The 72,089-nt window shown below is 44.6% G+C and overlaps 1 long non-coding RNA gene across 1 annotated transcript; it reads right to left on the bottom strand.

Moving 5' to 3' along the window:
* Positions 1 to 26,802: 26,802 nt before the first annotated feature.
* Positions 26,803 to 27,355, bottom strand: LOC149339530 (uncharacterized). The gene is made up of 2 exons (XR_016283811.1): positions 27,262 to 27,355; positions 26,803 to 27,023 (listed from the first exon to the last, which is right to left on the bottom strand). It is a non-coding gene; the product is annotated as an uncharacterized LOC149339530 (long non-coding RNA).
* Positions 27,356 to 72,089: the final 44,734 nt, after the last annotated feature.

Here is a 72,089-nt window from a genome sequence, read left to right on the forward strand (position 1 = left end):
AGCGAAGAAAAAAGAGGCTCATCTTCGTGCTCATCCCACCGAATGGCAAAAACAAGGACGGTGACGACGTCGTCAGGCTCGGCAGAAGAGAGGCCGAGGGAGAGATGATGCCACAAAGCGAGGTGCCCAAGCTAAACAAATACCTGTTCAACGCACGTGCCTGCGAGAAGTATCATTTGATAATGTTTTCATCGCAAATCATTGGGGAACAATTATCACTGCTCGGACCCGGAGTACAGATCACATTTTCTCATCTTCTGTCTAATTTTTAATGGCTTTCTGGTATTGTCGCATTTTCCCCATCCGCAGAAGATACAATGACTTTTTTTCGACGGCCACCTCGAACACTTCGAATATAAACTACTGCCGGCGCTAAAACCTTCGCTCTACACAAAGAATAAACGATGATTACAGCTTCCTCCTAGACGCGGAAACGGGCTAAGCACATTTGTTAAACGAGTTTAGGCAGCTTAACTCTCGCATCTGTTAGCGAGAAACGTCGGACGCGCAGACCTCGCCGCGACAAGCGATGCAAGGCGAGGAGTTAGAAAGAAAATATTGGCCGAGGTTCAACCGGGCAGAAGCTAGTGGACATGAGAAAGCAAGGCCGGAGGCACATATAGCGAAGAAAAATGTGACGTTCTTTGCACGTCACTGTATGACATGAAGCCTTAGTTTTATTAGTATTGATAACAAGAGAATTCGCATTACTCCATGATGCTAACGACATGAGGGTAGGAATCGCTCTCGAAAATAAGTTGGTTGGTTGAGTCATATGGATTTGCTGCACTCTGGAGTACAGTAGTATTATCTGCGTACATCACAAAATTCACGGTATTATCAATAGTGTCCAAATCATTTACATGTATGCAGAACAACAGAGGTCTCAAGATACTTTCTTGGGACACGCCTGCATGAAGTTGTTTCAGGTCGGATGTGCAATCGTGTACAACAACCTGTTGCTGTCGGTGCTGAAGATAAGTTTTTAATAACGCAACAAAAGGGCCACGGAAAACTTAGCAAAGTTTTTCTAGGAGTGTGAAGTTATTGATATGGTGAAAGGCCTTTGAATAATCGATGAATATGCCCAACGTACACATTTTGCGTTCGAATGATTCCAATATTATTTCTTTTCGTGTAAGTAAAGCGGTCTTTGTCGAAATGCCTTTGATGAAACCAAACTTCGCGGAAGTGATCAATTTATGTTTTATAATAAATTAGTACATGCGACTATGTCTTAGCTTCTCTAGGCCTTTACAGAAAAGCGGTAGAATGAAAATGGGTCTGTAGTTTGAAAATTCGTTTTTATCCCCGCCTTTGTATAAAAGTACAACTCTGGCAATTAGCAGTTTTTTCGGGAAAGATCCAGCGGAAAAAAAGAAGATTGAAAACCTGTTCCAACGTATGTGATATCAGATCGAGCACATGCTTAACTGGTCCAATGACGACTCTGTCTATATCGGTATTGTCATTGTTTTTGAGGCTAAAATTTTTGTTGGGGCTAAAATGTAGTAGACTGAGTCCATTGACTTAAATAACAGGAGAAATTAGGATCATGTGCGTCATAGGCAACTGATAAAAAATATTCATTAAATGACTTAGCTAACTCTGCGCCTGAGAGACGCATTCCATTCTGAGTGCGCTCAGCCCTGTTGGATCGCAGTTCTTGGGATATAAAACATCGTTAAGTCGCATCCAGACAAAATGAGAGCTCCGAACTATACTCCTGTGGAACAGATAATGGATACTGTCTTTTTTCGTAGCGTAACTGGCTAATTACTTTATTTCTGTGGCTTTTAAATAATTCCAACACAGCCTCCTTGTAGTCTCAACAAAGCGCCTGTACAAACGGTGTTTGAAACGAATTTCATTCAAGCACTTTTTCGTCAGCCATGGCTTTTTTCCATTGCGCGAACGTTTCAGGCTTTCATATGTAAACCAATTATTATATAGACTTTGAAACTTTTTGTAAAAAAAATCGTAAGCTTCTTCAGCATCTGTTATGAAGTCAATGTCAAGACAATCAGTTACTGACACATCATGGCTAAATTTGAGCATCTCTGAGCATCAATGCCGTGGATAGTTTTAGGAATGTTTTTTTTCTGTTTTCTTTGTGTGCACAATTATTATTTAGCATAAGAAATGGAAGCTTTCCCAAACCGGTCCTTCAAGCTACACAATCATTACATTGAAAAGGCACCCGTGGCGCGCGCACTTCTCCTGTCAATGGGTGACTGTGCATATGTCGGTGACATCGAGTTTAGATACATGTATTGTTTCATTTTTATTGGACTGGGAGCTTTTGGGCGCGTAAAAAAAGCTTCAAACTGTGCCAACACAACTTTTTTGTTTAGAGCAGATATTTCTTTTTCGAGCAGATTCCAAGATTTTTTTTAAAAACTGATATGTTACCCCACAAAGAAAAAAAAGTTTCGTGGATGCTCTCAACACATTTTTGCGCCTCTATACTGAAGAAGCAGAATTCTACTGAATTTCAAAACTTAATTCCACTGAATCAGGACAAAAAATGCACCAACCTATGCATGGTATTAAAGACGCACTGTAGGAGAATTTAGGTTTGCCTGGGTCGGTGTGGCGTGGCGTTTTTTTCGCAAAGAGTCCATTGTAACAGAAAAGGGAGCCTATTATCAGCCGGCCGAGAAAGAAAGTTAGAGGCAGTTGTCGGCGTTAGCAGCCGACTGCGAAGGAATATTACGTGCTTAGACGCCGATTTTTGGGCTCCAGTGTCAGTGGCAACACTTCACCGCCATCCTTTTCAGCACGGTTACAACCCGTTCATCTCGTTAATGACGTCGCACGTTTGCATTGACCGCAGACAATATTGTTACGTTCGACTTTTTAATCAATAAAATCACTTTCTATTGCGAAGTAAACATAGCCATAAAAATCTAATTAATCAGTTCCACTGAGAAGAGAAATTGCACGGAGTTATCCAATTAGCACAAGGCTGTGAAACCAGGCTCTGTGTTGGTGTTTTGCACATCGTCTAACCGGCCTTTTGAAGTCCGTTGTGCAGCAGTTGTCAAAAGTAAAGACCCAAGCGGGTTTCAGTGAGGGTAATTTTGTGTGGCTTGTCAGGCATCGCCAGTGCTAAAAATCTTCAGGACGCGACAGGAAACTTGTCATCGCCCCACGTAAGCTAAGGGCTAGCACCGATACCACAACAATTGTATTAAAAGGGATTCAAACTACCCATGCGGTTTTTTTTTACTTCTGAGAAAGGATTTCCTGTTTGTTGTATTAGTCCGAAGGGTAGACTAGTAAATGCCGCCTAGAAGTTCCTACCTTTCCACGGAAGCACATCAGGTTAGGCACTTTTAATGGAGTGTTTTAGACAGAGCAGGGCATTACATGCCCAGAAAGTTGCGCAGAAAAAATCACCTTAACATCTCTGAAAACTGAAGTAATTTATTTTACAAAACTTTGGTCTCTACTGCCATTTCGATCATTTGCTGCAGTATGTAGCATGCTTTGAGCGAGAGGCACAGTCTCACTCAGCCTTAATCTCAATTAATTTTCTCAAGCCTGAAAACCAGAAGTAAAATTCCCGCACCTTGTCACTTAGGTACCTTGTAGTTGACTGCTTCGTTATTTGCGACCTATATTATTAACTAAATTCCATGTAAGGAAGAATACACTTGCTGGGCGCCTCCGCAAATCATTGTATGTTTTCTTAGTATGGCCAGTTAAGTGCATGGCTGCTCCTGGGAGATACACGGTTCTAACTTAGACATAGAACTCCTCGACCGGAAATCAGACATTGTATTTTGGGCTTCGCTAGCGTTTTAGGCACGGAGAAAATACTTGTCGGGGTTCCAGGGTTTCTAAGGTTGCTCATTGCGCATGAAAATCCTGCACACGGACACTATTCCATTCTGCGCACAAATGCACATCTACTGCGGAAGCTGTTGTCTCCTGATGGCTGCAAAACTCGTGACAGAAAAGAAGGAGTCGCATACAGCCTTGTAGACATTATCAGTAAATACAGCGACGGCTCTACCACTCGGATAACCTCAACAAATTAGCCATATCCTTTTATGTAATTACTTCGCTTCAATGCTATTCATTTTATGAACAACTTCCGACAGTAAGTTATGTCTCAGCCAATATTTTCAATACTGATTTCAAGAGAAAAGTTTGAAAGTCGGTTGCAGTGGTAGCTGCAGACAAACTAATGGAAGGTATTTCCAGTCTATGCTTGCAGCTAGCCATTTTTTTTTAAATTTGCGGGGGGGCGTCTCCAGGGTAACCTGCATGGTTTTCTTGCCCAGCAGCAGATTTAAATCCCTTCCCTTTGCACCACACAGAAAAGTTACAGGGATAACTATAGAATCAAATATCAGTCTCTTCATTTCAGCATTCTTGCTTTAATGAAGGACTGCCGTGGCCCCATAAACATACGGAGATCTGATTTCATACGCAGCCGTCACAGAAGAAAAGAGGAAAGAAATAAAGGCGATCATTCTTTTACAACGGTCTGCGTTATTATACTGGGACCAGACAGATTTGTGCGACATTTCAATTTACGCAATCTTCGTTCTTGTTTTTCTAATATCAGTAAAGACCCCAGCGAAACAGCAGTCTGTAATGAGCACTTGTCTATAAACCACTGAAGTCGTACACACGCCTAGCCCACCTCTGGGAGGCTTATCACAGCATCCTGGAACGCTGGAAAGGCAACAAACACAACAGAACGCTTAAAAAGCGGCTGGCCGCGCTGCAGACACAAATCCAACAGCACTCTGAGGAGCTCTGTCGATCCAACTGGGGACAGATATGTGACGGCATCGCCGGAAACCTGTCCAGCAAACGTGCATGGCAACTCCTCCGACACCTCATTGACCCCACACGCACCAAATCAGCAGCACAGCACCACGTGACACGACTCACACATGAACACATTGACGATCCCGACACCCTTTTAGACACACTTCAAACCATGTACACATCTCCAGGCGGCCCCACACCTCTACCCCACTACACAGGACAACCAAATCCCACACTCGACACCGACATCACGGAGACGGAAGTCAGAGCGGCCCTCCTAATTCTCCGCGTCAACTCCGCACCTGGTGCAGACCAAATCACAAACTCCATGCTCCGTAATCTGGATGACCGATCGATCACCCACATTACGAAATACTTCAACCAGTGCTGGAGGGAGGGTAACCTCCCGCAGTCCTGGCGCCACGCGAAGGTAATATTTATACGAAAACCCAACAAACCACTCACCATTCAAAACCTTCGCCCGATTTCGCTAACCTCATGCCTCGGGAAGCTCCTCGAGCATGTTGTGTTAGCGAGACTCACAAGTCACATGGCGGACAACAATCTCTACCCGCATAGCATGGTGGGATTCCGCCCTCATCTATCCGCGCAGGATGCCATGCTGCATCTCACACACGACCTTTTTAACCCGCTTCTTCCAGGTCACACCAAGGCAGTCTTAGCTTTGGATCTCTCCAAAGCTTTTCATCGCATTGAACATCAGGCGATCATGACTGCTCTATCCCCATTGAATGTGGGTCTGCTCACGTATGCCTACATTCAAGCATTCCTGACTGACCGCACGGCTGAGATACACTTCGGCCCTCTGTCTTCCCCCTCCTACACACTTCAGAGTATCGGCACCCCTCAAGGGTCCGTCCTTTCCCCCTTTCTCTTTAACATAACCCTCATACCCCTCGCCCGGAAATTGGCAACTATTCCCCACCTCAAGCACACTCTTTATGCCGACGATATCACCCTGTGGACCACCCACGGCAGTGACGGCGACATAGAGAACACCTTACAGGAAGCAGCCACCCTCACCCAAAATTACGCACGGACCATCGGACTGTCTTGCTCCCCAGAGAAGTCCGAACTGCTCCTCATCCGGCCTAAGACCCGCCGCTGTCCCCGCTCCCCCATTGCCATTGAATTGAATGGTTACCCGGTACCTGAGGTTGGCACCCTCCGTGTATTGGGCCTGCACATCCAGAACGACGGCAAAAACACCACTACCCTCAAGAAACTCAATCAGGTTGCAGGCGCGATATCGCACCTCATCCGCAGGGTTTCGGGACATCATAGAGGCATGAAGGAGCGCGACCTATGTCGCCTGATTCATGCCTTTGTCCTCAGCCGTGTACTGTACACTACCCCATACTTACAACTATCCAAACATGACATAAACGCTTTGGATGCTTTCATTCGCAAGGCATTCAAGGTAGCACTTCATCTTCCCGTCAACACACCCACAGACTGATTACTAGGCCTGGGCCTTCACAACACGATCGGGGAACTGGTGGAGGCCTTCAGACAGGCCCAATACATCAGGCTCACAAAAACTTCCACAGGTCGGTATATCCTGGACTCCCTCGGAATCAGAATACCGGCCAACGACCCAACCCTCCTCGCCATCCCACGACCCCTTCACCAGGAGCTCCTCATCAGGCCGCTCCCGAGGAATATGCACCCGTCCCACCATGAGCAGCGCCGCAGAGCCCGTGCGAAGGCACTGCATCGAGCGCACGGCCCCCAGCCGGACGCCGTATGGGTGGACGCTGCCTGCACGGGTGATGAAGCGACAGCAGCTGCGGTGGACTCCTCTTCATCCACCCTCCTCACACTACCTGTCCCTCCAGACACGTCCCCAGAGGCTGCAGAGGAAGCCGCCATTGCACTTGCTATATTCCGCACGGAAGCCCGGTATATTTTAACTGACTCTAAAACTGCGATTCTAAATTTTGCTCGAGGCCGAGTTCATGTCCCTGCTTTTGGCATACTGGACTCGCCCGATGCACCCCCGCCCCGCCAAGTGGAGCTGATATGGGTGCCTGCGCACTCCGGGAATTCCGGAAACGAGGCCGCCAACCTTTTAGCCCTAGGTTCTTTAAACCGGGCTCAGGTGGCCTCGGATCGGGGATTCACGAAGGATCGCATGCACTCATTCAGTGAGCTGACCCAGGCATACAGAGCCTCTCGCCAGCTCTACCCCCCGCCCCACCCCTCCCTAGATAACAGACACGCAACACTCTGGCGCAGATTACAAACACATACTCTCCCCTCGCCCCTTACCCTAACTCACTATCATCGCTCCTTCCCCACTCCTGCTTGCGCCCTATGCCCAGAACCCTTCGCTTCTTCCCTCCACATCCTTTCCCTCTGCCCGGCGGACCCTCCCCCGCGGGACCTAGAGAACCTCAAGACCTGGGAGGACTGGGAGACCCTGCTGCGCTCGGAGGACCCGGCCGTGCAGACCATCGCCACCGGCCGTGCTGCCAGTGTTATGGACCTCAGGAACATAAACACTTGAGTGCAGTGGGGTCGTGCGGGGACCCTGGGGCGTGCCCCGAATTCCTTTGTAAATAAAGTTTTCTCTCTCTCTCTTACAACAATTTCTATGAGACAAGTTGACGCTGCCACGAATACGATTGACTTCCTTCAGCTTGAAAACACGTACGTTAGGCAGATAAAAAGAGAATTGAAAGTCGAGGGTGGATAATCCAATGCACGACTACCTCGACCTAGTCCTTGGGATAACCAAGCAGACGAAACAGTGCTCGAGGCTGGAGCATTGAAGCAGAAGTTGTTAGCAGTGCTAAATTTTTCACAGAAATAAGACACCATGTTTCGAGCCGACGTGGGCACGCAACCCCAGTGACTACCTTAGTTGAATGACCCCCGATGTGACTACACTAAATGATAATGTTCCGTGGAGTGTTTGCTTGGGGCGTTTTACACCCCGCAGGGAAAAACAGCTTCAGCAGTGGGCATGCAGTTGTGTGCTCATTGCTAGAGCTCAAAGAAAAGGATTTGTAAGGAGCCCAAAACATCGGTGTAAATTACCAAGAATCACTGCCTTTGTTTTCAATTTTACAAAGTTACATTCAGGAGCCAAAGACGGTGCTTCTTGTTCCTCAATGAAATGTAGCATGTCGCAGTTTAAAGAGACAATTTCATTTGGACGAGTATAACAGCGCATAGAATGATGTCGAGAAATGGTTAGCGACTGTAGTTCGTCTTAAAGGGAAAATATTTGATAATGACAGTTCCATATGATAAACCTGTGAGCTAGATTCTACATAAACAGGAGAGTTTCATAGCATTCGCCTTTAGGTTGTCGCGACTTTTAATTCACTCCACTCTGCAGCGCCCCACTACGCACGCAAGCTGGTGTTGAAGCTTCGACGGAGAGCAAGGTTTCACGGAGGATGGAGCATTTTAGGGCGTTTTTTGATGCTGACTCATAAACAGCACGGCAGCAGAAAAATTAGGAGGAACTTTAGCGGCTAAAGTGGTGAAAGGCGAAAGCCTGAGTGCTGCATTCTGCTACGCGATTGTTCACTGCACATTTTGTTGGTGCATTGATTAACTTCCAATTAATGACGCTTAAGCTTCGCCTTTAGGAGTGGAACGCGACAGCGTGTTGTCGCGCTGCCACGGAGGCCAAGGAACGCAACCACCCGTTCGGCGCGATGCGTTGCCCTTTGAACGCAACGCTTTTTAAGGAAAGGAAATGGGGCTGTAATTCTCTGTCATCTCGGTGGACACCTGAGCCGCACCGTACAGGAAGGGAGGAAGTGTGAGAGAAAGAAGAGCGGCCGTAATGAAGAAAATGAAAATTGTATTTGAGGAAAGGAAATTACGCATTAACTGTCTAACATATCTCATTACACACTAGTCGAAAATTGTATTTGAGGAAAGGAAGTTGCGCAGTAACTGTCTCACATATTTCGGTGGACACCCGTCAAAATTCGCGCGCAGGGACGTCACGACAGCTTGGGCCAATCTGAAACGCGGACAAATACGCCTTGCTCGTCGGTAAATTGGTTTTTGAGGAAAGGAAATGTATCTGTCTCTCATATCTCTGTGGACACCTAAACCTCGCCGTAATGGGAAGGAAGATGGGAGTGAACGAAGACATCGTATTCACTAGACGCGCCTTTGTTCATTCAAATCATCGAGCTGGCATGGCGGAGTGGTAGCGCGCTCCACTCGTACTCCGGAGACCGGTGTTTGATTCCCAGCTCGGCCAATTTCTTACTCGGTTTTGTTTATTTATCTGCTGCGACTAGAAATGTTAATTAGATAATTGGTTAAGTTAAGCAATTAACTAAACTCAGTCAAACTTACTTGGAGCATCATTATACGATCCCTTTAATTGGTTGCATGGTTAGTAGCCGAAGTACAATTGGCCCCGTTTGAAATTCCCGCACTGTGACGTCACGACCGTTTCAACCAATTGAAAAGCGTGACATTTCTGTCGACAACTCCTGCTTACAACTCCTGCTTCCGCCTTAAAATGCGCGGAAATAAAGCGATTAACCTGAAAAAACAGAACACATCTTAGTTTTCGAAGACGAAAGAAAATGAGGTTTCCGTCCCAGTTCAAAAAACCTTATAGGATGATATTGTACGTTCTAGAGCTAAAGCCAGGGCTTCCTAGTGCTCACCTGAAGTGTACTTTTGCACTTTATACCACACTACGCTTTCCAAGAGTGGACGTTCTGCATCATATTACCACCGCAAAACCAGTCTTCGGGTGTTCATCGATGCGAAACGCCTTGGCAGGAGCGCAGCTGAACTAGAGTGAGGAGTTTGACTACTTTTGGTTTGTGAACTTCTCGCAATAATTGTGTTCTTCTTCTGTCCTTATTTTGGTGCGTTCGCTTATCGAGAGTGCGCGATAAAACAAGCGCTTTTGTCCATATTGCTTGCCCATTTGCCTATCCTGCGATTCTGGACAGGACGATTTCACGAAGAACCTGAAATCATCCTGTTTAGATTCTACCTCTACCGTCGATTCAATGGTAAACTTGTATCCGGACAGGATATGCCGATCTCGAATTATACATCTGGAGAAGTAGAGTTGTAAAATAGGAAAACAAAAGAGATATAAAGAAAAATAAATTAACAGCCGAAATAAAAAAAAAACACTGGAACGTTATATCATGAAATATCAAAGTACTGTCATTAAACTTTGTTGGGCTTTCTCATTTTTGTTTCATACTTACCTCATGCAGAAAACAATATACAATAAGCAAGAGTGCAATAACATGATAGAGGGGATATTCAGTTAACTATGCATATGAACGGTACCACTGGTTTGACATGATGAATGCAAGCAACTGCCAGCCCAAGCAACTGCCAGCCAGCTTTCATTTGGCATGCGTCAGCAAAGCCAGCCAGAAATGTTTTTTTGTGCAACGCTTGGTTTCGACCCACGCAAAAGTATACCGGCTGCACTGCTGCAAAAACTCATTGTACTAAAAGGTAACAAATGGCACATATCATATAGTTCAATAAATAGAAAATCTGACACTGCGTCTTAAACGTATATCGCCAGTACATATTAGGCAGACGAGTTGTTTTTTCATCCGATTTCGTTGTAATTAAGTTTTTGTATTATTTTTCTAGATCTTATTCTTATATTCGAGTTCAGAGAGAAGCGGATAAAAAGCGCGCCTTCGCTTCCACGTTCACATCCTCCCGACCAGCTCTGCAGAGGCCCCAGCTTCGGTAGAACGGTGCGTATGCCACTTCGTCGATTAACTACAATCTTCATTCATTATAATAAGGATCCGGCGAGTTAAACAATTCGGTGAACGCTGGAACTTTCATGCTTCCATGAAGCACCAAGGTTTCGTTATATTCGATCGAGATGGAGACTGTTCCCTCCCGTATCAAAGCACTTGTGCAAGCTACATTCTCCGTCCCCAGGCGATCTCACTAGCTTACCCTTTAGGAACCATGACAATTATTGAGAATGTTATTAACGCATAACTGAAAGCGCACACATTTTGAAAACTATATCAATTCTATTCAGCCCGTTGGATATCATTGGCGAGACTCAAACGTCATGGTGCTCTTAGCCACACTCCTCGAATGTAAAGCGAACGGTGTTAGGGGGAGCAATCAGGCGAAGATTGTTGCTCACTGCCTGGGTCCTTTACCTCTTACGCGATTGCTATTTCTTCCTCCTTGCGGTAAGATATAAAAGACGAATGCGAAAAGGTAGCCGACGAACAAGAGCTGTATGAGGGTTATAAGGTACGCATAATGAGGGTCGAGAGAGTTTAGATCTTCTAGGGGTATTTCTCTTGCCCCGTATTCTACCCACATTGATCTCTGTCCCTTTAAGTTCATCCAAAAGCTGCTTTCTTGGCTAGCCTAGAGCCTTCGTGCTCGTTCGTCCTTATCAAAAACATTATCCACTTACCAGAGGGCGCGTGCAGGTATCACCTCATATGTCGTCCAAGGCATTTACGAAGAGAAATAAAACATATATTCAGTTTTTATTGTGATTACTCCATTATACCGCTCCAGAGTTTCCCATGAGATGCGCGTTTATCTGTTTCTCTCTTACTCTCAGAAATATATCATGCCTTTCAACGTTGATGCGTGTTGTTTATTTTGTTACGAATGCGAAAAGGTAGCCGACGAACAAGAGCTGTAATGAGAGTTATAAGGTACGCATAATGAGGGTCGAGAGAGTTTAGATCTTCTAGGGGTATTTCTCTTGCCCCGTATCCTACCCACATTGATTTATGGCCCTTTAAGTTCATCCAAAAGCTGCTTTCTTGGCTAACCTAGAGCCTTTGTGGTCCTTCGTCCTTATTATATGTATTATCCACTTACGAGAGGGTGCGTGCAGGTATCACTTCATGTGTTGTACAGGGCATTTAGGAAAAGAAATAAAACATATATTCAGTTTTTATTGTGATTACCCCATTAGACCGTTCTAGATTCTTCCACGAGATGCGCGTTTATCGGTGTTTCTCTTATTCTCAGAAATATTTCATGCCTTTCAACGTTGATACGTGTTGTTTATTTCCCTATTGTTGAAATTTTCGCACCTCGCGGGTACTCGAAATCAAACTGCGGCTGTCAAGTTTTTTTGTGCCTCAACGCAGGCGCAGCTTTTTGAACAACGTTTTGCATTCTCACCATTAAAATACTGAAATGTTTCCTATTGACTGCTTGCAGTGCTCAAGAATCATGGCAAACCTGTCAAGTCTCATCGTCTTCGGGGTTGCTTTTATAGGTACGAGTTTTTATTTAGATCAGCACCGCACATACACTATTTTCAAAGTGAAATGATCATGCGAAATAGTGCAATACTCAGGAACAATTGCCTCCATACGGATGAATTCAAGAAAGCCCCCTCACGATGGCTACCAGAATATTGGAGTAAGGAATATCCGGAAGATGACAGCAGAGCGTCTCTGTTACGCAGAGAGCAGTCCATCTTTGCCCATCTGCGCATTCTGAAGTGTGCATTACTCACAGTTTCGACAACTCGGTATGAAAAAATATCCCATTCTGTTCCGGGTGAAGAAGAGCAGGACAAGCCCCTGCTGATCTGGCCCTTGCGAAGGCAGGACACTCTAAATACAAAATGCCTGTCATGACAATTCCCTAGCAGCTCTCACTTATTACGTGGGTTTTGACTGAGCTATAATACGAAGTAGTTTTCAACGAATCAAGTAGCACCATCAACAAACATGATCTAAAAATATAAGAGAAGCATTGTGAGTCGGTTAAAGAGGAAGAATATTCACACTCTGAAAAGCAGTAAACACGAAATAATTTACGAAGACTGTTGTCGTCTAGCTACAGAAGTATCAATTTGAAGTTTGCCATAATTTCCCACTGCACGCCTTGAAACTAATCCAAGCGACCTCATTGCCTTCCGCAGTTGTGTACGCGCCACGTATTGTTTATTGTTTTCTCGACACAAGTGTCGGATACAGTGACCTCCACGCTTCAATCATCCATAAACGAATTTAATTCGTTCCTTTCTCTTGCATTTTTTTTTTGCAGCGGCCGTTATTACTGGTGCCCATGGGTTTCATATCCCTAGAAAAACTCTTGGTCGAAGCATTCTTGACGGCGCCCCTGAGGAGAGAATTGAAGACAGCCACCAATGAAGGAAATCCTTGACGGCGACAGAACGCATCCATTGGTGGATTGTAGGAAGCCATGGTTGTTGAAAAAAGCTTCGAAATAAAGTGAACCAACCAGGAGTGCAATTGAAATTCATGCTTGCTTGGATACAATATCATGCACGTACCTCCACAGACTACGGTTTACGCTTGAATGTGTGGTTTTGGTACGTGGTAACTGCTTACAACCATCAATATAAAGACCTAACCAGACAGCTATGAATAAAAAAAGAGAATGTTTTCACGAACTAGACCTGTCCGAATGGTCAAAATCCAGCCCGGCCCGAGCCCTAGATCCGAAGCCACCTCCCACATAACTCAGGTCCGCAGGGGCCAAGCAGGGGCCAGGGACACTGCACCAGGCACACCCCCGCTGCAGTGTTCCTCTACTGAGCTTGGGCCCGGGTTGAATTCTAGATCGCACTGGCCCCGGTTTTACGAAGTATATAGCAAAGTGCCTCCTTATTTCCTTCTTGAGTATCCGAAGTGCCATAAACCAATCTATTCTCGAATAGCATGGCACATAGCTCAGAGATATATTTTTGGTAATTACAGGCGCACAGTTATAACTTGCTTGGAGCAGACGGCTGCCCGTCAAGCTGCCGGATTGAGGCCTTTCTTTGTAGTTTCTTATAAAGCTTCGAAAGCCCAGTCCTGCGCGGCAATACAAAAGAGATCATGAGGAGTGCCTTCTATTAGATCTGACGGCGTGTTCTCTTTGATGACTGAAATCGTCGAAGCAAGCGGTGTTTGTACTTTTTTAGGTGATCGGCCTCGTGCAAACCGGGCATTTGTGAGGCGTTTCAATGTTCCATTAAGAACGCCGTGTAAGAGCAGCCGCAGCACAATTTTGCACTTTTACAGCAAGAACTCTCCTACTCGGCGTTTCGCCTGGCTTACGTGTTCATACTTGAAGTCCGACTAAGGGCTAACCAGCACGCACCCTCAAGGCTGAAAACCTATGATGGTGTTTCTTGCGGCGCATAGCCATGAATTGCCTGCAGTATATGATCATAGCTAATGATGAGAAACCCCGTGACCGAGGACCAGTGGTCGCTTGACCTTTCATGTTGACCACTGATCCTGACCACTCACATTGCCAGTTTGACGCCACGCAATGACGTGCCATTGAAGTCACACGATTCCTCGCGTTAATTAACTCCGGCTTTGCTTTCGCTCGTGTCTTATATTTTCATCTCATTTTATTTTTATTTCCTAAAGAACCCCCTCCTTGGTTTATTACGTACGTGGTTTATTACGTAAGCATAAGTGCATATTAGATATTTTCAAAAAAGACAACTGGGATGTGATTTCGCCTAGGAAGGTGGATGGACAGGCGATGGCTGCAATTTCTTGGCGAAGGTAATTTCTGTGACATTGTGAGGGGAAAAGGCCCCCAGCAGGTTTGAGCGTCCTCCGAGGTGGGGCCCCGGAGGATCCAGAAAAATCGTCCCAGACCGAGCACGTCCGTAGATGTAACAAAAATAGTTTTGCTTAATACGGGAGAGCAGTCACTGATGGGTATGGAGCTGTGTGGCCGAGGGTCGAGGAGTGGCTCCGGTGTGAGATTGCGCTGCCCGTCGCCAGAAAGGCGCCGGGGCCAAGTACCTCCGCAGGGCTGTTGTCCCTGCGGCCGGAAGTCGGGCGAGGAGCACCAGCACCAGTGGCCCTGACGACGCACCAGAGGGGAGACGGCCGCCCAGGTCTGGACACCAGGGCACGGCCAGGAAGGCACCCTTTCTCAGCAGGGGGTCCCAGCCACGGGACGGCAGGCATGATCCGACAGCAAGGTCGGCAGGATCTCCGGGCTGGCAGCACCTGCCTGTGCCCGGCACGGCGCCCGCTCTCCGAGGCAGCGAGAGGCAGGCAGGAGACAGGAGACAGCAGGCTCCTGGTGGCGCGGAACTGGGCGAGGATGGCTTCCCCAGGCCTGGTCACCTTGGTTCAAGAAGCCGTTCCGCCGTGACCTCGCCTGCTCCGTTGCCCAAGCTCGTCTCCTCGCGGCGCTTGCGCCACGCCTCGTGTCTTTCTTCTTTTCTTCTTCACCTTCCTTCTCTCGCCTGAGCAAGCGTCAGGCCGTCGCTAGTGCTGAAGGGCGCTGGTGGCGCATCACACACATGCTGTTTTGATGAAAAATAACTTTGAAAAACTGATCGTACGAGCACACTGTCGTAAAACTTTAAACGGATGACCGATGCTATGAGACCTGCGTGATGGAGTTGCGCAGATGTACGCTTCCTGTTTGAGATGGGAATAATAAAATTTGTGAAACAGGCGCCGGCTAGAAATATGGCGACGGACGGATGAACGTTGATAGGAGTAACAGCAACTAATGAAACAGAGAGCTCCGCTTTTTTACGACTTCTAAAGATTCAATGAGGTATGCCTGCGGTGGGTCCCACTTGACGCTTGAAATTTCGATCTTGGGAAGCGTGGGAAAGGTGACGTTTAAAGATGTCCAGTTTTTTGTTAGCAGATAAGATTTGACTTGTTACATGCTCGTGCCATGACATGCCACTGCTGACAGTTTTGCCTAGGTATGCAGATGATATATCAAGTTGGACAGGGAGATGAAAAATTGTATACTCGATAAATATGGGTTGCGACGGCAATGAAAAGACAAGAGTTTGCATTTAGTCGGGTTTAAGACCAACATTCAAAGATCACACCATGCTTGAATGTGGTTAAGGTTTTCCTGAAGGAATTCTTGATCGTTTATATTAAGAACTGTCCTATATATAACGCAGCCGTCAGCTAACAGATGCAGTCGACAATACACGTTTTGCGGTAAATCATTAATAGAAATTAGGGATAACAGGAGGCCAAGAACAGTTCGTTGTGGAACGCCTGATGTGACGGGTACACGGTTACAGGAGCAGTTATTAATGATAACGGATCATGAGCTGTGTTTGAGGATTTCGGTTATCCATGAAATATTGTCTGGGTGCAAGTGAAGTCGGGAAAGATTTAAGAAAAGGCGTTGATGACGAACTTTATAGAATGCTTTGGCGATGACGAATGCTTTGGTATATGTTTCTATGATGTAAAATTTTGACTGTGGTAGAAATAAAGAAACTCAAACACAAATTCTAAGAAGATGGCATCAATTTGTATGTTTGCATCGAGATTAGAATGAAGATCGCGACGGAATACAGCAAGCTGCCTCTCGCTTGAATGACCCTTTCGAAATCCGTGTTGGGATGGAGAAAAAATTTATGGAATCAAGATGGTGCATGACTTGAGAGTACATAACATGTTCCATGAGTTCACAAGGGATGCTAGTTAGCGAAATGGGGTGATAATCGAGGGGTGAATCCTTGTCACATGATTTGAATACAGGAACGACGTTACCCACCTTCCAGTCAGCCGGAATGATACCTGCGACAAGGGTTCGTGAAAACGACAAGCATAGCAATTTAAAAGAAATGCCTTTGGTGTTCTCAAGAAATTTTAAAGTAATATCGTCGGTTACAGCTAATGATGAATTTTTAAATTTCTCTATTACTCACGAAGTGCCGTTTGGAAGAAAAATGGTGGTTGGCATCGCAAGCTCGTAGCAGAAGGTAGTGAGGGCAATGGTTCATCAGGTTCAATGGCGATGACAGATGAAAATGCTGAGTTGAACAAAAAGGCACACACATTGGATCACTGACAACGTAATCGTTGTTGTTAGTAAGGGTGAGACTGCGATATTGTTGTGGGCTTAGCAGTTGCCAAAATTTCCTTGGATAATAAATTAGCATTTTCGGCAGGTCGTTATGAAGAAATGTATGTTTTGCGCTTTTGAACGATGACAAAGGTTTAAATTCAGTCGCGTAATAATTTTCACAAGCATCGGCGCTCGGCTTAAGCTTCGCGGCATGGCAGAGCCGTTGATTTTTATTTTTAAGTTTTTTGAGTGCCTTATTAAACGAAGGATTTTGGGTATATGTTTTGATAATCCACGAGGGGATTTATTTGTAGCTTAGATGATTAACTTTATTCTTGAAGATAGACCAATCTTTGTGCACTTTGTTTTTGGTGGAAGCATTGCTTGAAGTCAGAAAATGCGGTGATTAACTCAATATTTATTGCTGCGTAGTCAACTTAGATTTGAAAAGGAAACGGAGGGAATTAGTGAAGCGGAAGCCTATTAACGAGTTAGCATTAAGAGGCAAATTAGAGGAATTCAGGATTTTGCTGCAAAGCAGATTTTCCGCTTTAACTGAAGATGTCAACCGTAATGTTGAACCAGCGAACGATCGTCTCACACATATCATTAAGGAGTGCGACCTAGAAGTCGGCGGTAGGATGATTCGACAGGATGTCGGGAAGCTATCTCAGGAGACTAAAGATCTGATTAAGGAACCGCAAAACATGAGGACGTCTAACTCCATAGTGATAATAGAGCTAGTAGAGCTGTCGAAGTTAGTAAATAAGCGCAAGGTAGCCGACATCAGGAAGTTTAACATGGAGAAAATCGAACGTGCTATAAAGAGCGGCAGTAGCCTAAACGGAGTGAAGACAAAACTAGGTATAGGTAAAAACCAGATGTATGCGATAAAAGACAAAGAGGGCAATGCCATTAGCAATATGGATAAGATAGTTAACGTAGCCGAAGACTTTTACACAAATCTATATAGTAGCGATTGTAATAAGAATGTTATTGAGAGCGGCAGTAGAGTACAGCAATGGCACATCCCGCCAGTACCGAAGAAGGAAGTAAAGAAAGCCTTAGGAGCAATGAAAAAGGAGAAACCAGCTGGTGAGGATCAGATAATAGCATATTTGTTGAAGGATAGAGGAGATATTGGGCTCGAAAAACTAGCCACCCTGCATACGCAATGCCTTGTGACCTCGAGCGTACCTAGAGCTTGAAAAAACGCTAATATGATCTTAATTCATAATATTATCTTATTTCAGTTCAGATGACTGGAAGGTGGGGAACGTCGTTCCTGTATTCAAATCAGGTAACAAGGATTCACGCCTCGACTATCACCCCATTTCGCTAACTAGCAATCCTTGTGAGCTCATGGAACATGTTATGTACTCTCAAGTCATGCACCATCTTGATTCCATAAATTTTTTCTCCATCCCAACGCGGATTTCGAAAGGGTCACTCACACGAGAGGGGGCTTGCCGTATTCCGCCGCGATCTTCATTCTAATCTCGATGCAAACATACAAATTGATGCCATCTTCTTGAATTTGTGTTTTAGTTTCTTTATTTCTACCACAGCCAAAATTTTACATCATTGAAACATACCCAAAGCATACGCCATCGCCAAAGCATTCAATGAAGTTCCTCAAAAACGCCTATTCTTAAATATTTCCCGACTTAACTTGCACACAGACAATATTTCATGGATAAACGAAATCCTCAAACATAGCTCATGATCCGTTATCATTAATAACCGCTCCTATAACTCTGTGCCCATCACATCAGGCGTTCCACAACGAACTGTTCTTGGCCTCCTGTTATCCCTAATTTCTATTAATGATTTACCGCAAAACCTGTATTGTCGACTGCATCTGTTAGCTGACGTCAGCGTTATTTATAGCACAGTTCCTAATATAAACGATCAAGAATTCCTTCAGGACAACCTTAACCGCATGCAAGCATAGTGCGATCTCTGAATTTTGGTCTTAAACCCCCCTAAATGCAAGCTCTTGTCTTTTCGTTGCCGCCGCAAGCCGTATTTATCGAGTATACACTTTTTCATCTCCCTGTCCAACTTGATACTTCATATACATACCTAGGCAAAACTGTCAGCAGTGGAATGTCATGGCACGAACATGTAACAAGTCAAATCTTATCTGCTAACAAAAAGCTCGACATCCTTAAACGTCACCTTTCCCACGCTGCCCAAGATGAAAATTTCAAGCATCAAGTGGGACCCACCGCAGGCAATACCTCATTGAAACTTTAGACGTAAAAAAGCAGAGCTGTCCGTGTCATTAGTCGCTTATACTCTTATCAACGTTCATCCGTCCGTCGCCACATTTCCAGCCGGTGCCTGTTTCACAAATTTTATTATTCCGATCTCAAACAGGAAGCGTACATCTGCGCACCTCCATCACTTATGTGTCATAGCATCGGTCATCCGTTTAAGGTTTTACGACAATGTGCTCGTACGATCAGTTTTTCAAAGTTATTCTTCATCAAAACAACATGTCACTGAAATGACCTTCGCCACGAAATTGCAGCCATCGCCTCTCCATCCACATTCCTAGGCGGACTCACATCCCAGTTGTCTTTTTTGAAAATATTTAATATGTACTTATGCTTACGTAATAAACCACGTACGTAATTAGCCAAGGGGGGGTTCTTTAGGAAATAAAAATAAAATGAGATGAAAACTTAAGACACGAGCGAAAGCAAAGCCGGAGTTATTTAACGCGAAGAATCGTGCGACTTTAATGGCACGTCATTGCGTGGCGTCAGACTGGCAATGTGAGTGGTCAGGATCAGTGGTCAACATGAAAGGTCAAGCGACCACTGGTCCTCGGTCACGGGGTTGCTCGTCATTAGCTATGATCATATACTGCAGGCAATTCATGGCTATGCGCCACAAGAAACACCATCATAGGTGTCGTTCTGTTTTCGCCAACACCATCATAGAAACACCATCATAGCCTTGAGGGTGCGTGCTGGTTAGCCCTTAGTCGGACTTCAAGTATGAAAACGTAAGCCAGGCGAAACGCCGAGTAGGAGAGTTCTTGCTGTAAAAGTGCAAAATTGTGCTGCGGCTGCTCTAACACGGCGTTCTTAATGGAACATTGAAACGCCTCACAAATGCCCGGTTTGCACGAGGCCGATCACCTAAAAAAGTACAAACACCGCTTGCTTCGACGATTTCAGTCATCAAAGAGAACACGCCGTCAGATCTATTAGAAGGCACTCCTCAAGATCTCTTTTGTATTCCCGCGCTGGACTCGGCTTTAGAAGCTTTAGAAGAAACTCGCAAGAAAGGCCTTAATCTGGCAGCTCGAAGGGCAGCCGTCTGCTTTAAGCCAGTTTATAACCGTCAGCCTGTAATTACCAAAGATATATCTCTGAGCTGTGTGCGATGCTATTCGAGAAGAGTAGATTGGTTTATGGCACTTCGGATACTCAAGCAGGAAAAAAGGAGGCACTTTGCTATACTTCGTAAAACCGGGGCCAGTGCGATCTAGAATTCAACCAACACCATGCTCATTATGATATGAGGTACTAAGAAAAAAAAAGAAATCTACACCTACCACAAGTTTATAGGCGCATGTATAAGCAAATGTGTGATTTCAGCCTCGGAACTCCGCTTCACAATAGTGAACATCACGGTTTGAGAAGCAGATGGGGTTAGCTTCCGTAATATTACCATCGTTCTGTTTTCGCCAAGCCAGTTATTTCTAGTTTTATTGAGGTTCCAAAACATTTTCAGGCCGCTTCGTCAATCGTGTAGCAGGACTGATGCTGGCCGAGCCTCGAATCGAAATGAGCAGTCCGGGCCCAGGCTCAGTAGAGGGACACTGCAGCGGGGGTGTGCCTGGTGCCTGCTTGGCCCCTGCGGAACTGAGTTATGTGGGAGGTGGCTTCGAATCTAGGGCTCGGGCCGGGCTGGATTTTGACCATTCGGACCGATCTAGTTCGTGAAAACATTCTCTTTTTTGTATTCATAGCTCTCTGGTAAGGTCTTTATATCGATGGTTGTAAGCAGGTACCACGTACCAGAGCCACACATTCAAGCGTAAACCGTAGCCTGTGGAGGTATGTGCATACTATTGTATCCAAGCAAGCATAAATTTCAATTGCAGTCCTGTTTGGTTCACTTTATTTTGAAGCTTTTTTCAACAGCCATGGCTTCCTACAATCCATCAAAGACAACAATAGACAATAGGTGGCACGTACACAACTGCGAAAGGCAATGAGGTCGCTTGGATTGCTTTCAAGGCGTGCAGTGGGCAGTAATGGCAAACTTCAAACTGATACTTCTGAAGCTTGACGACAACAGTCTTCGTAAATCATCTCGTGTTTACTCCTTTCCAGAATGTGAATATCCTTCCTCTTTAACCGACTCACAATTCTTCTCTTCTCGTTTTAAATCATATTTGTTGATGGTGCTAGTTGATTCGTTGAAAACTACTTCGTATTATAGCTCAGTCAAAACCCACGTTATAAGTGAGAGCTGCTAAGGAATTGTCATGACAGGCATTTTGTAGAGTGTCCTGCCTTCGAAAGGGCCAGATCAGCAGGGGCTTGTCCTGCTCTACTTCACCCGGAACAGAATGGGATATTTTTTCATACGGACTTGACGAAACTGTGAGTAATGCACACTTCAGAATGCGCAGATGGGCAAAGACGGACTGCTCTCTGCGTAAGAGAGGCGCTGTGTTGTCATCTTCCGGATATTCCTTACTCCAATGTTCTGGTATCCATCGTGAGGGGTCTTTCCTGAATTCATCCGTATGGGGGCAATTGTTCCCGTGTATTGCACTATTTCGCATGATCATTTCACTTTGAAAATAGTGTATGTGCGGTGCTGATCCAAACTAAATGCTCGTACCTATAAAAGCAGCCCCGAAGACGATGAGACTTGACAGGTTTGCCATGTTTCTCGAGAGCTGCAAGCAGTCAATAGGAAACATTTCAGTATTTTAATGTTGGGAATGCAAAACGTTGTTCAAAAAGCTGCGTCTACGTTGAGGCACAAAAAAACTTGACGGCCGCAGTTTCATTTCGAGTACTCGCTAGGTGCGAAAATTTCAACAAAAGCGAAATAAACAACACGTATCAACGTTGAAAGGCATGAAATATTTCTGAGAGTAAAAGAAAAACCGATAAACGCGTGGAGGAATCTTGAGTGGTATAATGAGTAATCACAATAAAAACTGAATGTAAGTTTTATTTCTTTTCGTAAATGCCCTGTACGACACATGAAGTGATACCTGCACGCGCCCTCTCGTAAGTGGATAATGTATAAAATAAGCACGAAGGAGCACGAAGGCTCTAGGCTAGCCAAGAAAGCAGCTTTTGTATGAACTTAAACGGCCAGAGATCAGTGTGGGTAGAATACAGGGCAAGAGACGTAATCCTAGAAGATCTAAAATCTCTCGACCCTCATTATGCGTACCTTATAACCCTCATTACAGCTCTTGTTCGTCGGTTACCTTTTCGCGTTCGTCTTTCATACCTTACCGCGAGGAGAAAGAAATAGCAACCACGTAAGAGGTAAAGGACCCAGACAGTGAACAACAATCTTCGCATGATTGCTCCCCCTAACCCCGTTCGCATTACATTCGAGGAGTGTGGCTAAGAGCACCATGACGCTTGAGTCTCGCCAATCATATCCAATGGGCTGAATAGAATTTTTATATCTTTGAAAATGTGTGCGCTTTTAGTTATGCGTTAATAACATTCTCAATAATTGTCATGGTTCCTAAAGGGTAAGCTAGTGAGATCGGCTGGAGACGGAGAAAGTAGCTTTCACAAGTGCTTTGATACGGGAGGGAACAGTCCCCATCTCAGTCGAATATAAGCTTCATGGAAACATGAAAGTTCCATCCTTCACCGAGTTCTTTAACACGCCGGATCCTTATTATAATGAATGAAGATTCTAGTTTATCGACGAAGTGGCATACACACAGTTTTACCGAAGCTGGGGCCACTGCAGAGCCGGTCGGGAAGATGTGACCGTGGAAGCGAAGGCGCGCTTTTTATCCAATTCTCTCTGAAGGCGAATGTAAGAATCACATTAAGAAAAAGAATACAAAAACTTCCATTACAACGAAATTGTATGATACAAACAACTCCTCTGCCTAATAGGGACGGGTCATATACGTTTAAGACGCAGTGTCAGATTTTATATTCATTGAACTATATGATATGTCCCCTTTGTTACATTTTAGTAGAATGAATTTTTGCAACACTGCAGCCTGCATACTTTTGCGTGGATCGAAACCAAGCGTTGCACAAAGAAACATTTCTGCCTGGCTTTGCCTGACGCATGTCAAATCAAAGCACCGATGCAATTATACTCGGGCTGGCAGTTGCTTGCATTCATCTTGTCAAACCAGTGGTAGCGTTCATATGCATAGTTAACAGAATATCCCCTCTATCATGTTATGGCACTCTTGCTTATTGTATATTGTTCTCTGCGTGAGATAAGTAGGAAACAAAAATGAGAATGTAAGGCCCAACAAAGTTTAATGACAGTACTTTGATATTTCATTATATAAGGTTTCAGTGTTTTTTTTTATTTCGGCTGTTAATTTATTTTTCCTTATATCTCTTTTGTTTTCCTATTTTGCAACTCTATTTCTCCAGATGTATAATTTGAGATCGGCATATCCTGTCCGGATACAAGTTTACCATTGAATCGAAAGTAGAGGTAGAATCTGAACAGGTCAATTTCAGGTTCTTCGTGAAATCGTCCTGTCCAGAATCGCAGGATAGGCAAATGGGCGAGCAATATGGACAAGAGCGCTTGATTTATAGCGCAGTCTGGATCATCGAACGCACCAAAATAAGGACAGAAGAAGAACACAATTATTGCGAGAAGGTCACAAACCAAAAGTAGTCAAACTCTTCACTCTAGTTCAGCGGCGCTCCTGCCAAGGCGTTCCGCATCGATGAACTCCCGAAGACTGGTTTGGCGGTGGTAATTTGATGCAGAACATCCACTCTTGGAACGCGTAGTGTGGTATCAAGTGCAAAAGTACACTTCAGATGAGCACTAGGAACCCCTGGCTTTAGCTCTAGAACGTACAATATCATCCTATTAGGTTTTTCAACTGGGACGGAAACCTCATTTTCTTTCGTCTTCGAGAATTAAGATGTGTTGGCTGTTTTTTCAGGTTAATCGCTTTATTTTCGCGCATTTTCTGCTGTTGTGCTGTTTATGAGTCAGCATCAAAAAACGCCTTAAAATGCTCCACCCTCCGTCCCACCTTGCTCTCGGTCGAAGCATCAACACCAGCTTGCGTGTGTAGTGGGGCGCTGCAGAGTGGAGTGAATTAAAAGTCGTGACAACCTAAAGACGAATGCTATGAAACTCTGCTGTTTATGTGGAATCCAGCTCACAGGTGTATCATATGCAACTGCCATTATCAAATATTTTCCCTTTAAGACGAACTACAGTTGCTAACCATTTCTCGACATCATTCTATGCGCTGTTATACTCGCCCAAGTGAAATTGTCTCTTTAAACTGCGACATGCCACATTACGCTGAGGAAGAACAAGCACCGTCTTTGGCTCCTGAATGTAACTTTGTAAAATTGAAAACAAAGGCAGTGATTCTTGATAGTTTACACCGATGTTTTGTGCTCCTTACGAGTCGTTTTCTTTGAGCTCTAGCAATGAGCACACAATTGCAAGCCCACTGCTGAAGCTGTTTTCCCCTGCGGGCACTCAAACGCCCCAAGCAAACACTCCACGGAACATTATCATTCAGTGTAGTCACTTCTGGGGTCATTTAACTAAGGTAGTCACTGGGGTTGTGTGCCCACCTCGGCTCGAAAGAGGGTGTCTTATTTCTGTGAAAAATTTAGCACTGCTAATAACTACTGCTTCAATGCTCCAGGCTCGAGCACCGTTTCGTCTGCTTGGTTGTCGCAAGGACTAGGTCGAGGTAGTCGTGCACTGGATTATCCACCCTCGACTTTCAATTCTCTTGTTATCTGCCTAACGTACGTGTTTTCAAGCTGAATGATGTCAATCGTATACTTGGCAGCGTCAACTGATCTCATAGAAATTGCTGTAACGACTCCAGTGGTTTATAGACAAGTGCTCATTACAGGCTGCTGTTTCGATGGGGTCTTTAGTGATAATAGAATAACAAGAACGCATATTGCATAAATTGAAATGTCACACAAATCTGTCTGGTCCCAGTATAACAACGCAGACCGCTGTAACACAATGATCGCCGTTATTTCTTCGTTCTTTTCTGCCGTGAAGGCTGAGTATGAAATCAGATCTCCGTATGTTTATGGGGCCATGGCAGCCCTTCATTAAAACAAGAATGCTGAAATGAAGAGACTGAAATTTGATTCTATTGTTATCCCTGTAACTTTTCTGTGTGCAGCAAAGGGAAGGAATTTAAACTTGCTGCTGGGCAAGAAAACCATGCAGGTTACCCTGGAGATCCCCCCCCCCCCCCCCCACCGCAAATCTGACTAACAATGGCTTGCTGCAAGCATAGACTGGAAAACTTTTCCATTAGTGGGTCTGCAGCAACCACTGCAACCGACTTTCAAGCTTTTCTTGAAATCAGTATCTGGAAATATTAGCTGAGACATAACTTACTGTCGGAAGTTGTTCATAAAATGCATAGAATTGAAGCGAAGTGATTACATAAAAGGATATGGCTAATTTGTTGAGGTTTTCCGAGTGGTAGAGCCGTCGCTGTATTCACTGAAAATGTCTACAAGGCTGAAGTCGGCTCCTTCTTTTCTGTCACGAGTTTTGCGGCCATCAGGAGACGACAGCTTCCGCAGTACATGTGCTTTTGTGCGCAGAATGGAATAGTGCCTGTGTATAGGATTTCATGCGCAAGAGCAGCCTCAGAAACCCTGGAACCACCACAAGTATTTTCTGCGTGCCAAAAACGCTAGCGAAGCCCAAAATACAATGTCTGATTGGCGGTCGAGGAGTTCTATGTACAAGTTAGAACCGTGTATCTGCCAGGAGCAGCCATGCATTTAACTGGCCATACTAAGAAAACATACAATGATTTGCGGAGGTGCCCAGCAAGTGTATTGTTCCTTACATGGAATTTAGTTAATAATATCCCTACTGAAAAATCCGGTATGAATTTTAAACCGGAACCGCATACCGGGTTATTGTACAGGATTTGCGATACCGGATTACTGGAATATCCTGTATAAAACAGGACAGTCCTGTATAATACAGGACTCTCCTGTTTTGTACAGGATACTCCAGTATCAGAAATCCTGTACAATAACCCGGTATGCGGTTCCGGTTTAAAATTCATACCGGAATACAGGACAGTCCTGTATTAAACAGGATAGCCCGTATTATACAGGAGGGCCCTGTATCACAGGACAAAGGCAGAATAAAATGCTTCAAATATATCCCACTTGGACTAAATCTGCCCAAAAACTGGGGCCATAAGTGTACATGCCAAATGCTGAAATATACAGAGCCTCAGAAACTGGTAATCTGCGATTATCAGCAACTCGCATTGCAGTCGATGTGCCATTGTGTTATTTGCTCCCACCTTTTACCAAAGTATTGGTATCTTGGTGAATATTATAATGCATCAAAAACTCCAAAAGATGTTTATTTTTTCCGCATGTCTTGAACCAGCTCACTAAGGTAATAATTTAACTCTTTGCGACGATCTACCGGCGCTGGGTTCTCTACAGGGTGCTGGCCAATGAAGTAGTCAAAAGCACTTGCAGAAAAGAAAATATGATTGGTAGTACATAATGTCCCCAGCTTATCATTTAATTGCGCACTGACACACAACATAATGCATTGAGCACTGTGACATGCAACTTACGGCCAATGGCTTGTAGCTTTTCAGGGGTCATTGGCTTTCTGCCCACTGTGGAGGCTTCTGACTTCAGGTTCCGATGGCAAGCTTGCCCTGTAACGCCCCTTTCCAGGAGTTGTGGAGTCGTCCAAAGGCTGCGTCTTTACAGAAACGCGAATCTTTGGGTGCCACCATAACTGCTGCGCACGTTGCCGAAGGAATAAAAATTCCATTCCCGAGGTGGACCTGTATGCAATAACAAATGCATACCCCAGTAGCACAAACGGGGCTCTGAATTGCGGGCCCCCGTGGGCCCAGACAAGCCACAGACAAGCCAGGCGTCTCAAGACGCCAGGCCCTGAGCATTGGCAATGCTCAGTATCGTGAATGCACCTACCGCCTTCCATATTTGAATCAATAATGTATTGCAAATCTGCGTCGTAACATTGTTGGTGTGTAAACAGGTTGCTCAGACGATTGCGATGCTTGCGTGGTCATCCTCCATTATTTACGGCACATACCGCAGCATTGATGCGATGCGTGATGTTTGTTCAAGGTCTTGAGCCGCTCCCCCTCAGGACGCTTATCAATGATTGCTCTCGCACGTATACACCATGTGCCTCTGTAAAGAAATAATACAAACTATAAAACTAATTTTAGCCGTGCTATCATGAAGGACAAGCAATTTCGGTATGTAACTGAAAGAAAATTTTGCGCTATTTCGTCCCTCTACGCTGTGCAGTCTACAAAGTTTTAGTTAAAAAGACACTGAACAGTTAGAACGTTTCTGTTGACACCGAGCATATAACCGAGACGGAGGCAGTACTTAAAGAACAGAGTGATTTAAAATGCGTACTTACGTCCTAGCAGCACGACGTCGCCGTCATAAAATCCGCCTTCCACCGGTCAAATGTTCACCACCGGCCTCCACCGGTCAAATGTTCACCACTCACGTATTTCGGAGCGAAGTCATTCATCACTGAGACAAGGATGATAGGGTTCCACCACATTTGCACTGGACGTACGCATGAAAGGCGATGTCATCTTTGATCATGGATTGATGAAGGCAACACGAAGAAAGTCGCAAAAAATTGTATAACACAAATTCAACGCCAACGAGCGAGTGCCAGCGTGTTTTCCCAGCTACCTTCATCGCTTGACACTCAACCCAGCCGCAGGAGAGAAGTAAAAACCTGTTCCAAACAAACGCAGGAAAGGCGGAAGGGGGGGGGGGGGGGGGGGGGGGGGCACTTTTGCAAAAAGTCACCGCGAAGCGGCCGGGGACAGTGAACAAGTAGAATCGGAACCTCCTCGCCACTTCATGGAAGTCGCTGGAAGCGTGGTCGGGAGGGCGGCTTAAAATGTTCGGTCGTGGGTTGACAGACACAGAGGAGCCCAAGGGGAAGGAACAAAGCCCGATAGAAAGACCAGGAATGCGCAGGTTTTTTTGTTGTGACGGACCCAGGAAAAGCAGAGAAGGCGGTGATGAGAGAAAAAAAAAAGCTTTAAAAAATTTGCGTAAAGACAGGTTACTCGCGTAAGGTTTCTACAGGTGGTTTTTGTTTTTATTTTGTTCTCTCGAGCGCTGTATCTTCTAGCTAGCACGAAGCGTCGCCCTTAAGGGAACACCGCAAGCTGCCGGCTCCGTTGATATCTTGTTCGTCGATAGAAATGTTCTGGGCGATTTGTGATTAGTATGCCTTCCTGATAAAGTGAAGGGTGGGGCCGCTCGGGATGGCACTTGGACAAGTTGCGTTATCAATGGGCAATCACTTGACGAAGAAGAAGTGCAAAGAATTCCTGCACGAAAACCAAGAATTTTCTTTCTTCATCGATGCGTCGCTACAGACTGCCGCTAGCGAACAGCTGCTGCAATGAATGCGACAGTAACAAACCTTTTGGAGCCTCTGGCGCAGTCACCGGAGGCTCGCCATGTTTATCAGCCAGTCGTGAAGTTCTGCACTGTGAAATCCAGAGTAATCTGCGCAGGACTTACGAAGGCTGCTGGCGGATATATACTAGCCGTGTGCCCGCACACAGCCGCCTTGACTTTGTCAGGGTGCTGCACGGGAAGCCAATATGGCGGTTGCCCTCAAATCACCAAATCATGCACAAACTGCATGTTTTGCCACTGCGAAGCTCACGCTTAGCCCTTTTCTTTTCCTAGCCCTTTCAACAAAACCGTGTATGTGTTGATTATCGCACTTATGCGCGCGCTGCCTCCACCTTTCCCCTAAAAAATATCTGCTGGCGTACAACAGTCAATCTGCAGACCAAGCACCAAAACCGCGGCACATATCGCTCTGAATACAGGCTGGTATGTCCGGTTTGAGCTCCGTACCTGACTAGTCTGTCCGGTTTGAGCTCCGTACCGGACTGATCTGTCCAGTTTGAGCTTCGAACCGGGAATGGACTGTCCGGTATGAGCTCCGTACCGGAGCGGTCTGTCCGGTTTGGGATCGATACCGGACCGGTATGAACCGGTATAGCCATCAAACCGGACGGGTCTCGCCGGTATGAGAGTGATACCGGACCGGTATGAAACCGATATGTTCCGGTAAAATCCGGTTTGCCGCGATACCGGATTTTTCAATAGCGATAGGTCGCAAATAACGAAGCAGTCAACTACAAGGTACCTAAGTGACAAAGTGCGGAAATTTTAATTCAGGGTTTCAGGCTTGAGAAAATACTTGGGGCTGATTCTCGCTGATTGAGATTGAGGCTGAGTGAGGTTGTGCCTCTTGCTCAAAGCATGCTACATACTGCAGCAAATGATAGAAATGGCAGTAAAGACCAAAGTTTTGTAAAAGCAATTACGTCAGTTTTCAGAGATGCTAAGGTGCTCTTTTCTGCGCAACTTTCTGGGCATATATTGTCCTGCTCTGTCTAAAACACTCCTTTAAATGTGTCTAACCCGATGTGCTTCCGTGGAAAGGTAGGAACTTCTAAGTGGCATTTACTAGCCTACCCTTCGGTCTAATACAACAAACAGGAAATCCTTTCTCAGAAATAAAAAAAACCGCATGGGTAGCTTGAATCCCTTTTAATACAATTGTTGTGGTATCGGTGCCAGCCCTTAGCTTGCGTGGGGCGATGACAAGTGTTCCTGTCCCGTCCCGAAGTTTTTTAGCACTAGCGAGGCCTAACAAGCCACACAAAATTAACCTCACTGAAACCCTCTTGGGTATTTACTTTTGACAACTGCTGCACACCGCACTTCACAAGGCCGGTTACACGATATGCAAAACACCAACACAGAGCCTGGTTTCACAGCCTTGTGCTAATTGGATAACTACGTGCAATTCCTGTTCTCGGTGGAAGTGATTAATTGGATTTTTATGGCTATGTTTACTTCGCAATAGAAAATGATTTTATTCGTTAAAAAGTCGAACGTAACAATATTGTCTGCGGTCAAAGCAAACGTGCGACGTCATTAACGAGGTGAACGGTTTGCAACCGTGCTGAAAAGGATGGCGGTGAAGTGTTGCCACTGACACTGGAGCCCAAAAATCGGCGTCTAAGCACGTAATATTCCTTCGCAATCCGCTGCTGAGGCCGACAACTGCCTCTAATTTTTTTCATGGCAGGCTGATAAAAGGCTCCCTTTTCTTTTACAATGGACGCTTTGCGAAAAAAACGCCACGCCACATCGACCCAGGCAAACCTCAATTCTCCTACAGTGCGTCTTTAATATCATGCATAGGTTGGTACATTTTTCGTCCTGCTTCAGTGAAATTAAGTTTTGAAATTCAGTCAAATTCTGCTTCTTGAGCATAGAGGCGCGAAAATATGTTGAGAGCTCCCACGAAACTTTTTTTTCTTTGTGGGGTAACATATTAGCTTTTAAATAAAAATCTTGGAATCTGCTCGAAACAGAAAAATCTGCTCTGAACAAAAAAGTTGTGTTGGCACAGTTTAAAGCTTTTTTTACCCGCCCAAAATCTCTCAGTCCAATTAAAATGAAGTAATACATGTATCTAAACTCGATGTCACCGACAATTGCGCAGTCACCCATTGACAGGAGAAGTGCCCGCGCCACGGGTGCATTTTCAATGTAATTATTGTGTAGCTTGAAGGACCGGTTTGGGAAAGCTTCTATTTCTTATGCTAAATAATAATCTGCGCACAAAGAAAACAGAAAAAAACATTCCTAAAACTATCCGCGGCATTGATGCTCAGAGTGTAGAGAAATTTAGCCATGATGTGTCTGTAACTGATTGTCGTGACATCTACGTCATAACAGATGCTGAAGAAGCTTACGATTTCTTTTGCAAAAAGTTTCAAAGTAGGTATAATAATTGGTTTTCTTATGAAAGCCTGAAACGTTCGCGCAAAGGCAAAAAGCCATGGCTGACGAAAAAGTGTTTGAACGAAATTCGTTTCAAACACCGTTTATACAGGCGGCTTGGTGAGACTAAAGGCGAGGCTGTGTTCAAATTATTCTAAAGCCAGAGAAATAAAGTAAATACCCTGTTACGCTACGAAAAAATACAGAATATGCATGATCTGTTCCACGGGAGTATAGTTCTGAGACCTCATTTTGTCTGGATGCGACTTAACAATGTTTTAAATGCCAAGCACTGCGATCCAACAGGGCTGAGCGCACTCAGAATGGAATGCGTCTCTCAGGCGCAGAGTTAGCCAAGTCATTTAATGAATATTTTTATCAGTTGCCTATGACACACATGATCCTAATTTCTCTGGTTATTTAAGTCAACGGACTCAGTCTCCTACTTTTTTTAGCCCCAACAACAATTTTTGCCTCAAAAACAATGACAGTACCGATATAGACGGACTCGTCATTCGACCAATTAAGCATGTGTTCGATCTGATATCACATACTTTGGTACAGGTTTTCAATCTTCTTTTTATACGTTGGATCTTTGCCGAAAAAAACTTCAAATTGCCAGAGTTGTAGTTTTATACAAAGGCGGGGATAAAAACGAATTTTCAAACTACAGACCCATTTTCATTCTTCCGGTTTTCTCTAAAGGCCCAGAGAAGCTAAGACATAGTCGCATGTACTAATTTATAATAAAACATAAATTGATCACTTCCGCACAGTTTGGTTTCATCTAAGGCATTGCGACAGAGACCGCTTTACTAGCAGGAAAAGAAATAATATTGGAATCATTCGAACGCAAAATATGTACGTTGGGCATATTCATCGATTATTCAAAGGTCTTTCACCGTATCAATCACTTTACACTCCTAGAAAAACTAAACTGCTAAGGATTTCGTGGCGCTTTTCTTCCGTTATTAAAATCTCATCTTCAGCACCGACAGGAACAGGTTGTTGTACATGATTGCACATCCGTCCTGAAACAACTTCATGCAGGCGTGCCCCAAGGCAGTATCTTGAGACCTCTGTTGTTCTGCATATATGTAAATGATTTGGTCACTATTGTTATTACCGTGAATTTTGTGATGTACGCAGATAATACTACAGTACTCCACAGTGCAGCAAATTCATATGACTTATTTTCCAGAGCAAATCATACCCTCATGTCGTTAGCATCATGGAGTAATGCGAATTCTATTGTTATCAATACTAATAAAACTAAGGCTGTCCTTTTCCCGCCCAAAAACCGCAATGTGCAGATACGGGATTCACTTGTTCTAAGTAATTCACATATTCCCATTGTACCTGCCGTAAAATGCCTTGATGCAATGTTTGAACAGCATACGTCATGGAACGAACATGCAAATTTTGTTATCTCTAAAATTTCACACGTTACTGGCGTCCTTTCTAAACTATGATCTTGCTTACCAAAAAGCGTCAAACTCTTAATATATAAAGCTTTATTTCTGTCAGTGATACATTACTGTCATTTGGTGTGGGGCACTACCACTAACACGAATATCATGAAACTTTACAGATTAAAGAAAAAGGCAGTTCGAATAATCACGAATGTTCCATATGACTGCCACACAGAGCCTATCTTCACAAAACTGAATCTAACACATATCCCTGAAATCTACAAGACGACGTTAAGAAAGCGTTTCCAGGCAGGTATTAAAAGAAACAACGAAGCTCTTAGTATTATCGCTTACTTATCACCTAAACTATTCACACGCAGCACTCGCCAACTTCAGCAAACAGAAATTCCACGCCTGCGCACTAATTATGGGCAACAAATGCTGAAATATCTTCTCCCGATTTCTCTGAATGAGCGAAGTACTTGTGATTTATGAGATGTGTGAAACTGTATGATCGTGTACCTCTGCTTGCTCTACAATGCCGTGTTCACGGGGCAGCGGACAAGCCAGTATTGAGGCTTTTTGTGTGCGATCCGTCAGCACCGCTGATGCTGAAAATAAACTTATTGATTGATTGATTGATTGATTGATTGATTGATTGATTGATTGATTGATTGATTGATTGATTGATTGATTGATTGATTGATTGATTGATTGATTGATTGATTGATTGATTGATTGATTGATTGATTGGTGATTTTTGTGCGAATAATGGCGGATCAAGCACTAACGCTACCCTTAACGCTTTTTATGGTGCACATTTCTGAGAGCGTAAGGTATCTTTTTAGAAACAGCCAAGTGCAAGTGCAGCTCATAGCTCCCGCCACCCGGGCCGAGCCGAAGGATTTTAGCGAGAAACGATGTGAACCACCAGCGAAGAAAAAGAGGCTCATCGGCGTGCTCGTCACACCGAGCGGTAAAAACAAGGACGGTGACGACGTCGTCAGGCTCAACAGAGGAGAGGCCGAGGGCGAGATTATGCAACAAAGCGAGGTCCCCAAGCTAAACAACTACCTGTTCTACCCAGGTGCCTACGAGAAGTATCATTTGAAAATGTTTTCATCGCAAATCATTGCGGAAAAATTGTCACTGCATGGACCCGGTGTACACATCACATTTTCTCATCATCTGTCTAATTTTTAATGGCTGTCTGGTATTGTCACATTTTCCCCACCCGCAGAAAATGCAATGACTTTTTTTCGACGGCCACCTCGAACACTTCGAATATAAAGTACTGCCGGCGCTAAAACTTTCCCTCTACACAAAGAATAAGCGATGATTACAGCTTCCTCCTTGACGCGGAAACGGGCTAAGCACATTTGTTAAACAAGTTTAGGCAGCTTAACTCTCGCATCTGTTAGGAAGCAACGTCGGACGCGCACACCTCGCCACGACAAGGGATGCAGGGCGAGGAGTTAGAAAGAAAATATTGGCCGAGGTTCAACCGGGCAGAACCTAGTGGAGATGAGAAAGCAGAGCCGGAGGCATATATAGCGAAGAATCATGTGACGTTCTTTGCACGTCCCTGTATGACATCAAACTGCCGATGTGAGTGGTTAGTGTCAAAGGTCAACCTGAAAGGTCAAGCTACCACTGGGTTTTGCTCACGTGGTTGCTCTTCATTAGCTATGATCATGTACTACAGGCACTTGATGGCTATGCTCAGCAAGACCCAGAGTCATCGATTTCTAGCCTTGTGGGTACGTGCTGGTTTGACCTTGGTCGTACTGCAAGTCGCAAAGCCATGCGAAACCACGAGTAGGAGAGTCCTTGATCGAAAAGCGCAAAATTCTGCTGTGGCTGCACTAACACGGTGTCCTTAGTGGAGCATTGTAACGCCTGACACTTGCCTGGTTTGCACGGGGCCGATCGCCTACAAAAGCACACTGCGCCGCTTGCTTCAGGCGACTTCAGCCATCAAAAAATTCAGGGGGAACTTTGACTGTCTAAAGTGCGTAGAGGCGAAAGCGTTTTCCGCGCCACTTTCAGTGCTTCTGTGGCACTGGTGGCGTCACATGTAATTGAGTATTAATTACTAAGTGATGAGAAATCACTAATTAATGGTTGATTACTGATTAATGCCTGAATACAAATTAACTGCTAATTAAGCTTAAGCTTAAGCTTCGCCTTTAGGAGTGGAAAGCGACAGCGTGTTGTAGCGCTGCCAGGGAGTCCACGCAACGCCACCACCCGTTCGGCGCGATGCCTTGCCGTTTCAACGCAACGGTTTTTGAGGAAAGGAAATGGCGCAGTAAATCTCTGTCATCTCGGTGGACACCTGAACCGCACCGTAGAGGAACGGAGGAAGTGGGAGTGAAAGAAGAAAGACGAAGATGGCCCGTAATGAAGAAAATGAAAATTGTATTTGAGGAAAGAAAATTACGCAGTAACTGTCTCACATATCTCGGTGGACACCCGTCAAAATTCAGGGGGGGGGGGGGGGGGGGGGGTGCACTTTTTCGACCTAAAGTGTGGTCACTGATGTGTGGTTAAGATGTTAAGCTTCGCCTCTGAGAGTGGAACGCGAGAGCGTCTTGCAACGCTGCCAGGGAGTCCATAGAACGCCACCGCCCATTCGGTTCTACGCCTCGCTCGTCGGTAAATTGGTTTTTGAGGAAAGGAAATGTATTTCTCTCTCATATCTCGGTGCACACCTAAACCTCGCCGGAAGGGAAGGGAGGAGGATGGCAGTGAGTGAAGACACCGTATTCACTAGACGTGCCTTTGTTCATTCCAAACCATCGAGCTGGCATGGCGGAGTGGATACCATGCTCCTCTCGCACTCCGAAGACCGGGGTTCGATTCCCGAGCTCGACCAATTTCTTACTAGGTTTTATTTATTTATATGGCCTGACTGGAGAAGTTAATTAGGCTATTGGGTAATTAAGCAATTAACTAAGCTCAGTCCCACTTACTTGGAGCATCACTATATGGTCCCTTCCATTGGTTGCATGGTTACTAGCCTAAGTACAATTGGCCCCGTTTGAAATTGGCGCACTGTGACGTCACGACCGTTTCGACCAACTGAAAAGCGTGACATTCTCTGTCGACAACTGCTGCTTACAACGATGAGACATTAAAGGCTTTCGCCTTAAAAAGAACACACCGCCAGATCTAATAGATGGCGCTGCTCATCAGCTGTTTGGTGTTGCCGCTCACGACTGGACATTTGAAATTACATAAGAGCCTCGAGAGAAAGGCCTTCATTAGATTATTGAACGGTCAGCCATCTCCGCATTTTTTTCCCCAAAAATACATCTCTGAGCATTGTGACATGCCATTCGAGGAGAGCGTAATTTTTTATGGTACTTCGGGTACTCGAACACAAAACTAATTACAGACTTTCTCCCTCCGGTGCCTCGGAGGTATGGAATTCAACCATCGATACCATAACAAAAAATCTGAATAAAATCTGAAGCTAACACAAGTTTATAGGCGCATGGACACAACTGTACTGATTTCGCTCTCTCAACTCCGCTTACTCATAGTGAACAGCACCTTTTGAAATGCAGACGGGTTTAGCTTGCTTCATATCTCCATCCTTATATGCTCGCCAAGCCAGTTATTTGAAACGTTATTTTAGTTCCAGCCCTTCTGCAGGCCACTTGCTCAATAGTGTACCAGGATGCCACATTGAGTCAGTAAGCAAATCAGCTCTTCAGCTGCTGGGGGACCCGAGACACTTGCCGGCCGAGCCTCGCGAAGAGCTGAACTGCGTGGACCCAGGCTGAGTAGAGACACACTGCAGCGGTGGCGTTCCTGTCCCAGCTAGAACCGGGGGGCCTGGGTTGTATGCGTCTGGGATTCATATCTCGGGCATGAGCCGGGCTCGATTTTGAGAATTCGCGCTGGTGTAGCTAGGGAGAACATTCTTTTCTTTTTGCCCATGGCTGATCGGTGAGGGCTTTATATTGCTGACTGTAAGAAGTTAACAGATGCCGGAAGCACACCCTCAAGCGTAGGCCATAGTCGGTGGAGGTATGTCAATAATATTCTTGATATTCCGCCAGGTGGCGCCGCCCTGGTTAGCTGGCTGTCTACTGTTCTCTGCTTTAACCTGCCCCTGGCCTGGTCCAGACCTTCGCCCGCCCCTAGATTCACACACCATCGCTTCACCAAGTGCACAAAAATTGTTGTTTGTGTCTGGACTTCGCGCTTCTAAATGGTCTGGACGGAGCATAATATAAAGGCAGACACATTCAACGGAGTTGCCGAGAAATAATTTATCCAAGCCCTGCTTGACTACTGTTTATTTAACACAACCATAGAAAAAGAGGTTGAAAAACAGCGTGAGCGGTTTTTCTTCGATGGCAACTTGATGTGGAACATCCGCTCTAGGAATACGCAGTCTGGTAAAAACTAACAAATTGCACTTCAAGTGAGCACTGGGAAGCCGCGGCTTTACTGGCTTTAGCCCCAGAACATGCGAACCCTTCCTATTCGGTTTTTTCAACTGGGACGGAAAGCTCGTTCTCATTCATCTTCGAGAAGTAAGAGCTGCCGGCGTAGTTTCGCACTACATTATCCAGGCCCGACTTTCAATTTCCTTGTCACCTGACTAACGCAGGTGTTTTCGACGTAGAGGATACCAATCTCATGCGCATGCGAGGCCGAGTAAATATATATGATAGAATTGTTTGCGATGGACAGATATTCTATACCGACTAGAGTGCATTGTAGAGAAGTGCTCATTACAGACTGGCGGTTCGCTCCTGTCTTGAGTGATAACTTAATTAGAACAATCCAGATTGCATAAATTGAAATGTCACACGAATCTGTCCGGTCGCAGCATAGTCACACAGACCGGTGTAGCACAAAGGCCGTTTTGATGTTTTTTCTTCTTTTCTTTGTGAGTGGCTGGCCGCCAATTAAGAGCTACGGATGTTAATGGGGTCATGGCAGCCCTTCGTCAAAAGAAGAATGCCGCAGTGAACAGACTGAAATTGAATCCAATTGTTATACATGTGACTTTTCGTTGTCGAGCAGAGGGAAAGAATTTGAATATGCTGCCGGGCAAGGCAATCCTGCAGGTCATCCTGCAAACCATTCCTCAATTCCAGATAACGAAGGCTGGCTGCCAGCATAGAAAGGAAATGCCTTCCGTCTTTATGCTTGCAGCTAGGAACAGTCGTCTGCGTGAAATCGAATTCCAGGCTTTTCTTGAATGCAGTGCCTGAAAATATTGCCTCAGACATATCTAGTGACGTAATTTTTTTCATGAAATTGACTAAAATTGAACAGCTTTAATTGCGGAAACTGATTTGACTGATGTTATCAGGTTTTGTTAATGGTGCAGCCGTCACTGTATTCAATGATATTGCCTACAATGTTTTCCAGTGAGGAGTTTTGCAGCCAACGGCACCCAACACCCTCTGCCGTCAAGGTGCTTGCATATTAGACTTTTCACGGAACTAATACGCTTGCGAAACTCAATATAAGGTGTTTGTATTCCTTCTCGAGGGGTGTTATGTCGATTCTTAAGCTTTACATCTCACAGGGGCAGCCATGCTTAAAACTGGTTTTATTAGGAAAGCATGAAGTGACCGGCAGGGGCGTCTCTCAGGCCTCTTTTTCCTTACAGGGAAGGTAGACAATAATAATGGTCGCATATGATGAAGCTTCCAACTAGATGATATGTAAAGACACAAGTTGCGGGAATTTTACTTTTGTGCTGCCATCTCGAGAAAATACGTAGGTCCCATCGTCTCACGTATTACATCCAGATATCCAGACTTGCGCGGAAAGTGAGGTGTTGCAGTTTATGAAGGATTTTTGTTAGAATTTTGTGCCCACTCAAAGACTACCCGGTCGTAGTTCGAGCGTGAAAACTACATTGAAATTGATTTGTTTTTTTTTCTGATCAAAGAGCGTGATCAAAGAGCAAGGAGAGAGAGCTTTCATTCTCAGCTGAAAAAATTCACTGCAATGGTCCGGTATGTTGTAGCTTTTTATTCCAGGATTTTAATGTGCCTAGTGAGGGCAATAAACTGGCTTTATGGCAGTGTTACGAGGCAGAGAACGTACTAGGGCAGATATGCTGGACATTCTCGATCACGAAACAAACGCCTGGAAAAATCTTCAGGTCTGTCTCTGGTGTGAACACCACGATGAAAAATCAGGCATCAGGCTGATGTTTTTCGGCTGATCTAACCAGCCTCTTGTGTTTTCGTGAGCAAATAAAGGGCAAAAAAAACTACTGTGGCGCTTTTTAGGTATCCTCACCTTTCAAATTTGTTGGAGGGGAGAGAAACTTAGGCTCTGATGCTCTAAAACTTGGGAATACCACGGATTCGAAGAGAGCTCCATACAGGGCACTGAAGCTGACTTCTTGGGTTGTTTGCGTTTGAAAATGATTGTAGCTGCTTTTGTGCATTGTTATCATGCGTATTTCTCGTAAAACCAGCCTCGAATTCTGGGCTGTCTCCTGGGTAGGAAGCTTTTCTTATTTAGAATATTTCATGAATTTGGAGAGACAGTCTTGCGGTACATGCAGCGTGCGTCTTTTTTGCCAAGAACAACCTTTGTGATTCTGGCGAAACAGAGTCCTATATTACCCGAAAATAATTCTGACTTGTCGTTCCGGCTCACTTAATAAGAAGTGTCTTATATTCCAAAATCAGCGTTCACCATATATGCAGCAACGAACTTGGAAATCGATTCCGCTGAACTTTTAAAAGCTTTTGCATGTTGTGTCACAAGACTCCCTTGCGGAATGGACCACCTCTTACTCGAATTGCAAACTTTTGAACGATTAAAAGGAAAGTGCAATCAATTACTTTAAGATTAAATAGCTACGCATTGCCAAGAAAAAGGTAACGAAATTTCAACGCTTCGCAGCTTCTGTCACATTGAAGGTGTGAAAGAAAATTCTTTCTGCACACTTAATAACTGGAAAGCCGCGGCATTAACGCCAGAATACACCGAAACATTTTAGTGCACTTTCCACTTGGGACAGCAAGAACTTTCTCATTCATCTGCCTGACGGAAGAGGTGTTGGTATATGCTTTAAAGTAACATTTTATTTTGGAAATCACCGTGATTTCATAAGCTTGTGTTCTTTTATTTCCGCTTCGAACATTCATATTCGGTATTGCTGTAGGTGAATCACTGAGAATGCACGCCGAGCTGGAGAGCAAGCAATAGGATTTTACTTTGCGCCAAATGCTTTATGAGTGAAGCGCTTCCTCTCGTTAGAGGTTGGACATCAAAATGTGAAACTAATTCCAATAACAACATATTCGCAAACGATGCATCAGACGCATCGTGTTCAGCAAAATGAACAGAAGCGTGAGCGTACTCCACATGTGTCGGCCGCATGAGACGACTTGAAGCATTTATCGATTTGGCCTTGAAAATTTATTTCATGGGAAGTATTAAGAAAGAACTAATAGCAGCATGTATCCGCATGAAAGTTCCTAATTTTTTGCAGTGATGTGCTCCCTTCCACTACAGTTATGCGCACCTCTTCGCACAACTCCATATATATATTTTTTCTCTACGAAAGCTAGCACTCCTACTTGAATAATGGTTAGTCTGTGAGGCTATGGCATGGACTAGGTAGGTGAATTCCTTCTCTATGTAGCCTAAGCTAGACCATCAACTGCCATGCCACATGCACAGCGCACGTCTGCCGCTTCTCATTTCAAGTAGCAGAAAATCAAAAACACAAATTTATATAGCGGGAATGTTTTTGAAGGACAGACTTTTTCCAGCAACCTCATTATATTATAGAGCAGTTCTGATTAAAACTGCTGCTTTGCTGGCGTTTTCTTTTCATATGTCATTAACCAGATGCGGGATTAGTTATTGTGAAATATCACAAACGTCGATGTCCTCTGGATTGCCACGGAGACACTTTTCAATCATTTTTTTCAGGTCGATGTCGTTCAGCAAGAGGCGCACCTATTAGCGCTTCAATTGTCGTGCCCTCTGCACAACGCAGGTCTCTTGCTGCTGATGGCATTCACTTTCACATGGAGCAGCGTAAAAAGCAAAAACAAAAACTGATATCAAAGTAACCTCTTTGAAGGGCAGACCATTTGCAGCGGCTATAATATACTATAGACCAGTAGAAACTGATGCTTCGTTTGCTTCTTCTTTTCATTTCTCAATAACAACAATCAGGATTGCATACAATGAAAGGACAAAAATCATCACGGCCATTGAATTGTCACGCAGACCAGGGTAATGCATCGACTCTTTTATATGATTGATCTTTTTTCAGCCCAGTCTGCTTGGCAACTCGCCACCACGAGCGACTGCGTGTCAATGGTAATTCCATCAAAACGGAAATGACTACATAAATTAAAACAGACACTGAACTGCATAATTATTGCCGTCACATTTCGGAGAAAAGTCAGAAAAACAATCGAACTCTCTTATTAGGTAAAGTTCTGCTAGAGACCTTTGTGTAGGCGGTTCCGCATTAGAGCTAATATTTCGCAGCTTAGGTGTGAAGAAAATGTATTCTGAGGCAATGTCGGGTTCTAAGAAGTTTCGTCTGGCAGCAACTGACTTCTAGGCACTTCTAAAGTGCAGCCCCTGCACAATATTAGCCGAGAGCTAAGTAACACTTGAAACTTGATTGCGAACTTGAATAGATTTGAATACAAGTTATTGTGCAGAATCTTGTGACTCAGTGGAGGAATATTTCTAAAGTTAGTTTGCTTTGGTTTAACGTCCGAAAGCACCTAAGGCTATGACGGACGCCATAGTGAAGGGCTCCGTAGATTTCGACCACATGCAGTTTTTTAACGTGCAGTGACATCGTACAGTACACGGTAATCTCGAATTTCGCCTCCGTCGAAATTCAACCGCCGTGGTCGGGATCGAACCCGCGTCTTTCGGGACAGCAGCCGAGCGCCTTAACTCCTGAGCCACTGTGGTGGCAAATTTTTCAGAAAAGTACAGCTATAACTATAATCGGTGTGATATGTAGAAGGCTCTAATGGGAACCATTTTTTTATGGGGTGTGTTTTACAGCCACCAGGACATTGCAACTACTGCTTTGAGCACCATTGTGTTTTCTCATCACTACAATGCCAAAGAATGTGGTTCATGAGCCACAGAAGGTACCGCGCAAAACTTCCAAGCATCTCTGTGTACACTGTATGCGAATGAAGTTTCACTCGTGCGCCAATCACCACTAGACTCGGCAGCGATAGCAGCGGCGCTTAGTGAGTGCACTATACTTTAGAGAGAAGGAAGCCGATAATAGGGGTCCTGTTTTATGCAGCTGTGCGCCATACGCAGCATAAGGAAACTAGTTGCTGTATTACGTTTCTGAATGGTTACCCTGAGAATACGTAGGACTCATTAAGCGCCATCACTCCAAACACTAGCGCTCAGCCATAGCGCGTAATCTCTTATTAGGACTTGTTGGCGCTTCTCGACCTACTTAATAAATTGCAAGGGTCCGCGTCAGTGCCCTGCATGGGCCTCTTCGGATCGGTGGTAGTTCTAAGCTTTCGAGGAGCGAGGGCCTGAGCTGCTTTCAACTTTAGCGAAACTTAAAAGCTGACTATACCTAACTAGCCCCAAAGTATGATTCAGACTAAAACGGCTGGCGGTCTTTATTTCTCAGAAATGATGCAAAAAAAGAATCCAAGAAGCTGTTTATATAAGCCAAAAAACACCAGATCTAAGCCATATTCTCCACCCCTGAGTTCCCATTAGGCACAGGCCAGTGAATTTTCCGACCATTTGTATTCGTAAAAGTTTAGCATTCAAGTCTGAGTATATTTTCCGCCTCAACCAACTGCAAACAGACAAGCCAATTTTCCTTAGTAGGCACGCTGAATGTCTGGTATTAGTGCTAGTACATACAACACCATCCCAGTAAATTTTTAAGCTCTGACTTATAGCTTTCTCTCTGCTATTGGGGACAAAGGGGTGCCATATATTCAATTAGGCTAATAACATTTTAATTTTGCGCACAGGCTACTGTAGGGTAGTTGCTGTGCCTCCATGAAAATCCGCCCGAAAATCGTTCACCCAGAGCGCCACATGGTTATGCATACAAACCTTAATTCGAGATTCCACGCTGTGACGGAGCGGAAGTGTTTAGAGTAAGGGCTCTCGAGTAAATGAGCTCCACGCATTGGTCGCGGTGACCATTCAGAAGCTATATACATGCAATTACATTCTTTACGCGGCATATAGCTCACAGCTGCATAAAACCGGACCCTCATTGCCGCCTCCGTTCTTCTCTGTAAGATATAGTGCACCTGTTAAGCGCCCCAGCCATCCCTGAATACCCTCGTGGTGATTGACGCACGAGTCGAACTTCATTTACGTACAATGCACAAAATTGATGGTTCCATATTCTCCACGGTTTCCTTGTGTAGCTCATGAACCATATTTTGTGACTGTCAAGCCAAGAGCACGCACAGGTAAGGTCACCGCAGTTGTAATATTCTGTTGGCAGTAAAACACACTAGAAACTAAGGCGTTTCCTTGTAGGCTATTACACAGCATATTGATTATAGCTACCGCTCGGCGTTTTTGCAACAACACGTTTAGTGAGTCACAAGATTCTTTACAATAACTGATATTCAATTCTATTCGGTTTCGCGAACGAGTTTGAAGTAATGATTAGGTATCAGCTAATATCGAGCAGGGGATCTATTTAAGAAACGTCCGGAATTTTCTCGCGTCTTGACGACAGTTGGCGGCAGCTGCACTGGCTTGAGAAGGCATTTCCTTCCTTCATATGCTGCACAGGTTGGTTATCTAGGATGCTGCAATTCCTGCATAATTATCCGCACGATTACATTGCCTAATAGCCGATACAGATTGTGTCTTTCTGCTTTACTCCAAAAATATGAGGGGGTATTAAATTTCAATAAGTTTTTGCGGGTGTCTGCCTTTTCGTGAAGGGTTCCATCAACGTGTAGTCGCGTTTGGCGACGACTAAGCACCAAGCGTGAGCTGAGTAAAAAAAATGATATAAAATAACCGATGTATTACAACGCTCTGCGTGGAAATCGGGCAGCCGTGGAGGTTTGAGTGACATTTCATTGTATGCAATCTCGATTGTTGTTATTGAGATATGAAAAGAAGAAAGAAGCGAAGCATCAGTTCTTAGTGGTCTATAGTTCATAATAGTCACTGCAAATCTTCTGCCCTTCACAGGCATTCCTGTGATGGCAGTTTGGGTTTTTGCCTTTGACGCTGCTGCTGGTGCGATTAAATATGCCATGAGCAGAAACAGATGTGCTTTGTAAAAATGACAAGGCAATTAAAGTTCTACCATGGAGTACCTATTGCTGAACTACATTTAACTAGCCAATGCGATACCAATGCAGATGAGGCGGCATTCAAGCCTGGCATGTTGAACCCGATGTTAGTAGAAGTGCTCGCTTTTGAAGCAAAAAGCTTCACTACCCGCACCACAGCCACGCTTCGCGTGAGCCGTCGGAGCCAAGACTTGCCACATCTTCGAAAGACCAACAGTGCGCCAGGAAACTCTCATATCTCGGTGGACACCCGAACCGCGCCGTAAGGAAAATAAAATGAAAAGAAATTGGTTTTAACGAAAGGAAACGATGCCTGCCTCTCTCATATCTCGGTGGATTCCGAACCACGCCGTGATTACGGCGCGGTTCCTTTTTCTTATGGCCCTTAAGGGCCTTAAGGAAAATGAATTGAAAATTGGTTTTAAGGAAAGGAAATGCCTGTCTCTTATATCTTGATGTACACCCGAAACGAATGGAAACCACAGTACATGTCTCTAAAGCAACCTTCTGAGACATCACAGTATTCACTACACGTACGTCTCCTACTCAACCTCCGTACAGGCAGTTTGTGGATGGCCGAACGCCTCCACCGTTATAGTGGTGGTGGTGGTGGAAACATTTATTTTGTGAAATACAGTTTGGGAGCCACAGATTGGCCCCGCTACATGGTCGGCGTCCCTATAGTCCGGGACAACGCATGACGAGGCCCCGTCTCTCGCCCGTTTCACCACAGCCCTTTGGGACTCGAGCGAGGAGCAGTTGAGGAGGGCAGTCTCCCATGACTCTCTGGAAGGGGTAAGGGAAGGGGGGAGCTGGGGATTTTGAGTACATGACCACACCATGTGGAAGATATCACAGGTCTCCCTGCAGTGTGGGCATCGCCCATCCGTGTTAGGATCGTAATGCTTTATGATTGCAGGACAGAGTAGAGTACCTGTCTTCAGGCGCCTTCAGATTCTCTCCTCCGTCTTACTCAGCCCCTTTGCAGGGGCCGGGAAAAGGCTGTGGTTGTCGCTATGATGTGTTATTATTTCCCTGAATCGCAGCAGCGGCTGGTTAGTCTCCGAGCCAGAAGAGCTGGGATGAGGAGCCCGGTGAGTAAGCGCTCGGGCAGCCGCGTCAGCGGCCACATTACATCGTAAGCCCCGGTGGCCAGGAGCCCAAATGATTCTTTTGGGTGTTGGATCAGTGGCAGTCCGTCGGAGAATAGAAGCAGCTAAGGGGGCGATCTCCCCTGCCAAGTAATGATCACATGCTTTTCGGGAGTCCGTGATGATTATTCTCGAATTGGCGTTAGCGGCAGCAAGCGCTATCGCTACTTCCTCGGCTCGCATTGAATTCGGGGCTAGAAAGGAGAGTCCATCAACGTGCATTTCCTGGTGAACGACAGCGGCCGAGTAAAATCCCGTGGGCGATGGCCCTCCTACGTCTACATAATATACACCGGCTCGGGAGCCGTGTTGTCTCTCAACAGCCCGAGCGCGCGCTTGTTGTCTGTTTTCATGCATATCGGTGTCCATGTTACGGATGAGCGGGGAGACCAAGAACATATGGCGCCACAGTACTGGGATACGCTCCGCCTCCTCTGGAGTGCAGTCGTGTTGCATGTGTAAGCGGTTTAGCATGCGGCGCCCAGGAGCCGCTGCATGAGCCGCGTGTATTGGTTCACGAGGTTGGCGTCCCGCAGCTCCTGGTAGGAGTTTAGCACCCCAATGCCTTGAGTTTGGCATTAGAGGTAGCCACATGGAAGCCAAAGAGCCTCTAGTGATCGTTGGAGACTTCAATGCTCCCAGCCTTCATTGGGGCTACCACGTCGAACAGGCAAGAGGACGTAAGCTGGCGGAGCTCATCTCCACCCTCAGCCTCACGTTGTTATCGTGGTGTTCCCAGTGCATTACGCTCGAACTGCGACATCCATGACGTCAAACCAACCACAACTGCAGCTTTTCACTTGTATATAGAGGCTTAACCAGAGCTAAGCCCCTGCCTAATTTTTTCAGACAAAGCAGATGTCCAGATTTGTGGAAAAGGGTGAACGCCACCGCAGCTAAAGGGCATTGCAAATAAAAATAGCTTGTTTTACAAAAAGTTTCGAGATTTGATGCGAATACTTGTGACAGTTAGTCGTTACTTGTTACTTCCACCAAAAAATAAAAGTTTAAGAGAAAATTGATACAAGTTTTAGGTCTTCCCAAGCTGCCCGAACGATTTGAATATCTTCATGCTTCTTTGCTGAACCACAAACATCCAGTGTATGCATTGCAAGCTTTTTACGCTACCGGTATGAACGTTCCATTGAGTCCAGAATCTTCTAATGGAAGGAAAGACTGCAATTATAAACTAGTTGGCGCAGCATAACTCTCAACTTCCTTCTCTCCAGCTGGCCTTCCATCTCAGCCCACTCCAATGCAAAGTCTGGGTATTCCAAAGTGAAGTAAAAGAGCAGAAACGTATGAATTCATTACCTTTTCAAGCAGCGACTATACTAAATAGTAATGCGTAGAATGTTTCAAATGCAAACATTCTTTTTATGTTGTGTTTTTTACAGCCAGAAGGACTAAATTGCTTCTGCAGTCAAGTGCTTGTGTGTTCTGATTGCTAGAGCTATCGAATAGGTTTGGTTCGGTTTTTTAGGGTATACCACCCCAAAGTATTTCAGGCTTCGAGGGTCAGTGTAGTGAAGTGTCCAGGAAATTTTTTACCACCTGAGGTTTCTTGACGTGCACTGACATTGCGCAGTACACCGCCCGCAAGCATTTCGATCGCAATGTAACCGCCCCTGCCGGAATATAAATTCGCTTCTTTGGAATAAATTTCAGTTAGGCAGATCCTTAGCCCATCTAATAAGCTTCCCGCAGGCCTGATGGCCTGTGAATATTGGATGGGTTAAGAGTTAATCTAAGTGAAAAAAAAAACCTGTAAGAGAGCGGTGCAGACTCGGTTCTTGAGGGTCAGCAGCCGAGCGTCATAAGCACCAAGCCACAGCGGCGGCCTGTCAAAGAAAATGATTCGTGAACTGCACAAGGCACCATGGAAGACTTGCAAGCAGTGGCAATTTCCTCGCTGGCGTCCCAGAACCCTCCTCGCAGCGCCGCCCCTCCTCCTCCTCCTCCTCTTTTTCTCCCTTCTCTTTTTTTTCTTTCACGGCTGTTGCGCTCTTCGGTCTATTCCTCCGGCGAGTCAGCCTCCGCGCACCGCCGCCGCGAATCTGCGCGTCTTCTGGACCGCGGCCTGGTCTGCGCGCCTCTCAATGTGCTGACGCATGAACGCGTAGGTGGTGGTGGAAACGTTTATTGCCAATGATGCAAATCGTAGGGGCGCCTGGTTTGCCGCAAAAGTTTGCATCATGACGAGAATTGGTCTGGGTATCGGGCATGCAGCAGTATTGTCGCCAATGTGCAGCCTGCGCTATGGTGAGGGACGGAGCGGGGGGTGCGTATTCCCTTCGTTTGTCTCGGTAATAGGAGAGAATATCACGGAAGGAGACCAGGTAGTGCGCGGGCCGCGGACGAACGGACCGTCGTGTGAATCGCCCTTTAACGCCATTTTAAGTACGTGCGCAGTCGCCTTCTTTGTGCGAGGAACGTGCCGGCTACACAAATGGCTCGAAGAGCAACGCGAAAATCGCGTGCCGGCCGCACTAGAAGCTCGCCAGGACCAGAACTACTGTGAAAGAAAATACGAGCAGAATCGCTTTATTAAGGCGAAAGCGTTTAATGCCTCATAGTGTCGTGAGCAGGGAATGCTAGCAAGTGTGTTCGAGTTCCAGCGAATAAAAAAAAACTTTATTGAGACTGGGAATCGAACCAGGGCGTTTGGCACTTCAAGGGCAGTCGCTGCCATTCCGCAACGAACACGGTTTTAGCAAGAATAAAGGCAGATCTAGTGAACGCGCCGGTTTCGTGAGTGAAATAAAACAAATAAAAGAATGCAAATATGAAAAGAAACAAAATAATAAAGAAATTAAACTATAAAACATGGAAAATATTAAAGAACACAGACCGCGTGGTCCAGAAGACGCGCAGATTCGCGGCGGCGGTGCGCGGAGGCACACTCACCTGAGGAATAGACCGAAGAGCGCAACAGCCGTGAAAGAAAAAAAGAGGAGAAGGGAGAAAAAGAGGACGAGTAGGAGCGTCGCTACGAGGAGGGTCCTGGGACGCCAGCGAGGAAATTGCCCAAGCATTAATGGTATAGTTCGCACTTACATGAAGTGCCATTCAAACGCACCAGACAACACTTGTTTTACGTCCTCGAGGCGTGGGAGGCCGTCGTTCAAGACGTGCATGTCCAAGCCGAAATGGTGCCTTTAAGAGTAGTCAATAGGACAGCATGCTCTAATGTGCAGAAGTGTTTATGAATCAAAGCCGGCACGAAATGCAATTGGAGTCCCGATTGGTGCACTTTATTTTCTTGTCTATTTAATAGCCGTGGCTTCCCACATTCTATCAAAAATGCGTTCTAGTGCCGTAAACAGGATTCCCCTTAAGGGTGGCTACCTTCCTTCACTCCTCTGGTGCGCCGCCAAGAATGCTCCGGCTATCTTCGATTCTCTCCTCTGGGGCTCCGCCAAGAATGCTACGGCTATCTTCGATTCTCTCCTCTGGGGCGCCGCCAAGAATGCTCCGGCTATCTTCGTTTCTTTCCTCTGGTGCGCCACCAAGAATGCTCCGGCTATCTTCGATTCTCTCCTCTGGGGCTCCCCCAAGAATGCTCCGGCTATCTTCGATTCTCTCCTCTGGGGCTCCGCCAAGAATGCTACGGCTATCTTCGATTCTCTCCTCTGGGGCGCCGCCAAGAATGTTCCGGCTATCTTCGTTTCTCTCCTCTGGTGCGCCACCAAGAATGCTCCGGCTATCTTCGATTCTCTCTTCTGGGGCTCCGCCAAGTATGCTCCGGCTATCTTCGATTCTCTCCTCTGGGGCGCCGCCTACAATGCTCCGGCAATCTTCGATTCTCTCCTCTGGGGCTCCGCCAAGAATGCTCCGGCTATCTTCGATTCTCTCCTCTGGAGCGCCGCCAAGAATGCTCCGGCTATCTTCGATTCTCTCCTCTGGGGCGCCGCCAAGAATGCTCCGGCTATCTTCGGTTCTCTCCTCTGGAGCGCCGCCAAGAATGCTCCGGCTATCTTCTTTTCTCTCCTCTGGGGCGCCGCCAAGAATGCTCCGGCTGTCTTCGATTCTCTCCTCTGGAGCGCCGCCAAGAATGCTCCGGCTAGCTTCTATTCTCTCCTCTGGGACGCCGCCAAGAATGCTCCGGCTACCTTCGATTCTCTCCTCTGGAGCGCCGCCAAGAATGCTCCGGCTATCTTCTTTTCTCTCCTGTGGGGCGCCGCCAAGAATGCTCCGACCAAAACGGATTTCAGGGGGTAGACCCGCATGAGCACCAGTAATAACGGCCGCTGAGAAAAAACATGCAAGAGAAAGGAACGGATTAAAATTTTAAGTAGATCATTGAAGCCTACCCATCACGATAGCTGACAGTTGACCGAGAAAACTATACACAATTCGTGATACGCACAGAATAAGAAAAATAAAATTTGAGGTGGTGTGGTTTATTTTCAAGATGTGCAGTGTACAGTAATGGCTAACGTCAGAATCATATTTCTGTAGTTTCACGTCATCCACCTTCCGAAATTTTTGCGCGATTCCAGTCCGAGAATATTATTTCTTTGCTACTGGCTCACAATCCTTCTGCTCTATTTGTCGATCTTTTGCTCTGATATGGCTAATTCATTCCTTGAAAAAAAAATACCTTGGATTAGGACTCATTTAACACCCACGTAGCAAGTAAAAAACAACTGCCAGCACATGTCATTGGTCGCACTTTGTTTTTAACGTGTCCTACCGTCGCAAGACCCAGATTTGCAGCGGTTCATCCTCCCCTCACTTTACCCCAGCAGAAAATGATGGTTTGGCATACCGAGAAGACGAAACTACGAATAATGCACAATTAAGAACCCACGGATTGCCAGAGATGGCTTATCTTCTACGGAGTGATGACGCAATGTTAGCTGCTTCCGAGTATCAAGTGCTGCAATAATCTAGTAACCGTCGTTTGCGATCTTTACCGAGTTGCACTTTATTGAGGGAATTCTTCCTCCTATGGGAATATTTCGCAGGATGAATTGATTTTTAAAACAGTGTAGTGCAGTTCTACTTCAATTAAAACACGTACCGATAAAAGCAGCCCCGAAGAGAATGAGACTTGAGGGGTTGGCCATGTTTCTCGATCGCTGGAAGCAGTGAACGGGCAACATTTCAGTTCATTCAGGTCTCTTGGGACTGCAAAATGTTCAAAAAGTGACGTCTGCAGGAGAAGGCTCGAAGAAACATATAATCTGCCGTTTTATAATCAGTACCCTCGAAGCATTTAAATTGCTAAAACAATGAAATAATCATCAACACGGCACAGCGTTAAAAGGGATGAAATAATGCTGAGAAAATGAAGGAACAAAATATATACTCTTCACTCATGGGAGCACTTCTGTGGAATAATTCACTCATCAGATTCAAAACTGCATATATATATTTTCCGTGGTGTTGGTACCCGTATGACTCACGAAGTGATTGTTGTACACGGCCACTGGTAAATGCACAATATACATAATAATGGCAAAGCACAAGAAACGGCCAATGGCGGCAAAAAAGCAGATTTTCTATCAACTTAAACACCAGAAAGCATTGCGTGGAGAACTCGTAACAAAAATACCGCCTGGAGATTTCAACTCACCCGTCCCTCTATATAGCTCACCTTATAACCCTCACTAACAGCCCTTGTTTGTCGGCTATCTTCTCGGATTCGTCGTTATTTTGTTTCAACATGGAGAGAAAAATTAGAAAACGCGTAAAAGGTAAAGCAGGCACACCGTGAACATCAATCTTCGCATGATTGCTCCCATTAATACATCTAGCTTTATAGTTGAGGAGAGCAAGTAAAAGCAGCATGGCTTTGGAACCTCGTATCTCATACCCAACGCGCTAATTAGAACTGAGAGGCTTTAGAAGGTACGTGCATTTTTATTAATGCGTTGTTAGCATTCTGATTATTTTCGTGGTACCAAAGCTTAAGCCCCGCAGACGGCGAGGACACGGAGAAAGTAGCTTGAACTAGCGCCTCGATACAGCAGGGAAAAATGGTCATCTAAGTCTTCTATAACGAAACCCGTAAGCTTCTCGGGAACAAGAAGGTTTCACCAAGGCGTTCACCGAGCTGTTTACTCCAGCAGAAACAAACTATAATGAATGAAAGCTGTTGTTTAGCGGTGAAGTGGTATACACACCGTTGCACTGAAGCTGAGGTGACTGCAGGGATGGGCGGGAGAATGTGAACCTGGATGTGAAGCCCCGCTTTTTATTTGCACGTCGCTGAAGGTGAATGGGCGATTCAGCCAAACAAATAGAATGCAAAACATCCATGAGGTTTGAATCATAATCTAATTGAGATGATAAACAAAACTCGTCTGCCGTTTAGCGACTGGCCACGCTTGTTTGAAACGCTGTGACAGGTTTTAGGTTTATTGAGCTGTATAGAAAGTCTCATTTGTTTGCTTTGATTTAAAAAAAAACTTTTTACAACATAACAGCGTGCATACTTTTTCGGGGAAAGAAAACAAGCGTTGTAATTGAAAACTTTCTCCTTTTGCGCCGCGTGAGACATGTAAAATTAATGTAGGGATGGAAGGCTGCCCCGGCTGGCTCAAAAACTAAAGAACTGTTCCCTCGATTTATCCCATCAAATTAGAAAATATTAGCGTTCTTAGAAGCTTCTGGTGCGGCCGAGGTCATAAGACATTCCGTATAAGGTTTCCTAGTTTTTCTAACACAATCTCCTCTCCGGTGTAATACAGAGATTCTCTTCATAGGTTTATTTCATGAACGAATGCACTGGAGGCTCTCAGGTTTCTTTCAGTCGCTTACACATGAGGCTAATAAATCGCACAGAAAAAAAGCTTTTTCAGAACTAAAGAACCGCGCGGGTAGCCTCAATCCTTTTTAATGCGGCTCTTTTGGGATTCTTTGTAGCCCAAAGCTCACCTTCCGAGGGACGATGACCAGTGATACTATTACATTCAGGAAATTTTTGACTCTTGCCTTTCTACAATTGAGAGCTGCTAAAACCAGACCACAAGGGCCCGTTACACAATATTTTCTTTAACTCGCATGGTTGACAACCTGATGTCGAAGTGACATTGGGGAAAACTACATGAAGTTTTGTTCTCAGCAAAATTCATTCTATGCAAGGGCACCTTGAGTCTAAAGGTGATGGCGCTTGGCGCCACCACGGAGCCTTAGCCTCTATACAGACGCTGTCATCCGCACCGTGGCAAGAGATTGTAGGATGAAAGTTATAAACCTACAGCTGTTTTAGTTTGGGGCCACCGTCAATTCTCTGCCGATGAACTTTCCGTCTCTCTACTAGGTGGAGGGCTCAGGATCTTCCCGAGTCTAAAACGGTTGATCACAGTTTAATTAGTACAAAACGTCAGCATAAACTTGTCGTTTGATTAAATCGTCATCAAATAAACCTGTCGGTACCGGAAAGGTTCCACTGCGAAGTATCTCTAGAAAACACTCGCACAGAAACTGACCACTTCTCACATTGCCTAATTTTGTATTCACTGAATGATAATGCTTCAATAACTGCCCTGCCTGTCTCCCTCATTGCTAAGAATCTGAAAAAATTCATAGAAAAATAGAGAGAAAGTGCCAAACCTACGGGAACAGCTCTACCACCTGTCGCGGGGAACTCAGTTTTGCAGAATGAGATGCACACAATCAACGCAACGAAAACTGCTGTGCCACTCAGAGAGAATAGAAAGAATTCTGATCCAGGGGCACCATAACGGAACCTTGAAATTTCAAACGGCAATTAGAAACGAACTAATGAAGGTATAAACAAATGACAAGTAATAAACAAACAGAAAATAAAGAACCGCATCAGCGCCAGTCAAAAGTTAACAGCTATCTAGAAGGCTATCTCTTTAGCCAGCCAACAGATAGAGGAGGCACGATAACACAATCTGTGCACGTTTTGCTGAGTACGAAGGCTTCTGTAATTTCTCGCGTGAGTTGTACCCTGTGATTCTTCAAGACCTTCCAGTGACGCAGGTCTGGTTTCAACGCGGCTGTTTGGCAGTGTGATGACGCCACAAGGTGACGTGACATAGGTGGTCAACCTAAGTTTCAGAATTCGGCGGTTGCTCCGATCGTTCCGGGTCAGAGGCTTACGACAATCGTCAATGCCGATGCCGGCACAAACATCGTCGGCAGACAATTTTTTCCCACAAGATACTTCAAAGGAAAGGTAGTCACATATGGAACAACAGCATATGGTCATTTCCCTGAAACGTAATAAGATAATTTAAAGCACAATCTATAATTTTCTGTTCTTTGCCGTGAGACAAGCGCATGAAAGTGTTTCAGACAAGTTTCCCTGCAGACTGCAATTTATAGCACCACCCTCGTGTACACAATCGAACACACAAGACCGTTTTGGCACACCGACATGCTAAGCACAATGACAGTTCAGTGCCGCAAAAAAAAAAGCGCGAAGGCTGTCGCAGTGCCAGCACTAAGGAAACTAGGAAAGTGTGGCTTTAACTCCAGAAGATACCAAACAATTTCGATGAAATCTTCAGCTTGAACTTAAAGCCCTTATTGAACTCGTATTCGCGAACGAAGGCGTATTGGTGGTTGCCTAAGGCTAATATTTCAATTTCACGTTTTTCTGCTCTGGGTTGTCTATGAATCAACATCAAAGTCCCCCTTAAATTGCTCCATCTATATCGCCACCTGGCTCTCCGTTCAAATCTCAGCACGAGCTTGCACTAGTGGAGGAGGGCTGGAGTCTGTAGTTGCAGGGCGAGTAAATGAGCGCACGTATTGGACATGGAGAAGAGAAATTCATACAAATGGCGATTTTGTTACATTTAGCCTGTAGCAATATCAGATATCCCTAATGTTCGCACCGTTCTTTTCGATTTATTATATAAAGGCTCCTGCAAGTTCAAGGATACTCTCCTAGTTAATTCTTTTAAATACAACATATCGGCTGAGAGATGCATGTCTTGAACGGCGGCCTCCCTCACCTCGAGGACGAAAATACAAGCATTGCCTTGAGCTCCTGCATGGCTCTTCATGTACGTGCTAAGCACCACATTAATGCCTGCAAAAATTTCACGCTGCCTTGTGCAACTCTCGAATCCTCGGGGCTCGGCTGCTGACCTTAAAGAATTTTATCTGCGCCGTTCTCTTACAGGGTTTTTTAAGTTAGATGAAAGCTTAACCCATATAATAATCATCATTTAATCGTCACAGGCCATCAAGCCTGTAGGAAGCTGATTTAATTGCTCAAGGGTTTGTCTAGCTCAAATCGGCCTTAAGGACGGGGCAGAGGCGGTGGCATTGCGAAGGTGGCGAAAAGTTAGCGCCCTGTGTAATTTGCAATGTCAGTGCACGTTAAAGAACCTCAGGGGAAAGAAATTATCCGGGGCCCTCCACTAATGTATCCCTTCATAGCCTGAGCCGCTTTGGGGGGTTCAAACCTCAAAACCAAAGCAAAGCTATTCGGTGACTGCAGGATTGAGCACACAGAGGCGCGTTTACTTCCGAAACTCTTATGACCTACTGGCTCTATAACACGCCACAGAAAGAAGGTTTCAACTTGAAATCTTCGGTGCATTATTATTTAGTGTAGACGCTGTCTACGTTTTGAGAGAAGTCATGAATTCATAGGCTTCTGTTCTTTTGCTTCACCTTGGAACACCCTGAGTCGGCGTAGCAGTGTGCTGAGTCACGTAGAACAGAAGCCCAGCTGCACAGGAGGTAGTTAAAAGTTATGTCGCGTCACTACTTTATAAAGGCAGTATTTGCATCGATTAGAGGATTAGGAACGGAATAGAACGCCAATAATGGTAATATAAGATGTTGCAAATCCAATCACTGGTTCTTTATTGTTTATTAAATTTATTAGAAGCGTGAGCACACAGCATTAGAATGGGCGGGAACGGGGACCTAAAACTTTTTTTTAAATTTTGTGTACTGGAAGTTGGAACTAACGACGAGTACTAGCAAATATTCCCTTCAATGTTCAAAACATTTTGTAACACATGCTTTCTTTCGCAAATATGTATGCCCTTCCGCTGCGGCTTCGTGCATGCCCTTGCACAAATCTGGATATGTTCCTCTGAATAAGCGAGCACTGCTAGTAGCATTCAACACGCCAGGCTTGAATGCCAACTTGACTGCACTGATATGGCAGGGGCTAGTTGGATGTAGTTAAGCAATAGGTACTTCATGGTAGAGTTTTAATTGCCTCATCATTTGCACAACGCACGTTTCCTGCTGCTGAAGGCATTCAATGTCATCAGAAGCAGCGGAAAAGCCACAAACACCAATTGATATCACAGGACTGTCGGTGGATAGGTGACCATTTGCTGCGACCATAATATTACCGCACCACTACGTGACAATATATCATATACACCAGTACGAACAGAAGCTTCGCTTCTTTCATCTTTTCCCATCTCAATAACAACCACTGAGATTGCATGTAATGAAATGACAGAAATCTATCCGGCCTTTGGAACGCCACGCAGACCGTTCTTTATACATCAATTCTTTTATATTTTCTTTTCTTTTAGCTCCAGCTGCGATCCAACTCATCGCCAAGAGTGACTACGCTTCAACGGCAACCCTCCATAAGAGTGGGATGCCGAGAGAAAAAAACTGAAATTCTATTCCTCTAATATTTTGGGAGTAAAGGAGAAAGAAACGATTTGAATTGTCTTTTAGGCAAAGTAATCCTGCCGATCATTGTGCAGGAGGTGCCGAATCCTAGATAACCAAGCTGTGCAGCTTATGCAGGAAGGAAATACCTTCTCAAGCCAAGTCAGCTGCCGCGAACTGTCGTCTAGAAGAAGGAAATTTCAGGCGTTCCTTAAATGCACCCACCGCTCGATATTAGCTGATACCTAATTATTGCTTGAGACTTGTCGACGAAACCGAGTAGAATTGATTATCAGTTAATGTATAGAACCTTGTCAGTGACTAAGCAAGTTTTTCCAAAAGGTACAGCTGTGGCTATACTCCATATTACTCAGGAGAATCCTGCAATGAAGCGCCGTCATTTCTATTCCGTTTTGCAGCCAGCAGGAGATTACATCTACTGCAGTGACCATACGTGTGTGGGCTCATTGCTACAATGCCAGAAAATATGGTCCATAAGCTATGCAACGCAACGGTGGAGAACATGGAGCAATCAGTGTTGTCGACTCTAAGTTAGTGAGTTCAACTCAAACGCCAATCACCACGACATTATTCAGTGGTGGCTGATACGCAAAGCAGGTGCACTATACCATACAGAGAAGGGAGGTGATAATGAGGATCCTGGTTTATGCAGCTGTGAGCTATATGCGGCATAAGCGAACTACCTGCATGTGTTTCGCTTCTACACGTTCAGTTGCTTTGTCATATGCACAGCGCACGTTTGTTGCTCTTGATTGCGTGCCGACTCATTTGAAATAGCGTTGAATTCCAAAACACAGATGAATATTAGAGGAATGTCGATTTCGTCGATAAGTTTTAAGCAATAATTAGGCATCAGCTAATATCGAGCAGGGGACGCATATAAGAAACGCCTGGATGTCTCTTCTGCCAGACGACAAATTGTGAAAGCTGTCTTGGCTTCAGAATGCATTTTCTTCCTACGTAACCTGCACAGCTTGGTTATTTAGGATGATCTGCAGGATCACTCTGCCTAATAGCCGATTAAGATTATTTGTCTGTCATTTACTCCTTGAATGCGGTGACAATAATATTACAGTTCCATTTCAGGCCGTTTTTCTCGGGATCCCGCTTTTCATTAAGGGTTTCACTGACGCGTAGTCGCTTTAGGCGACGATTTGGAGCGCAGCCTGAGCTGGAAGAAAAAAAAAATGATCACAGTCCAACTGCCGTGAAGATTTGTGTGGTATTTAATTTCATGCAATCGCGATTGTTGTTATTGAGATATGAAAGGAACAAAGAAGCGAAGCATTACTTTGTAATTAGCACTGGTCTATAATATATTATAGTCGCTGAAAATGTCCGGCCCTTCACAGAAATTCTTTTGATACCTGCTTGTGTTTTTGCTTTATACGCTGTTTCTAATGGGATCGAATGCCATCAGCAGCAAGAGCCATGTGTTGTGCAAATGACAAGGCAATTGAAATTCTAGATTGCGGTACCTATTGCAGAACTAAATCTACCCAGCCCTTGCTATACGAATACAGTCGGCCGGCATTCCTGTCTGTCGCGTTGAACCCGGTGTTAGTAGCAGTGCTCTCTTTTTCACACAAAAAAAGACATCCAGATATACAAAGGAGCAGCAGCAGTGGAGCAGCATAGACGATTGCAAACTAAAGAGCATCATTTCCAAAATATTCGAACTTTCTTGTGAATATTTGCTGCTATTAATCGCTACTTCTTATTCTCGCAAAAAATAAAATTTTAAGGCAAAATCGATAAGACTTTTTAGTCCTTTCATGCAGCCCATTCTGTTGGAGTAATGTTAGGCTTTATTAATTTTGCTGAACAAGAAACATTCAGTGTTTGCATTGAAGACGTGTTATGTTCGTGGTAGTAGCCTCCTATTTTCTTCCGAACCTTCTAACGAAGGAAAGGCTACATTTATAAAGTAATTGACGTGCGTAACTTTTACCTGCCTCCTCTCGAGCTGGGCTTCTATTCTCCTTGATGGAGCCGATTGCAATGCCGAATTTGGGGTTCCAACTTGAAATAAAAGAACCGAAGCTTATGAATTTATTATGCTCTGCAAAACGTATACAAGCGACTATATTAAATTATAATGCATAGAATGATTCAGGTGGAAGCATTCTTTTCCGTGCTGTGTTTTACAGACAGCAGGACATAAGAGCATCGGCATTGAGCCTGCCTGCGTGTGCTCATTGCTAGAGTAAATAGGCTTGGTTTGGTTTTTGAAGGTGTAACATGCCAAATCGGGTTAGGCTGTGAGGGAATCGTAGTGAAGGGCCCCGGATAATTTGTACCACCTGGCGTTCATAACGTTCACTGACATCGCTTAGTACCTAGGCCGCAAGCATTTCGCCATCATCGGAATGCGACCACCAGTGCTTGGATATAAATCAGCGTCTTTAGGGTCAGCAGCCGAGCGCCATAACCACTCAGCCACTGTAGCGGCTTGTCAAAAAATAGGATTTCTGAACTGCACAAGGCCCCGTTGCAGATTTGCGGCATTAATGTTGTACTTTGCACGCACATGAAGAGCCTTTCAAGTGTTCAAGACACTGCTTGTTTTGCCGCCCTCGAGGCGTGCGAGGCGATCGTTCAAGGTGTGCATCTTGCAGCCGAAACGATGTATTTAAGAGAAGTCACTAGGGCAGTATGCTATAATGTGCAGAAACATTTAGTAAGCCTATCATAAGTTGAAGAAAAAGGAGCGAGAATGAGGGATACATGATACTGCTGCCAGCTAAATGTAAGAATATCCCCATTTGCATGGATTTTGCTTTTCGATGTCCAATATGTGGGGCTCATTTACTCGTGCCCAACTCCCCAACTCCAGCGCTCCTCCACGCGTGCAAGATCATGCTCAGACTTGAAAGCCGAACCAGGCGGCGGTGCAGGAGGAGCCTTTTAAAGCGGGGTTTGATGCAAACTCAGAGACAACCCAGGCGGACTAAATGCGTCAAAATAAAATATTAGCTTACTCCATCAGCCAATACCCCTTCGTTCACGAATATGAATTGAAAAAAAAATGCTTTCAGTCATAGTTGTAAAATCTACTAAAATAACTTGATAAGTTGTCCTGTTTACAGCACAGCTTCCTATTTTTCCTAGCACTGGCACTGCGACAGCCTCTGCGGTTTTTTTCGGCACCGAACTACGATGGTGATAGCTGGTCCGTGTATCACGGTGTGGGTTCTCATGTGCACACGGGAGCGATCGGATAAACTGTAATCTGCACACAGCACTGGCCTGAAAGATTCTCATGTGTTAATGGGCAAAGAAGAGTGAATTGCGCATTGTGTATTAAACAATGTTATTACGTGTCGAACAAATGACGTTATGCTGTTTTCCATATGTGACTACCTTTCCTTTAACGTATTTTAGCGTGAGAGCTTTGGTACCCGTTATCGGGAAAAAAAAAATTTCATGGCGATGTCATTGGCGATAATTAAAAACATCGAAGCCATGCCGATCAGAGCTAACACCCGCTCCTGCAACCTGGGTTGGCCACCTAGGTCACGTTACGTTGTGCTGTCAAAAGAACCAGCGCACGGGATTATGTGCAAACTACCATCGTGGCAGGTGGCAGGTAAATCAATGATTCGTCGCGAGCCTAGCAACCTCTTAAAAACACCACCGGTGGCACCTATCATTGCCAGGCAGTGGAGTTGTTACCTGCCATCGCCTGGCAGTGGTGCAGCGGCAATGGCACAGTCACAGTGCCCTGGGTTTTATGAGGATCCTCAGTGACATATCAGTGTAAAGTAGAGAATGAGCCACTCCGAATATATAAGTACTAAGCCCTTAACGCTCTCGCATAATACCATTAAGGCAGGAGTCGCACTCTGGCTGAGTGAATGCTCCATTTTTGTCTTTTTTCGCGCCAGAATTCTGCGCGTTCTTCTCGTTCAAACCGCAGAATTTAGGCATCAATGGCAAGCCTAATCTACAAACCGTAAATAGATATGCACCCATATTGTGTTGCTGCATCATCAAATGCCCAAGATGTGGTAATGCGTATAATGATTTTGATTTTTGCTTTCATATTACTAACCTGGAGAACCTTTTCAAACAAAGCACTTCACTTTGGAGAGTTCCGTTTTGCTTACATATAGAAGAGATGTTAATATAGTATCATATGGTCTCTTAACATGCCTTCGTTGAATTGCATGCGATGGTGGTGTTTTAATATAGCAAATTTTGCGATTTTGGGCACGAATATCTGCTCTATGTCGGCGTGCGCAGCGGTACAATTTTTATCTCTTCATACGGGCAATATACTGGGGGCGCGTGCGAATTTTCTTCTACTTATCTTCATTGGTTCGTTTTTAATAGCCTTTCAAATTTTCAAGATTCCGTAATACTGCCGCACGATCAGAATTCTCAAGTTCTCTCTGAGTGGCAGTGAAGTTTTCGGTGGGATGTTCGTGTGCACCGCACATTGGAAAGGTGAGTTCGCCGCGACAGGTAATCGAGTTTTACTGCATGCGTGATGCTCGATGCGTCTTCTATTTAGGCAAGACTAAATATGTTATATTTGCATCCCCTTATAAAAAATACCAGAATACCTGCTCCGCAATATCGATAGGAGATGAAGAAATTGAAGAAGTTAAAACTATTCAGTACTTGGGTGTAACCTTAGACGCTGCATTAAACTGGAAACCGCATATCGAAAAATTGCGCAGCAAACTATCTTATGCATGTTTCGTTCTGGCCAAAGCTCGGCGACATTTCGAAATACACACACTAAAAACAATATACTTTAGCTTTTTCCAGTCCCAATTAACTTACTGTATAGAATCATGGGGGTTCACTTACATCACTTACATTGAACCTGTTTTACGCCTGCAGAAGCGGGCACTGAGAATAATGACTTGCACAACACCGTATACGCCTTCTCGCCCTTTGTTTTTTAGACTCCAAATAATGCCGGCATTGCAGCTTCGAGATTTTCGCGTTGCACTACTTGTACTAAGAGTCCTCTCCGGCACCTCCCCCTTTCCTTTGAACACATTCCATAGAGCCCCAACTAACAGCCGTTCAGCAGCACAGAGAAGATTTCTGGTTCCTACATCTCGCAATGACTATGGCCAGCGCCGCTTCGAGTATCAAGGGGTAAAAACTTGGAATAAAATCCCCTGTGCAGTCTTTTCAACGTCTAATCCTTATATTTCACTGAAGACCTTTTTTCTGTCACAAATAATTACCTAATTTACAATGCAAATCGCTTTGTGATTGTTTCTTATTATTCTCTGTAGTGTCTATGTTGGGTTTGCCATTTATATGTCATTGAATAATCACTTCTAAGGCAACTGCGTTTATTTTGTATAAAGAATGCTGTTCCTGCCTTCGTGTTTTTTTGCACACTCTTCTATTTTTTTGTAGTGAGCCCTCTTGTATTTCTGTAATTTGAACCCTCTTGCTTGTACGCTTTTCTTTTTTCCACCATTCTTATGTGTATTATTTTGGCATGCATGTAGAAAGCATTTGTCCTCACTAATATCTTTGCTTTTATTGCATGGATCCATAACTAGCCTTTGGCTAAGGATCCAGACAGTGATGTTATGTACTGTGCTGAAGAAATGATAATAAAAAGAATTGAATTGAATTGAATTCTTTGGATTGCGAAAGCGGAATTAGACGGGCCAGTTCGTTTACCGCGCATATCAGTTTATAGATTTACAAGTATATATACCCCACACACATATATTATATACCCAATAAAATTTCAGTTGCTAGTCAGCGCTCGTGGTTTGTGTCTCTTCCTTAATGTCACGTCCGTCGCGTTGTTTCTTATGTTTCTTGGGTTGGGGACATGCGGTTTGAGCTTACACTGAATGAATTCCGCATAAATTGATTGTGGATTTCGTAACGTTGAATTGAAGAGTAGCTACATTTTTGATGTTTTGCATTATTGGGATACGGCGAAGGGTGATGACACCTTGATCGTGCAAGCCTTCCAGGAGGTCGGAGAAGGTTTAGAGGATAAGGTCAAGCCGAGACATCCGCAATATATCGTGTTTATGGGACTTACAATGTGGGGTTCCGCAGCATGTAGGTGGGAAAATTGTAGCCGTTAGAGGAGGTGTCAGAAGGCTCTTTCTCTGAAACGTTTACAAACATGTCCCCAGATGAATTTTTGAATTGCAATTTTTCCGTTTGAATTTTTCGAGATTTTAATGATTGAGGGAGACTGGCATGTCAGTTAGTGGAGAAATATATTGGGTGAAAGTTCAGTTATGCAATGTGAGAAGTCGTCAGAGCCTGTGCGGTTATTTTCTCAACGTACTTCGGTGTGACACCTTTTTAAGTATCGATAGGTTTATTTGATGACGATCTAATCAAACAAAAAGTTTATGTTGAGCTTTCCAAGTAAACAGCCTACGATTACCCACGTTAGAGACAGCAAAAGCCTCCACCGAGTAGACAGACAGTCAGCTCATAGGGAGGGGCTTGACCGTGGTCCGGAACTGGCACCGCTCAAGGTTTCTAATTTCCACCCCACAACCACTTGCCACAGTGCGGGTAACAGCTTCGGTTCAGGGGCTGAGGATCCATGGTGGCGCCAAGAACCATCGTCTTCAGACTCAAGGGGCCCTTGCATCGAATCAATTTTTACTAAGAACAAAAATTAATTGAGTTTTGCTGAATGTCCCTTTAACCTCAGCTTGTCAAGCAATTCAGTTGCGCCAGATTGTTTAACGGGCCTTGCTTCGTCTGGTTTGCATTCGTTCTGTATTGTGAAAAGGCCTGAGCAAAAAATTTGCGTAATGCAACAGGTTTACTGGCCATTTGTAAGTTTAGGGCTACAAAGGGCTACAACAGCACCATTAGGGGTTACAACTGCCGCCTTAGAAATGATTAGAGCTTCCCCTAAGGTTGCTAAGTTGTGAGAAAAACTTTTTGCTATTTGTTGTATTAGTCTCGTGTGTAAGCTGCTTAAACTAACCTCGGAGTCCGGTGTCTCCGCGGTGGGTCGTCAGGCAAGAGATTTTTAAAGAAATATTTTCAGAGAGTGCTCTGTGCATAAAGGATTATTTTTAGATGCAGCTGTACATTACATATAGAAAACATTAAAAACAAAAGAGCAGCTTCGCTTCAACCAAAGCAGACGTACACGTGTCTGGTTTACACACAATTTGTCCTAAACTCGTCTGTTGTCACCATTGCGTCACCAAGATTCAATAAAAAGTTTGCTGTAAGCCTATACCTGCAAGTGTAGCATTCAAGAATGGCCTAGAAGACGGTAGCAGCCAGACAACTGTACCTGGCTTAAGCATGACATTAGAAAATGTTTCCTTACAACGCTGGCTCGAAAGCTTCGTTTTCTTGTCTTGTGGGACCTTATCAATAGTGATCTATAGGATGTTGCTGCGTCACAACAGATTCAAATTCCTTCCCCTTCCTCTACATGCAGAAGGATGAGGATAATATATAATTCAAATTGAGCCTTTTCTTTCACAACATTCTGTTTTTGGTTGAAGAGCTACCACGGCGGCGCAGTCGTATAGGGCTTTGTGATGGCGCGCAGCCTTAGCAGAAGGAAATAAGAAACATGATATACATACATACATACCTACATACATACATACATACATGCATACATACATACATACATACATACATACATACATACATACATACATACATACATACATACATACATACATACATACATACATACATACATACATACATACATACATACATACATACATACATACATACATACATACATACATACATACATACATACATACATACATACATACATACATACATACATACATACATACATACATACATACATACATACATACATACATACATACATACATACATACATACATACATACATACAGTCGTCGAACTACCGACTGATAGTCAAATAAAGCAATGGAAGCCTGCAGTCAATAAATAGATCGCAAATTTCAATAACCGGATGCAAATTACAAGCAACTCAGTACTTTCTTTCATTATAACTTTCAATCCACCCTTTCAGCCCAGATTTCACAGCCCTCATAGAATGGCAACCCAACAGTTTTACAGATGGTGTGTTAAAATCGTAAGGTGCTGGAACTGTCGTGTATTTTGCGGTAGTTGGTGTAAACCCTTGCAACTTTATCACTGTTATGATTTTGTGTGGCATATGTTATGTATCGCCGTTTCCTGTAGGCCAGTCACATTGTGCCCGCTTTGCTCACGTTCAGTTATCTCGACAAGCTTTCCCTCTGAGCGCATATTCTCTACACTTGAACAATACGCGACTTCTTGTGATGTCGTGTATAATTTTTAGCAGATTTCGCATGCAGAAATACGGCTGTCGAGTTCTGCGGAAAGTGGCCAAGGTAGGAGATGTCTCTGTCGCTCTTCTACATCTGCATTGTAGTAAAGTTTAGAATGACAGGGCTACTCTTTTCAGTCAGTCCCTTAACTTTAAATGTGTTCCATGCATGAGCTCAACATTCATGATTTCTACCAAGTCTGTGCTTAAGGTCGCTTATGTACTGGCATTCTGGAAAAGGCCTGTTCACGCTTTTCTGGTTTCGATTATTCGGTAACCGAGCTGCTGAAGAGGAAGGGTTGTTCGTCCTGTAATTTTTGCTCTGAGAGATTGTAAGGACTTTAGAATACTAAATAAACAGACAGTGATGATTTGATCCTGAGCATCAATGATCAGATATTTCAGCACGTTGCAGAACACAGGGCTCCGATTTACTTGAGCAGCCTTGTGAATATGTGTGGTTCAAGTGTGTACTACCAGTGACTGGCACGTTCTACGGAAGTGTGGTGAACTAGTGCGTGTGCTTGAAGTGAAGCGGATGTGAGGATCCAAGGACGCTTAGAGTTTCATACGACATAGGAACTCAGGCTGAAGGAACCACTGCAACAAGACGGACAGTCCCCCCCCCCTCTCCCAACCCCACCACATCGATCGATGCTTAAGGGCCTGGGGACAAGCGCTGCGGAACTAGAGTGGAAGACGTTTGATAGCTTGTGGTTTGTGAATTTTTTGCAGTAGTTGTGTTGTGCGTGTCTGATGATTTTGATGTGTTCGTTCATCCAGGCTGTGCAGTAAAAAACGCGTTTTTTTTTTTACGTAATGCTTTCCCGCTACGATATCCTCTCTGCGACGTGGAAGATCTGTTCCAGAGTCTGAAGGAATGCCAGTGGAATCGGTGGAAATCTGTGAAATGCCTGAGTCCAGCGAGGCTCTCCTGGATTTAAAATTATACTCTTGAAGGAGTAGTGGTTCAAAATAAGAATGCGGCGGAAAATTAGGAAGATAAATTGAGAGCAGAAATATGAAAAACACTCAAACGTTTCATACTGAAATAATAAAGACCTGCCATTAAACTTTTGTTGAGCTGTATGGTATAATTTTTGTTTCATGATGATTTTAGAGAGATGAAGATGTGTACTAAGTAAGTGTGCACTGATGTGGTCGAGAAGGCATCCCTATTTAACGAGGGATAACAAAACATATCAACGATTGGACAAGATGAAACCAGGGAACAACTTTTTGGTTTTTGAGCCAGCCCGAGCAGGATTCCACCGGTGCTTTGATTTGACATGTGTCAAGCGGTGCCAAATGCGAAAGTTCTAATTTAGAACGCTCGGTTTCGACAGACGCAAAACTATGCAGAGTATTATATTTCAAAAACTGTTCGTAATGAAAGCAAGCAGAGGGGAATATTGATACTGCTCAATAAATTAAAAAACTGTCACAGTGCTTTAAACATGCTTGGCCTGTCGCTATTAGGCGCGCGAGTTGTTTTTGCCATTCAAATTCCTTTATCATTCAAACCTTATGGATGTTTTGTATTATTTTTCTTCAGCTGATTCGTACAATGGCCTTCGGCGACAAGCGGATAAAAAGCGGTGCTTCTCATCCACGTTCACATCCTGCCGGGCAAGCCCAGCAGTCGCCTCAGATTTAGTGCAACGGTGTGTATTAAACTTCATCGCAAAACTACAGTCTTCATTCATTATGATATGATTCCGCTCAATGATGAACGCCTTGTCGAAACTTTCATGTTCGCGAGAAGCTTAATGGTTGCGCAATATTTAAGTAAATTCACTTCCGTATCAAGGCGCTTTTGCAAGCTACCTTCTCCATGTCCTCGCGGCCTCCCGGGCTGATGCTTTTTATACCGTGATAAATAACCATAATTCTAAGGACGCAGTACATAAAACGCACACATTATTCAAAAAATATCAATTCAGATTTAAGAGCTGGTTATGAGATGCGAGGCTCCAAAGCCATTCTCTTAGTTGCACTTCCGAAATGTACAGCTTGCAGGATTAAGGAGAGCAACCAGGCGAAGAGTAATGTGTTCTGACTGCCTCCTTTACTTTATACTCGTTTGCAATTTTTTTTCTGTTCGTGGTGAGATATAATAATAAAGGCGAATGTGAGAAGGTAGCCGACAACAAAAAAAAGATGTTAATGAGGGTTATAAGATACGCAATAGTGGGGGTAGGGTGAAGATTTATCTCCTGGGGTATTTCTCTAGCCCTGAAAGATCCGCACAGTGCTTTCTGGCATTCTGACTTCTGGCAGTCGATACAAAAGCTGGTTTCTTGGCCGCCATTGAGTGTTTGTTCTGAGTTGCCCTTAATATACACTTTATCCGCTTTCTAGTGGGCGCGTGCAGCTATCACTTCGTGATTCATACAGAGTATTTGCACAACGAAGAAATATACAACCAGTTTAGAATGGGATGAATGGATTAAACTACTATCTTGTTCTACGAGAAAAGCGGTTATTTGGTTTCTTTGTTCCCTAAGAAAAATTTCATTGCTTTTAACGCTGAGGAGAGTTGGTTAAATTTTATAGTTAAAGGAACTCAAACGCTTCGCTGGTACTAAATTTAAAACTGCCAGAGTCATGTTTATTTCTGCAGGCGTCACTTCTGGAACGACATTTTGGATTCCCTACAAACAGCAAATAATAAATCTTTCCTGTTGACTGCTTGCAGAGCTCGAGAAACATGGCAAACCTCTCAAGTCTCATCGTCTTGGGGGCTGCTTTTATAGGTACGAAATTTTAGATTAGAGTTGAACCGCACATACATCGTTGTGAAAAATGAAATGATCGTACAAAACATACCATAGCAGCAGGGATCGCCTCCATTTACCAGAATATTGTAGCAGGGCATGCCCGGAAGAGGCTAACATTGCATCCGGCATCCGGTTTCATGTTGTCGGTTAGCAAAACATTGTTTTCTGTTGCGAGGAATGGAGAGGATGAATAACTGCTCATCTCGCATTAGGCATATGAGCAAAAAATGCTTCCAGCGACATTTGCTTACCAGCTTGCACCTATTATGTGGGCTTGAATTGAGCTATAATACAAAATATTTTAAGTAAAGAGATTAAAATTATCAACCAAATAGGAAGAGATGAACTGTGAGCCTGTTGCAGAGAAATAATATTCTTACTCTGATATGGCGTAAAAACGGTGGATGAAATAAATAGAACTTAAGTTGATGATACTTAAATTCCCTGTCATAGCTGTAACTCGGACACTCGAGCATAGTTATTGTAATCAAATGCCAGAAACCCTTTGAAAATTCAGGAAGACGGTTCTCCTCAAGCTACAAGAATGTGAAGTTGACGTTAGCCACTACTGCACACTGCACGTCTTAAAACTAAACCATGCGGCTTCATTCCCTTTTTAAGTTGCGTACGTGCCAAGAATTGACTATCATTTTCTGGACGCAAGTGTCTAATATAGCGACTTGAACGCTTCAATCATCCATTGAGGAATTTAATGCGTTGCTTTTTCTTACAATTTTAATCGCAGCGGCCGTCCTAACCGGTGCTCAAGCGAGTTATAAACGCTTTGGTCGGAGCATTCTTGGCGGCGCCCCTGAGGAGAGAATCGAAGACAGCCAGCCATGAAGGAAATCCTGTTCATGGCGCCAGAGCTTACCCTTTGATGAAATGTGGGAAGCCAGATCTATTGCAAAAACCACAAAATGAAGTGATTCAATCACGACTGCAACTGCATTTCGTGCCTTCTTGGACCCAATATCGTGCACATACCTCCACCGACTATGGTTTAAGCTTGAATGTGCGCTTCTGGCATCAGCGAACTTCTTACAATAATCAGTATAAAGCCCTCACCATTCAGCAAAGGGCACACAAATAAAGACAGCTCTCCCGAACTAGACCTGCACGAATTATGAAGACTAATCCCGGCCCGAGCCCGAGATTGGAAGCCTCGAGCCTGCACAACCTTGGCCCACCGCTTCAATCAGAGGCCAAGCACGGCCCCGCTGCAGTGTCCCTCTACTCAGCCTGGTCTCGAACCGCACAGCTCGATGCTGGGCTCAGTCTCGGCATCCACAGGAGCTAGAGAGTTAAACTGCTAATTGACTCAAAGTGGCCTCCTGCTACTCAATTGAGGAAGTGGTATGAAAATGACCTCGAACCGAAATGACGTTTGAAATAACTGGCTTGGCGAACACAGAAGGAAAGTGATTTGGCGTGGGCTAACCCCGTCTGCTTATCAAACCGTGATGTTCGCATTGAGTAAGCCGAGTTTCGAGAGCGAAATCAGTACATTTGTATACATGCGCCTATAAACTTGTGTTAGCTGTAGATTTTTATTGGGGTTTTTGTTTTTACTTCATTTTTTGATGAGAATGGCGTCGTTGGTTGAATTCCGGCTGTAACTGGCGCCGGATTTGCGAAGAAGTAAAGCAAATGAGCCTCCTTACTTGGTTGTGTGTGTTTGAGCAGCCGCATTGCCATAAACCAATATGCCCTCCTCGAATGGAATTTCGCATCACTAAGAGATGTTCTTTCGTAAATTAAAGTCGGACAGTTATAAACGGGCTTGGAACACACGGCTGCAAGCCAAGAAATCGGATGAAGGCTTTTGTCTTGAGGTAGTTATGAAACTTCAATGCCCTGTCGGGAGGGGCCATACAGAACCCCTGATGAGGAGCGCCTTCTATTAGATGTGACGGCGTTTTCTCGTTATTGGCTGAAATCATCGAAGCAAGTGGTGCAGCGTGCTTTTGTAGGCGGTCGCCATCGTGCAAATCAGTCATGTATAGGGAGTTTCAACACTGCTCTAGGAACGCCGCGACCGACCAGCCGGCGGGGAATTTTCGCTTTTAGAGCAAAACCTCTATTATTAGAGCTTTCGCCGGGCTTTGGCGGTTACCGCTTGAAGCCTGACCAAGGTAAAAACCAAGCACGCACCCGAAGGCTAGCAGTCTTTCACTATATCTGTTGCTACCCAGAGCGTTGCAATGTCTGTAGGATAGAACATCACGCAATATTCTGGTAAGCGTTTAGGATGTGTATTGTCATAGGGGAAGGCGTAAAAATCAGGGTAGCATATGATGCAGGTGTCAACTAGATGTTGGATAAAGACATAATTTTGAAGAGTTTTAATTTATATTGCTAGCTCGGCAAATTGCGTAATGCTCATTCACTCGCTCCTTCACTCTAAATACAACGCTTTCGCCAAAATAATGCGCCATTTCCCGTTGAGACTTGTACTTTGAGCCAGGAGTAGCTGTGGATGTGAAGGGCAGATATTATGACCGTCATAAGACCTACGAGCAGCAATCCGTGCGAGAAAGTAAAATGATATCTGCCTAAGAGAAAGTGGGAAAGAGTCTTCATTCCAACCTAAAAAAAGTTACTTGGAGTTTTATATATTTTTATTTTTTCACAACACTGCAGACCTTAATTGTGGCCCTAGTAGGAGTGGCATACATGAGGAGTTGCCTACTGGCCAGCGAATGAAGAAAACACAAGACACCCGCGCCACTCACGCAGAGAGGCTATGTACAGCAAAAAAAATTGTAGAGCAAGGGTACCAGAAGAAACAAAACATAAGTTATGAGTACATCAATGCAAGCAACATATATGAATTTAATGCAAAAACCAAACAATGCAATGCATGATTTTTCTGCGAGCAAGATATTGTGTGCGGAGATGAAAGTGTGCGGACTCAACTACATATTCTGGAAGGTAATTCCTATCAGAAATTGTCTGTGTATGAACAATATATGTAAAAGATTTTTGTTTTTACGAAGATTAGTTGAAGCGAGTGATTTCGGCAATGGTGTTGAAAAAATTCAGACACGGCGGACTGCTGAGGTTAACTTTTTTTTTTAACCAAATTCATAAAGCTAAACCGACTGATCATCCTTCGGGTTTGTAAGGGCGGAATGTTGTTGGTAGTTATAACGTTAGTAGGACAATCTGTTATTTTATATTCACCGGAGATGAACATCAGAATTTGAACTTCAGGCACAGGCACATCCTCAAGACTGTTCGGCGAATTCGCCAGTTTGTTTTCACTGCTGGATGAGAAAACAGTTCCTGAGTACTCGTTCAGGGCCTGTTCAATTTCCTCGTTTTCCCTTACTGATCTACCATTTAACCAGAGTTCTTTAACATCGTCTATGTTCGATGGTTTGATATGTTCTACCATTAATACCACGGCTACCTTATGCGTAGTATGGCCGCTACGTCAGCCTGCTTACAGTTTGCTGGGGTGGCCAGACCTTCTCGTGATAACATGAAGGTGCGCCAGACCGGTGTGATGCGTTCTCTTGCGCACAACAGCCCAGCGGTCCGAGCAAGCGTAATCTGTATACCAGACTGGTCTGAGACTCTCATGGAGCACTTATGCTTATGGAGAGCTGAATCTGGGATCATTGAACATTCAGTGTGCTGGCTTTTTGTTGGAAGTATGGAAATCCCTTTTTTTTGGAAATCCCTGGGAGTAATATTTGATGAATTTATGCTTTGGGACCATCACACTGACTACCTGCGCACTAAACTCTTGAAGGCTTTAGGTATGCTTAGGAAGTGTATGTTTTCTCTGCCGATCCACCCAAAACCGTCTAATATATGTAGCCCTGTTTGAATCACATTTGCGCTACTGCCATTTAGTCTGGGGAAATGGCACTGTCGAAGATCAGCGGGGTCGCAGAAGGGCACCCGAGCAAGATGACCAGCGTGGCAGGCTTCTAATTCCGAACAGCCCGTGCCGGGCGTGCGCTCCGAGCACGCGCCGCAGCTTCGCAGGGGGGCGCTGCGGACGCCACTGAAAAGCGCCCTCTCCGGCCGACTCCGCACTTTTGTCCGGGCAAACCGGTCTCCCTCCCATTGAGCAGCTGCGCGAGCAGCGCGCTTTCTCCTGAAAAAAAAGCCAGTTCTGCACGTACTTTGCACGTGTTGGCCAGCCAGCAAATCTCTTTGTGCAGTCGCGAGCTTTTTCCCTCGTGCTTGAACGCTGACGAGCTTCAGAGGATCAGCAAAATGTACAGGGGCACTAGAAAAAAATGCGGACAGCACGGCGCCCACGCGCTGCGCAGTCGGAATTTATCTTCAATGCGTTTTTATCTCGGTAGTAACAAAAAGACGCTAGAGTGGTACATTATTGTATCACGGATGTCTCTAGCGTATTTGTGTTGCGAGCCAAGTATAAGCGTGAAGAAAAATTCCTACAGCGGAGCGCCTAGGCACTGCGCTGTTCGCATTTCTTTCTGTCGTGGCAGTACGCTCTGAGATGTACGTTAAAAGAAATAGTGGACAGTGAATTTTGTTTTTTCGCTGCGCAAACTTGAAAAATGAACTGCCCACTACGTGAAGCAGATTGTTGACGAAAAAGCCGGTACCGTAACGGCGAAATGTGTATCGCAAGTGAATGACGAGGTCATTTAAGACGTGGAATTCGAGGTGAATACCATTTTTTTTTTGGCGCGGCCATCTTCGCAAGATGCTTAATTTCGTTGGGTGGCTGAGCAGTTAGGTGCACGCAGGTTTGTTGGCCAAATAATAGGGATTTTGTTACGTGTTTCGCTGAATAATAATGGCAATAATATTTATTTTAACTTAATATAAAGTGGCCTTAAGGCGACACGCGAGGCTGAGGAGAAAAACGAAAACACTCACGAAATGCGCCTACCAGCTTCCTGCTATATACGGCAAAGAGAAAAAATGCTCTAGTTTGGTCAATCGCTACAACGGAGATAAGCGGTTGGTATATTTATTTCAATGCCGATTACAGCGCACGCGCATCCCCAAAACAATTTATTTGCAGAGCCATCGCTCATATGCAAACGCACATTCATGTGCAAGCAAACATTTTGATTATTTTTGTATTTAGAAATTTTTTACATGTAAACCAACTTCGAAAATTGAGCCAGGCGTCAGAAGTCGGAACATTGAGGCGATCACTGACCTTGCCTCACACGCGTCTGCATAATGCCGCTAGCTGTTGTCAGTCTCCAAAATGAAAAATGGCAAAAGAAATGAGTTTCGTTAGCGCGAGCTTTACTAAAGACTGCATGCTTAGTGAATTACACCAAAAACTGCTCAGAAATAATATTACGCGTGCAACATTTCAAACGTGTTTATCAACAGGAAAAAGCTTACTACACCCTGCCCATAGCAGTTATCGAGGCCTGCCGTTTCTCGTTCTCATCCATTTCATACCCAACAATTGCGGACAAAAACATTTTTTAATAGGAAAAAGTGTATGAACGAATTTTTTTTCATATACTGGAAGATTTCACTATAGCAATCTCCCATCGGTAGGCTTGCATTTTTTTTTTCGTATTAACGTTTTTCCTATCGTCAACTGCTCGATACGAGCGATGAAAAATATTTAAGATTTTGCTGCATATAGAAAGGTGCACCATTACCTTCAATATTTCCGTTACTGTACGTTACAATTTTACAATATTAAATTTTTTTCCCCCAAGAATGTAGGACATCTACAGGAAATCTGTAGAATTCCACGGGCAGTCCTTGGCCGTCGATGTTCAGATAACTATTGTGACAGCCCCAGACACAACAACTTTCTCCACTCTTAGAACGTCGCGGAATTCGCAGCGAGCGGCAACAACACTTTTGTGCGCCCGCGAGCAGGACGGCACGTGCTCACAATGAAAGAGAGAG

Source organism: Amblyomma mixtum, chromosome 6, assembly GCF_055824585.1.
Source record: "Amblyomma mixtum isolate Tamu chromosome 6, ASM5582458v1, whole genome shotgun sequence".
Lineage (NCBI taxonomy): Eukaryota > Metazoa > Arthropoda > Arachnida > Ixodida > Ixodidae > Amblyomma > Amblyomma mixtum.